Source organism: Schistocerca nitens, chromosome 1 (assembly GCF_023898315.1).
Source record: "Schistocerca nitens isolate TAMUIC-IGC-003100 chromosome 1, iqSchNite1.1, whole genome shotgun sequence".
NCBI classification, from domain to species: Eukaryota; Metazoa; Arthropoda; class Insecta; order Orthoptera; family Acrididae; genus Schistocerca; species Schistocerca nitens.
In genome coordinates, this window is record NC_064614.1 from 1,208,940,731 (window position 1) to 1,209,012,819 (window position 72,089).

At 42.9% G+C, this 72,089-nt stretch overlaps 1 protein-coding gene across 1 annotated transcript; it reads right to left on the minus strand.

Moving 5' to 3' along the window:
* Positions 1-24,765: 24,765 nt before the first annotated feature.
* On the minus strand, positions 24,766-25,231 carry LOC126233538 (mesoderm posterior protein 1-like). The gene is made up of 3 exons (XM_049942870.1): positions 25,178-25,231; positions 24,831-25,129; positions 24,766-24,772 (listed from the first exon to the last, which is right to left on the minus strand). Exons 1-3 carry the CDS (start codon positions 25,229-25,231, stop codon positions 24,766-24,768), a joined length of 360 nt encoding a protein of 119 aa, XP_049798827.1.
* Positions 25,232-72,089: the final 46,858 nt, after the last annotated feature.

Genomic DNA, 72,089 nt, shown 5'->3' on the forward strand with positions numbered 1-72,089 from the left:
CATTACAATTTTTTCTAGAACGCAGCTGAACAATAAATGTTTTAAACCATCCCATTATCTATCACCAGTTTTTATTTAAAATCGCTCGGACAGCTCACCCATAAATTTAACTTTAAATATTATTTGTCCGCATCTCGTGGTCGTGCGGTAGCGTTTTCGCTTCCCACGCCCAGGTTCCCGGGTTCGATTCCCGGCGGGGTCAGGGATTTTCTCTGCCTCGTGGTGACTGGGTGTTGTGTGCTGTCCTTAGGTTAGTTAGGTTTAAGTAGTTCTAAGTTGTAGGGGACTGATGACCAGAGATGTTAAGTCCCATAGTGCTCAGAGCCATTTGAACCATTTTAAATATTATTTCTTAACTGTATTTATTCAACTTCAGATGAAGGGCTTATTTCAATTGTGGTACAAGTCCATTACCTCCACTTCTCTGCCTATAATGCTTCTGAAATTAATGAGCCAAACAAACAGAAAGATAGGTTCATCTCTAGCAAGAAGCCATATGCTTGAATATTTCTGGTACCTCATCTGCAGATTTTGCAGCGCTCATTTGACTTTAGGACTCTGTATCTCAATATGAACAAAAACGGACTTGTACCACTATTGAAATAAGCCCTTCAGATATCACTTATGTATTAATTTTTTGTTAGAGTGCAAGTGGCACGGCAAGTCAGCGGTTCTTTTTCCAGACATTAAATTGTATTTTTAGGTTCAGTATGTTGAAAGTAAACTCAGGCGCGTAAGGTGGACGTGTGAAAAAAGGAGTTAGTTTTCGCCGGGTTGACGTGGGCAGTATGTCTTATGGTGAGCAAAAAATAATTAATCAGGCAACGACGAGTAATCTGCTAGTGCAATAGTAAATGGCCTGGGGTGCTGCTTCATAGTGGTCGCAAACTTCGCACAACGTTAATAAATAAATACGTTATGGTAGCGCATGATGTTCACCTTCATCCACGTCTAAGAAATATATGACGTCATCCACTTCAGAACGCTGCATTAAATAAATGCTTTTGCAAAAGAAATATTTGCAAGAATCACGTTCACTTACAGTTGTAAGCTAATCAAAATTTCTCACAATTTCTTACAAATGTACCAGATCTGTCACTCTGCTTCTATAACGATAGTAAAACTACTAGACGAAGTGATAAATACAATATGATTTACTTTATAATCGTTTTATGTATCCTGGCAGCTAGTATATTATTCGCGATCACCTGTTAAAGAAGTCCTTGTTAGAGGTTAGACTTTCTTTCTGTTCTAGACTTTCTTTCTTTCCGTTCAAAGAGAACCACTGCCGAAATTTTGCCGATTATATTTTTCATTGTAAGTTTATAAATCATTTGTTGTTTCCCATTCGCACCCATTTTAATCATCTTGTAGAACAATAGTCCAGTATCCTTAGCAATTCCTGTTCTGACACGAGTAGCGTGTTACAAGCATAACGCAGTAACCTCAAAACAATCCATCAGCTGCAAATAGCCCTTCTCTGTGTATATTGAGCTAGCTGGTTCGTGCCGCTCGAACGACCGACTTTTGCGGTCGGTTGAGAGATGGCATTACGAGAAGCCTCATGCCGCCATCTAATTTCGCGAAATTGCACGGTTTTTGCTGTACTAGTTCCTTCACGTGTTGCTTCATTTTCCCAGAGCACCTATTTCATAAACGTGTTTGAACATAGACTGTTGTAGCTCAAATATTTCCTCTAACAGGCGATATTGCAGGCTCGTTTATGTCACACAGTTCGTATCATTTGTTTTATTTTTGTCCGTTCTATGTATAGCATTGCAGTAAAATGAGATTAATGGATACGTACGAGTACATGACATGTGCTGTTCAAAGCAGGGCCGAAGCCATTCTACAGATGCAAAAGTCTTCTGTTTTTTGCTGCTGGAAAATAACAGCTGTTACTAGAAGCTTGCTTAATATTTCTTCCGTCGAATTACTCTTGATTTGTATGCTTCATTCGCATTCATTATTAACTCTTGCATGCATTAGCGGCAGATGTTAAAAGGCGCCGCGCGTTGTAAGGCTGACTGGTGGAAACACTCCCAGCTGACTCGCAAAACCCAATGACCGCATTCCGATGTATCAAGAAGGTGCTCGGGCAAAGTTACTCTACTGCTTCCACTCTCTGCCGATGCTGCGTCCAGGGAAGCGAAGTGAAAATAGTTGGTGATCTATACAAAACGAAATTTTATGTCATCGTCATTTATGAAACACAATATTGCCGAAAATTGCTGATATTTTTTGCTAGGATGTTGATAGTTTCAGCGCAGAAACTGCTAAGGTTCCTAACTAAAATTTTTAAATTTTTTTTTAAATTTTCGCACTGATCAATTAGTATCACATAACAACTTCAGTTCCTCTTCCTTCCTAGTTGTTTCCCATTTTTTCTAGTACTGCTTAATCTTATCCTCATGTTGTCGTTTCCTTTGTCCATTCCATATTGTTCCCAACTGCTTATTATTATTAAAAATGTTTCTGTCTGTTATACGCGATTCTTTGACGTTGTTTCTTTCTAGTTGTTTCTTTAATTCTGTAATCAGTGCTACTACCGACTCCTTCTTACAGAAATATAGGAATATTTTTTTCATGAGCGTGTCCTCATTCATTAGCTGGGGGCGTCCAAAAAATATTAGTCTTGTTCTACCCATTAATTTTGGTATCTTCTTTGTATTTATGTAGATCTCGTTACTTCTCATTTTCCAGCCATCTGTAGTTTGTATTGCGCCTGTTATTTTTCTGACAGTCCGTGTTTCAAGTGCCTCCATTCTGTCCAGTTCGGCTTTCATATCCATACAATCATTCCGGTCGTACCACGGTGGTGTAGTATTCCAGTTTTGTTTTTTACATTTGAATTTTTTGTTTCCTGTATTTTTTGTGAAATCATATGGTCTCTAAATTTTGTTACGTCGTACATCTACTGAAAATTTTTATAGATCATTCTGTTGTATAGTTTCTAGAAGATATTTAAATTTGACTTAATCGCTCTCCTTTACCTATTTGTGTCTATGACGTTGTCTGCCTTTTTATATTTGTCATCAATATTGATTTTTCTGCTTAAATTTTGAGACCAGATCTATTTGATATATCTCCCAAATGATGTATCTGGATAAGTAGGTCTGTCAAATCTTTTGAAAGTACTCCAAAATCGTCTCGAAAAATTAGGTAGTTCACCTTAATTCCATTTGTTTTCCTTCCTAGAATATTGGTTCACGTTTATGATTTTTAGCTCCGAATTCCAGATCCTTAAAATTATTTCTACAACGCGATTAAACGTCACCCTTTTTACACGAGCTTTTATTTCAAATAGATGAGATATTCCTCCCATAAATTTAACATTAGGTTTAATATTTGTTACAGTTTCATGAATTATATTTGCTAATTTTGCTTTAAAACCAAGCTCTCTAATGTTTTTATCTATTGTTTCTGTGTCTACCGAAATGCCTTTTTGATATCAGTAGCTGATACCGCTATATTATGAATTTTTATTGATTGGAGACGTGAGCATTTTACAAATGAGATGCTTTCATTCACGCCAGTTGAGAGGGTAGTATGTGGATGACTCTTGTCAGTCTTGAAGAAATTATCTCTTGGCATTGGAATCAATGCAAAGAGAAAAACTTACTGTTTCTAAGCTACTAAACATGGAGAATTGTAGAAAACCTGTCATCGTTATTCATCATCTTACTTGTAAGGAAATAACTGCCCCGTAAGTCACAACGGACTTCTTCAGCAAGTCCTGCAGAAGAAATTTTCCTGTCGTTCAAGATCTCTTGAGGACCCTCAAAAGGATTAGATCGAGTGATTTTTAGAAACGTCTGCAGTTCCAAATCTGTATTATCGGTAGCTAATACCAGTTTAGTATTGGTTGCAGTCGACATGTGCCTCCATGCGCACATACGGATTTTTATAACACACGTTACCGTTTTAACATCCCTCCACCTTTAATGACTATTTCCTCGACGGGACACAGATACTTCCCCCCGTCTTAATAAAAATTGTGTGAAATATCGCAATGTTCAAAGACACCGCATAGTCCACGTTTGCTCGAATACGCTATTATTTGGAAAAAAGCAAAATACTTAGGATCTAGCTAAAAATATTTGTATGAGAATTACAATTAGACTGGTGCCGGAGAAAGTAAAGCGAAAAACGTGTGCAGTTTGTTAGGCTATCTTAAGAAAAGTACAGCGGTGTTTTCATGACATAGTGCAAGTGATCACAATCATTTCATGTTTCTCTGCTAGTTGCGAAATGCTGCCACTAAAAATTACCTGGCGAAAGTCGTGAGCCAATTTAGCAAGTTTGTTTCTACTTTTTGCTGCTGTCACAGTTGACGTTAAGTGATGACTCACTGAGCGGACAAAAGAAAACGAGATACGATTGCGAGAGATCCGGGACGAAAGCCGGATGCGACTGAACGCCTCGGCCTGCAGTTTGAAGCTTTCAATGCGATGTATAAAACTCGAGAGTGCCGTCCTCTCCGCTGTACACCAGGGGCGCTTCCTGTTCCAGGCTTTACACGCACTTCCGAACATCTATTTGTAGGCCCGGTTGATAATTACATAATTTCTTTGCAGACTAATGGAAACATTCGCATTATTACCGACATTCTGACACGCCGTGGATTACATCAACTTCCTTATCAGCAGACTTTGTGCCAATGTTCTGGAATAAATCCCAAACTTTTCGTTCACTGAGGACAGACCACACTCTTTAAAGTGATGAATCCGTCGAATGAAGACGTTAAGGGGGGACGTTCATGAAAAACGTACACTCTTTAAAAGATGAGCCAAATACACAATTTTGAAAAAACGGCAATGAAACTTTGTACCAAGCTTTAGATGAAATTAATACATTTACTGTTAGTTTCCTTGGATTACATATTTCTAACTTTTTTTATGGAACTTAAAAATTACATTTCAAAAAATTATACAGGGTGGTCCATTGATATTGACCGGGCCAAATATCTCACGAAATAAGCGTCAAACGAAAAAACTACAAAGAACGAAACTCGTCTAGCTTGAAGGGGGAAACCAGATGGCTCTGTGGTTGACCCGCTACATGGCGCTGCCATAGGTCAAACGGATATCAACTACGTTTTTTAAAAATAGGAACCCCCATTTTTATTACATATTAGTGTAGTACGTGAAGAAATATCAATGTTTTAGTTGGACAACTTTTTTCGCTTTTTCATAGCGGCGCTATAATAGTCACAAACATATGGCTCACAATGTTAGACGAACAGTTGGTAACAGGTTGGATTTTTAAATTAAAATACAGAACGTAGGTACGTTTGAACATTTTATTTCGGTTATTCCAATGTCATACATGTACCTTTGTGAACTTATCATTTCTGAGAACCCATGCTGTTACAGCGTCATTACCTGTAAATGCCACATTAATGCAATAAATGCTCAAAATGATGTCCGTCATTTGGCAATACGTGTAACGACATTCGTCTAAACAGCGAGTAGTTCGCCCTCCGTAATGTTCGCACATGCATTGACAATGCGCTGACGCATGTTGTCAGCAGTTGTCAGTGGATCACGATCGCAAATGTCCTTTAACTTTCCCCACAGAAAGAAATCCGGGGACGTCAGATCCGGTGAACGTGCGGGCCATGGTATGGTGCTTCGACGACCAATCCACCTGTCATGAAATATGCTATTCAATACCGCTTCAACCGCACGCGAGCTATGTGCCGGACATCCATCATGCTGGAAGTACATCGCCATTCTGTCATAGAGTGAAACATCTTGTAGTAACATCGATAGAACATTAGTAAGAAATCAGCATACATTGCACCATTTATATTGGGGGCGAATTATTCTTCTTCCCATAATGCCGCACCATACATTAACCCGCCAAGGCCGCTGATGTTCCACGTGTCGCAGCCATCGTAGATTTTCCGTTGTCCAATAGCGCTTATTATGCCGGTTTACGTTACCGCTATTGGTGAATGACGCTAAGTCGCTAAGCAGAACGCGTGCAACAAATCTGTCATCGTCCCGTAATTTCTCTTTTGCACAGTGGCAGAACTGTACACGACGTTCAAAGTCGTCGCCATACAATTACTGGTGCACAGAAATATGGTACGGATGCAATCGATATTGATGTAGCATTCTCAACACCAACGTTTTTGAGATTCCCGAAACACGCGCAATTTGTCTGCTACTGATGTGTGGATTAGCCGAGACAGCAGCTAAAACACCTACTTGAGCATCATCATTTGTTGCAGGTCGTGGTTGATGTCTCACATACGGCTGAACACTTCCTGTTTCCTCAAATAACGTAACTATCCGGCAAAGGATCCGGACACTCGGATGATGTCGTCTAGGATACCGAGCAGCATGCATAGCACACCCCCGTTGGGCATTTTGATCACATTAGTCATACATCAACACGAAATCGAACTTTTCTGCAATTGGTAAACGGTCCATTTTAACACGGGTAATGTATCACGAAGCAAATACCGTCCGCACTGGCGGAATGTTACGTGATACCACGTACTTACACGTTTGTGACTATTACAGCGCCATCTATCACAAAGCGAAGAAAGTGGTCAAACTAAAATATTCATATTTATTTATGTACTACACGAATATGTAATAAAAATGGGGGTTCCTATTTTAAAAAAAAACGCAGCTGATATCCGTTTGACTTATGGCAGCGCCATCTAGCGGGCCAACCATAGCGCCATCTGGTTTCCCCCTTAAAGCTAGACGAGTTTTGTAGTTTTTTCGTTTGATACTTATTTCGTGAGATATTTGTCCCGGTCACGATCAATAGACCACCCTGTATATCGATCTTTTCCTCAGAAACAATTCAAGAGACTTCTACAAAATTTTCTGTGTTTAATCTCTTTGCACATAGTAAGCTTCCATCATGATATTTTTCTATATATCGAATAGGAGAATTTTAATAATTTTTTAGGAATAACTCTGAAAGCTTAACATAAAATTCATACAAAGTTCCAAGTACTTTGGCAACATTTCCCAGCTTACACTCAATATTTCCTCTTGAGACAATATTTATTGGTTCTATATTCTATTATGTCCGCAGATCGTGGTCAATATCCGGTGACGTCAGGGATTTTTCACTTGCCCCCAGATGACTGGGTATTGTTGTGTCGTCTTCAACATCATCATGCATCCCCATTTCGGTAGGAGAAAGGCAAACCACCTCTATTAAGACCTTGTCTAGTACGGCGGTTCAGGTCTCCCGCATCGTTCCCCTATGCTCTGTCAAGTATGGGACTCCATTTCCATTTCTATATTCCAACATAATTGTCTAAAGGAGTGTGAATGTAATATAAGTTAAATGTTTGTTTTACACTACAGTAGTGAAGCCGTAGACACAGTACACAAAATTTTTCTTTAAAAAAGGGATTACATTACCTGTTTCAACCAACTACGTCGTCATTTTCAAATGTAAAACATCAGTTGGAGAATATATAATGGGAACTGTGACCATATATCTGCAGAAAATTGCGATAAATAATGAGATCAGGTAGGCGAAGCAATGGTGGCACAACCAAGTCACTACAAGCTATGCCCATGCTTGACCAACCGTTCCTTCCACGTCCTGGAGTAGAATAGATAAAAACTACACCAGGGTAAAAATTGCCAAATTGCAATGTGTCCTGCTGTGACACAACGATCGTATGGCACTATTGTAGTGTCAAATAAATAATATTTACTGGGTTTATAGAAATAAGTGTATAGACCTTCACAGATACAGCTCTCATACATTATGAAAAAAGATACATAAACCTTAAGAAATATAATTTTCTGGAGAAGCAATTTAAAGTACAACTTAATGCTTTTTATTTTCCATCTCTTGCGAAGGTACCGGGTTTGTACTGGGGTCCTCTTTCCCTTCAAGGATTTTCTTTTGGTTCCATGTTTTTTGGCTTCTTTTCTTTGTCAGGTCATCAACTGACTTTTCAGCTGCAGAGAGCTATTTTTCTCAAGATGCCTTGAGTGAAATTTCCTATCTTAATTCTCGTTCCCTGTAATACCTTCATCCTCTCTCCATTCTCATCATTAAATAAAAGAACTCCATCGTAAGTTTCAATTCTGATAATTGCAGCAGATGAAAATGTTGTTTGAGGACGCGTTTCCACATGAGTGAAATTGGAGACTAATTCATATTCTACGTTTTAGCACGAACACGTCTTTTCAGAAGTTCGGGAAACTCCAGAAACCCGTAAGCGGGCTTCACAACATCCAGGATACAATTTGGAAGGCTCTCCTTTTGAACGTGGAGGTTGTTATACAGCTGTGCCTGTAGATATTGAAATGTAGCTTCAAAAAGTGGGCGTGGCAGGAAGGTCATTCATACATTTAATTATTTTTGAGGCACTTTGGATGAGATTTCACCATTGAAACTTCGCGAATATGTTGTCATGAGTTCTACTAATTAATAAAAAATAAATTGAAAATTGACCTATTCGGTCAGTTTTATGAACGTCGCCCCCCCCCCCTTCCCTCCCCTTAAGTTCGACGACCTCTTGGTTGCCATTAGAGAGGAGCGCATTGTCTGCCGTACCTACAATGGGGACCGCGTCTACCCGAAATCACCGATTTCGTCCACATTTATGGTATATGCAGGACTTGGCCAGAAGTGAAGGTGACGAAGTGGGAACTTCAGAGGGCTTAGCATTTAGAAAAATGGTTCGTCACCAATCGCGCTAGTCGAGGACGATTTACGTTTGATTGGTTTCCAGCACCAGTCTGTTAGTAGCCAGTTAGTAGTTTTTTAGGACAGGCGTGCTGCAAATTTTGTAGAAATTGTGAGCGTATTCGCAAGTTTCAGGAGTGAATTTTCTCACCCACTGGCCGTGCTAAGTGTCTGAAATTTCACGAACATAGTGCAGTATTGTTATACGAGGGTCGTCCACAAATTAAGATCCGTTTCTATTTCCATCCGCGGCAGCGCCACGATCGCAGTTCCGAGCATGCGCGGCAGTTACTCAGACTCAAGGAGAATACATGTACGCCATTTTCAGATCGCTGCTGCCGACGTGTGCTATGTAGTGCTTCTTTATAATGTCAGCCGTAATTGAAAATACCGTTGCGGGTGAAATCATGTCTGTGATTCGTTTTCTAAATGCAATGAAAGTTAAATCAAAGGAAATTCATCGGAAAATCTGCGAGGTTTACGGACAAAATGCAATGAGTGATTCCGTGGTTGAAAGATGGGTCAGACTGTTCAATGAAAGGCGTGATCAAGTGCACGATGAATGTGACCAAACAACTCTTACGGGAACGTCATTGGTACGCTATTGATGATCCTCCGTACAGCCCGGACCTCGCTCCTAGCGACTTTCATCTCTTCTTATACACAAAATCTGTCGTTGGTGGTCAACACTTCAACGACGATGACGAGCTGAAAGAAAATGTTACCACATGGTTGAACACACAAGCGGCAACATTCTATGAAGAAGGCATACAGAAACCTGTGCCACGCTATGACAAGTGCCTGCAAAATTTCGAAAGCTATGTAGAAAAGTAGTTTAACAGTTGTAGATTTTTGTACAATAAATATTTTTTCTGTATCGCTACACGTTTGTTTTATATATTCAAACGGAACTTACATTGTGGACATACCTCGTATAATGAACATGCAGAGAGGAATTAACAAAAAACTGAATGATGCAAGCCATAGATAGCTTAATGATAATGTCGTGTGACGTGTTTAATGCTACTCAAACATTTTTGCACCGGAAACGCAAGTTCCGACTCGTTCACTACCGCTTTAGGGCAGTTAGCGCATCAAAGCAGTAGGAGAAAAGACGCAAACCTAAAACATGTATCAATTTAATGTGCGGTAATATCGCGCTTATAGTGTAATATAGTTTCTCTAAAGCACCTGTATTGTGCTTGCACATTAAATACATCGTGCCGAATACCTATAACCGGGCAACGAATCGAGCACCTTGGTCCGAAGATGACTTGAGACATGCGGCCAAAGCAGCAATGAATCAGAGGAATTCAATGAAGACTATCTGGAACTTCACTCTGAAATCCGATCTAAAGGTGAACAGTTACAACTTGTCGTGTCCCAATGGTGGTTACAGGGAGACTGTTAAACATGTGTGAACTTTCTGGAAGAAATGAAAAAAAGAAACGGTCAAAACTACGGTTACACAAGAGTTGAATAATACTTAGTATCTTGTAATTAACTATTTATGAACAATTTAATTCAATTTTTATATTTGTATTAGTTACTGGAAGCGTTTATGAGAGTTATGCGTTATTCTGACTCCGTCATTATTTCCATTGGGTTGGAATTATAATAAGAGCTTCTTAAACCAGTTGTAAACAAGTAGGCTTGACTTGTCTTTATAACTAAATGAACCAGTCCCACTGTACAATCACGAGGCACCTCTCCTACCCGTCGTCCATTATCTTACCTATCCTACGAGGAGAGATGGAAACATGCACTCTTATTATATACTGTTTAAAATTCCAGTTTCGTTGCTGTATTTACAGAAGCGATCTTCTTCTCAAAGACGAGAAACGTGTGTCAAATACTTGGCAAGCATTTATACTTTTACATATCCACTTTCACGGGATTTAGACAATGTTTGCAAAATATGTGCCATCTCTCCTCGCTTTACCGAACAGAAACATAATCTGAAGTTCGTAGGACCGAGTCACAATACGGAAACATTTTTCTCTGCTTTTATTTTCAGTTTTTAAGTTACCTACACTGCAAATAAACCGAAGCAATGCTCAATGTATTGTATTTATTAATATCTTCATAAAAGGCATGAAAAGGAAAAACTAAGAACAATTTAGAACTGCAGATAAATTTGAGCGAAAGGACTACAGTTACAATGACCACGGGGACTCTGCAAATAACTTTCCAAGAAGGGATTTTAATCGAAGTGTAGAGGACTTCGTATTCCGTTAGTTTCTGTATGACTTTCAAGCTGCCCTAGACAGCGGCACCCGAATACTAAGTTCCCGGTCCAAGATACCGTGAAAACTACTGCTTCCCCTGTTTCTACGGTGGGTATCACATAGCGCGTGTAAATCATCAGCTGTGCAATAATAGAAGTATCTAATTTTATGTACGAAGTTCTCATGTGCACCTCGCAATTCATTCCCTGAAACTGATTTGCAATCCCAAATTCATCTTTGACTTTCCTCTTCTTGACTCTTATGACAATATTAATAATTACAAATGGTTCGAATGGCTCTGAGCACTATGGGACTTAACAGCTAAGGTCATCAGTCCCCTAGAACGTAGAACTACTTAAACCTAACTAACCTAAGGACATAACAAACATCCATACCCGAGGCAGGATTCGAACCTGCGACCGTAGCGGCCGCGCGGTTCCAGTCTGAAGCGCCTAGAACCGCTTGGCCACACCGGCCGGCTAATAATTACACAAATGAAATATATTTAGCAGTATTTCAGTTTATTTTCAATTATACAAGTAATGTAAAAATTTAAAGTAGAAGAAATGAAAAAAAGAATTCATATAAGGACTCGACTGCACAACCCCCGGATTACCGTGCCATACTCTGTCCGCTGCGCCAACAGCTTACCCCTCACCCGACCCGTATGAAAAGATTTTTTTTCTCTAAGTGCTTGACCATCTGGAGCTTCAAATTATTTCGCTGTCATTTCTGGCCAAGCCCTAAATGGGCCATTAATTGAGACGAGTTAGCTTTGTCCTCTCGTGACCTCACACCGTAACACCCAAAACACATCACACTTTTCAAGCACGTATCGCAGACATCAACAAGCCACATGTATTCTCTTGACATTTCATAACAGCTCGGATGAAGACGACGGCTGAACCACCTCTGCTATGAAGTAGGCCAGAAACGCGATACAGGCTTCAGGTGTCAGCTCCCAACGCTCATTTCCAGAGTACAGAGTAAATTTCAGCTTTTTCATATTCGTTGTGACCTGTGCTATCCATATTACAATAAGATGCACTGGAACGTTTCAGCGTTCTCTGCCACAATAAGAGTTCTTACTTATAGAAAGTTCAGCAACACGGGTGCCAAATGATGTCTTTGATATCTCCGATGGTGTTCTCGTCCATTGTAAAACGAACTCAGTGGTTTCGACATTTTTTATACCATCATCGCTGTGCAAATTTCCGCTTCTTTTCCTATTCTTCATAAAGAGCGAGGAGTGAAACATCAGGCATCATGCCAATCAGAAATAGAATCACTGTACTTAATTCTTCCAAAGTTTGGTATTATATGTGACCCTGGAATTATTGACGCATTTTTTTTTTAGCGCAACGCAATCTGACTTTCAAAAATCCCTACAAAAAAAATGGCCCTGACTAACATTAACCTATGCGTTTCACAAATCGCTTACCTCACAAAAATCTTAGTTACTCGAACTACTGCAATACAGCAGGCGCCACTACTGCCAGCTAAATAAAAGATTCAAACTATGGTAGGCACTAACTACTGATAGGGATAGTTAGCAAATGAAAGATATTACTAGAGAACAAACACTGTATTTACCTTAATAGTCATAATATATATAGCAGTTCATGACAAATAACAAAACTCCGCCATCTCTCTCCCCACATCCACCACTGCTGGCGGCTCACCTCCAACTGCCCAACGCTACGCGCTGTTCACAGCCAGCTGCCTAACACTACAATGGCGAGTATTACAACAATGCAAAGCAGCCACAGACTGCACACAGCACAGCCAGTAATTTTCATACAGAGGTGGCGTTACCAATAAAAAAACCTAAACAGCCTACTTACATAACGTCCCCTTTTAACAATTATAGACGACTGTCCTTAAACTGACACACAATATTTTGTTAGCGCAACGCAATCTGCCTTTCAATAATCCCTACAAAAGAATGGGCCCTGACTAACATTAAACTATACCTTTCACAAATCACTTACCTCACAAAAATCTTCGCTACTCAAGCTACTGCAATACAGCTAGCGCCACTACTGCCAGCTACATAAAAGATTCAAACTATGGAAGGCACTAACTACTGATAGGGATAGTTAGCAAATGAAAGATATTAATAGAGAACAAACACTGTATTTACCTTAATAGTCATAATATATATAGCAGTTCATGACAAATTACAAAACTCCGCCATCTCTCTCCCCACATCAACCACTGCTGGCGGCTCACCTCCAACTGCCCAACGCTACGCGCTGTTCACAGCCAGCTGCCTAACACTACAATGGCGAGTATTACAACAATGCAAAGCAGCCACAGGCTGCACACAGCACAGCCAGTAATTTTCATACAGAGGTGGCGTTACCAATAAAAAAACCTAAACAGCCTACTTACAAACGATCAAGTATTTGTTTGAAACTGATGAACAGTTTCCTTACCTATGGTGATGAAAGACAATTCAATGTCATATAAATATTTTTTATTTACGGTTAGTCGTGTCTTTGCTTATTTGAAGCCCATTTTATCATCGCCTTTGAAATAGTTCCGCTTATCTGACATTACACTGCCGCTAAGGATGTTGCATGATGATGTGAGCAAGAAGAGGAGAAGAATTCAGACTGCATTGCATGAGCTGAGAATATTAGAGCATATTACTTATAGTCATAAATACCTCAAATATATTACAATGTAAACATCACGGTTTAGGATGTGGGGTACAGCATCATATCGAAACAGTCACTGATCATTAAGTACGACCGATACTGTTAATATCGATCAAACGAATACCCTGTGCCTGCTGATTGCTGTAAGCAGCACAGATCTGGGATTTAGAACATTGAACGCAGTATCAACTAAACATTACGTGTATTTACTTCGGTTGCCTAAGATTCTAGGGTAAACATTTCTAAATGGTTACTTATCGGGAACTGTTAAGTGATACTTTTTAGCGTACTTGACTGTGGTGAATATATGAAGAGTGTTGTGTTGTTCAAAATCATCAGAGAAAAAGAAGAGAGTCAAATCCCGTGTTGGCGCATTGATTATTCCTCTAGAACGGTAGAAATAGATTTCAAGGGCTGGACAGCTCGATACGAGTGATGGAACTTTGTCAGCAGTATGACACGCCCTCATTCTGCGAAACACTTTGGAGAGGTTTGGACTTTGTCTACAACGTAGTCGCGTGGTCCAGTGAGGGGGATCTGTGCGAAATTGTCTCTCCTCTCATTGCTACCACGCCTAATGTTTGGTATGCTAGAACGGTGCAAGCAGTATGGCCGGCCGCGGTGGCCGTGCGGTTCTAGGCGCGCAGTCCGGAACCGTGGGACTGCTACGGTCGCAGGTTCGAATCCTGCCTCGGGCATGGATGTGTGTGATGTCCTTAGGTTAGTTAGGTTTAAGTAGTTCTAAGTTCTAGGGGACTGATAACCACAGCAGTTGAGTCCCATAGTGCTCAGAGCCATTTGAACCATTTTTTTGCAATCGATATTGATGTAGCATTCTCAACACCAACGTTTTTGAGATTCCCGATTCTCGCGCAATTTGTCTGCTACTGATGTGTGGATTAGCCGAGACAGCAGCTAAAACACCTACGTGGGCATCATCATTTGTCGCAGGTCGTGGTTGATGTCTCACATACGGCTGAACACTTCCTGTTTCCTCAAATAACGTAACTATCCGGCAAAGGATCCGGACACTTGGATGATATCGTCCAGGATACCGAGCAGCATGCATAGCACACCCCCGTTGGGCATTTTGATCACATTAGTCATACATCAACACGAAATCGAACTTTTCTGCAATTGGTAAACGGTCCATTTTAACACGGGTAATGTATCACGAAGCAAATACCGTCCGCACTGGCGGAATGTTACGTGATTCCACGTACTTACACGTTTGTGACTATTACAGCGCCATCTATCACAAAGCGAAGAAAGTGGTCCAACTAAAACATTCATATTTCTTTACGTACTACACGAATATGTAATAAAAATGGGGGTTCCTATTTTAAAAAAAAACGCAGCTGATATCCGTTTGACCTATGGCAGCGCCATCTATCGGGCTAACCATAGCACCATCTGGTTTCCCCCTTAAAGCTAGACGAGTTTTGTAGTTTTTTCGTTTGATACTTATTTCGTGAGATATTTGTCCCGGTCACGATCAATAGACCACCCTGTATATCGATCTTTTCCTCAGAAACAATTCAAGAGACTTCTACAAAATTTTCTGTGTTTAATCTCTTTGCACATAGTAAGCTTCCATCATGATATTTTTCTATATATCGAATAGGAGAATTTTAATAATTTTTTAGGAATAACTCTGAAAGCTTAACATAAAATTCATACAAAGTTCCAAGTACTTTGGCAACATTTCCCAGCTTACACTCAAAATTTGCTCTTGAGACAATATTTATTGGTTCTATATTCTATTATGTCCGCAGATCGTGGTCAATATCCGGTGACGTCAGGGATTTTTCACCTGCCCCCAGATGACTGGGTATTATCGTGTCGTCTTCAACATCATCATGCATCCCCATTTCTGTAGGAGAAAGGCAAACCACCTCTATTAAGACCTTGTCTAGTACGGCGGTTCAGGTCTCCCGCATCGTTCCCCTATGCTCTGTCAAGTATGGGACTCCATTTCCATTTCTATATTCCAACATATGTGTCTAAAGGAGTGTGAATGTAATATAAGTTAAATGTTTGTTTTACACTACAGTAGTGAAGCCGTAGTCACAGTACACAAAATTTTTCTTTAAAAAAGGGATTACATTACCTGTTTCAACCAACTACGTCGTCATTTTCAAATGTAAAACATCAGTTGGAGAATATATAATGGGAACTGTGACCATATATCTGCAGAAAATTGCGATAAATAATGAGATCAGGTAGGCGAAGCAATGGTGGCACAACCAAGTCACTACAAGCTATGCCCATGCTTGCCCAACCGTTCCTTCCACGTCCTGGAGTAGAATAGATAAAATCTACACCAGGGTAAAAATTGCCAATTTTCAATGTGTCCTGCTGTGACACAACGATCGTATGGCACTATTGTAGTGTCAAATAAATAATATTTACTGGGTTTATAGAAATACGTGTATAGACCTTCACGGATACAGCTCTCATAGATTATGAAAAAAAGATACATAAACCTTAAGAAATATAATTTTCTGGAGAAGCAATTTAAAGTACAACTTAATGCTTTTTATTTTCCATCTCTTGCGAAGGTACCGGGTTTGTACTGGGGTCCTCTTTCCCTTCAAGGATTTTCTTTTGGTTCCATGTTTTTTGGCTTCTTTTCTTTGTCAGGTCATCAACTGACTTTTCAGCTGCAGAGAGCTATTTTTCTCAAGATGCCTTGAGTGAAATTTCCTATCTTAATTCTCGTTCCCTGTAATACCTTCATCCTCTCTCCGTTCTCATCATTAAATACAAGAACTCCATCGTAAGTTTCAATTCTGATAATTGCAGCAGATGAAAATGTTGTTTGAGGACGCGTTTCCACATGAGTGAAATTGAAGACTAATTCATATTCTACGTTTTAGCACGAACACGTCTTTTCAGAAGTTCGGGAAACTCCAGAAACCCGTAAGCGGGCTTCACAACATCCAGGATACAATTTGGAAGGCTCTCCTTTTGAATGTGGAGGTTGTTATACAGCTGTGCCTGTAGATATTGAAATGTAGCTTCAAAACGTGGGCGTGGCAGGAAGGTCATTCATACATTTAATTATTTTTGAGGCACTTTGGATGAGATTTCACCATTGAAACTTCGCGAATATGTTGTCATGAGTTCTACTAATTAATAAAAAATAAATTGAAAATTGACCTACTCGGTCAGTTTTATGAACGTCGCCCCGTCCCCCCCCCCCTTTCCCTCCCCTTAAGTTCGACGACCTCTTGGTTGCCATTAGAGAGGAGCGCATTGTCTGCCGTACCTACAATGGGGACCGCGTCTACCCGAAATCACCGATTTCGTCCACATTTATAGTATATGCAGGACTTGGCCAGAAGTGAAGGTGACGAAGTGGGAACTTCAGAGGGCTTAGCATTTAGAAAAATGGTTCGTCACCAATCGCGCTAGTCGAGGACGATTTACGTTTGATTGGTTTCCAGCACCAGTCTGTTAGTAGCCAGTTAGTAGTTTTTTAGGACAGGCGTGCTGCAAATTTTGTAGAAATTGTGAGCGTATTCGCAAGTTTCAGGAGTGAATTTTCTCACCCACTGGCCGTGCTAAGTGTCTGAAATTTCACGAACATAGTGCAGTATTGTTATACGAGGGTCGTCCACAAATTAAGATCCGTTTCTATTTCTATCCGCGGCAGCGCCACGATCGCAGTTCCGAGCATGCGCGGCAGTTACTCAGACTCAAGGAGAAGACATGTACGCCATTTTCAGATCGCTGCTGCCGACGTGTGCTATGTAGTGCTTCTTTATAATGTCAGACGTAATTGAAAATACCGTTGCGTGTGAAATCAGGTCTGTGATTCGTTTTCTAAATGCAATGAAAGTTAAATCAAAGGAAATTCATCGGCAAATCTGCGAGGTTTACGGACAAAATGCAATGAGTGATTCAGTGGTTGAAAGATGGGTCACACTGTTCAATGAAAGGCGTGATCAAGTGCACGATGAATGTGACCAAACAACTCTTACGGGAACGTCATTGGTACGCTATTGATGATCCTCCGTACAGCCCGGACCTCGCTCCTAGCGACTTTCATCTCTTCTTATACACAAAATCTGTCCTAGGTGGTCAACACTTCAACGACGATGACGAGCTGAAAGAAAATGTTACCACATGGTTGAACACACAAGCGGCAACATTCTATGAAGAAGGCATACAGAAACCTGTGCCACGCTATGACAAGTGCCTACAAAATTTCGAAAGCTATGTAGAAAAGTAGTTTAACAGTTGTAGATTTTTGTACAATAAATATTTTTTCTGTATCGCTACACGTTTGTTTTATATATTCAAACGGAACTTACATTGTGGACATACCTCGTATAATGAACATGCAGAGAGGAATTAACAAAAAACCGAATGATGCAAGCCATAGATAGCTTAATGATAATGTCGTGTGACGTGTTTAATGCTACTCAAACATTTTTGCACCGGAAACGCAAGTTCCGACTCGTTCACTACCGCTTTAGGGCAGTTAGCGCATCAAAGCAGTAGGAGAAAAGACGCAAACCTAAAACAGGTATCAATTTCATGTGAGGTAATATCGCGCTTATAGTGTAATATAGTTTCTCTAAATCACCTGCATTGTGCTTGCACATTAAATACATCGTGCCGAATACCTATAACCGAGCAACGAATCGAGCACCTTGGTCCGAAGATGATTTGAGATATGTGGCCAAAGCAGCAATGAATCAGAGGAATTCAATGAAGGTGAATGTGTAGACTATCTGGAACTTCACTCTGAAATCCGATCTAAAGGTGAATAGTTACAACTTGTCGTGTCCCAATGGTGGTTACAGGGAGACTGTTAAACATGTGTGAACTTTCTGGAAGAAATGAAAAAAAGAAAAGGTCAAAACTACAGTTACACAAGAGTTGAATAATACTTATTATCTTGTAATTAACTATTTATGAACAATTTAATTCAATTTTTTTATTTGTATTAGTTACTGCAAGCGTTTATGAGAGTTATGCGTTATTCTGACTCCGTCATTATTTCCATTGGGTTGGAATTATAATAAGAGCTTCTTAAACCAGTTGTAAACAAGTAGGCTTGACTTGTCTTTATAACTAAATGAACCAGTCCCACTGTACAATCACGAGGCACCTCTCCTACCCGTCGTCCATTATCTTACCTATCCTTCGAGGAAAGATGGAAACATGCACTCTTATTATATACTGTTTAAAATTCCAGTTTCGTTGCTGTATTTACAGAAGCGATCTTTTTCTCAAAGACGAGAAACGTGTGTCAAATACTTGGCAAGCATTTATACTTTTACATATCCACTTTCACGGGATTTAGACAATGTTTACAAAATATGTGCCATCTCTCCTCGCTTTACCGAACAGAAACATAATCTGAAGATCGTAGGACCGAGTCGCAAAACGGAAACATTTTTCTCTGCTTTTATTTTCAGTTTTTAAGTTACCTACACTGCAAATAAACCGAAGCAATGCTCAGTGTATTGTATTTATTAATATCTTCATAAAAGGCATGAAAAGGAAAGACCTAGAACAATTTGGAACTGCAGATAAATTTGAGCGAAAGGACTACAGTTACAATGTCCACGGGGACTCTGCAAATAACTTTCCAAGACGGGATTTTAATCGAAGTGTAGAGGACTTGGTATTCCGTTAGTTTCTGTATGACTTTCAAGCTGCCCTAGACAGCGGCACCCGAATACTAAGTTCCCGGTCCAAGATACCGTGAAAACTACTGCTTCCCCTAGTTCTACGGTGAGTATCACATAGCGCGTGTAAATCATCAGCTGTGCAATAATAGAAGTATCTAATTTTATGTACGAAGTTCTCATGTGCACCTCGCAATTCATTCCCTGAAACTGATTTGCAATCCCAAATTCATCTTTGACTTTCCTCTTCTTGACTCTTATGACAATATTAATAATTACAAATGATTCAAATGGCTCTGAGCACTATGGGACTGAACAGCTAAGGTCATCAGTCCCCTAGAACTTAGAACTACTTAAACCTAACTAACCTAAGGACATCACAAACATCCATGCCCGAGGCAGAATTCGAACCTGCGACCGTAGCGGCCGCGCGGTTCCAGTCTGAAGCGCCTAGAACCGCTTGGCCACACCGGCACGGCTAATAATTACACAAATGAAATATATTTAGCAGTATTTCAGTTTATTTTCAATTATGTAAGTAATGTAAAAATTTAAAGTAGAAGAAATGAAAAAAAAATTCATATAGGGACTCGACTGCACAACCCCCGGATTACCGTGCCATACTCTGTCCGCCAACAGCTTACCCCTCACCCGACCCGTATGAAAAGATTTTTTTTCTCTAAGTGCTTGACCATCTGGAGCTTCAAATTATGTCGCTGTCATTTCTGGCCAAGCCCTAAATAGGCCATTAATTGAGACGAGTTAGCTTTGTCCTCTCGTGACCTCACACCGTAACACCCAAAACACATCACACTTTTCAGGCACGTATCGCAGACATCAACAAGCCACATGTATTCTCTTGACATTTCATAACAGCTCGGATGAGGACGACGGCTGAACCACCTCTACTATGAAGTAGGCCAGAAACGCGATACAGGCTTCAGGTGTCAGCTCCCAACGCTCATTTCCAGAGTACAGAGTAAATTTCAGCTTTTTCATATTCGTTGTGACCTGTGCTATCCATATTACAATAAGATGCACTGGAACGTTTCAGCGTTCTCTGCCACAATAAGAGTTCTTACTTATAGAAAGTTCAGCAACACGGGTGCCAAATGATGTCTTTGATATCTCCGATGGTGTTCTCGTCCATTGTAAAACGAACTCAGTGGTTTCGACATTTTTTATACCATCATCGCTGTGCAAATTTCCTGCTTCTTTTCCTATTCTTCATAAAGAGCGAGGAGTGGAACATCAGGCATCATGCCAATCAGAAATAGAATCACTGTACTTAATTCTTCCAAAGTGTGGTATTATATGTGACCCTGGAATTAGTGACGCATCATATGTACAACGTGAAACGTCCCCTTTGAACAATTTTACAGGACTGTGCTTAAACCTGACACACAATGTTTTTTTTTTTTTTTTTTTAGCGCAACGCAATCTGACTTTCAAAAATCCCTACAAAAAAAATGGCCCTGACTAACATTAACCTATGCGTTTCACAAATCGCTTACCTCACAAAAATCTTGGTTACTCGAACTACTGCAATACAGCAAGCGCCAATACTGCCAGCTAAATAAAAGATTCAAACTATGGAAGGCACTAGCTACTGATAGAGATAGTTAGTAAATGAAAGATATTACTAGAGAACAAACACTGTATTTACCTTAATAGTCATAATATATATAGCAGTTCATGACAAATAACAAAACTCCGCCATCTCTCTCCCCACATCCACCACTGCTGGCGGCTCACCTCCAACTGCGCAACGCTACGCGCTGTTCACAGCCAGCTGCCTAACACTACAATGGCGAGTATTACAACAATGCAAAGCAGCCACAGATTGCACACAGCACAGCCAGTAATTTTCATACAGAGGTGGCGTTACCAATAAAAAAACCTAAACAGCCTACTTACATAACGTCCCCTTTTAACAATTATAGACGACTGTCCTTAAACTGACACACAATATTTTGTTAGCGCAACGCAATCTGACTTTCAATAATCCCTACATAAGAATGGGCCCTGACTAACATTAAACTATACCTTTCACAAATCACTTACCTCACAAAAATCTTCGCTACTCAAGCTACTGCAATACAGCAAGCGCCACTACTGCCAGCTAAATAAAAGATTCAAACTATGGAAGGCACTAACTACTGATAGGGATAGTTAGCAAATGAAAGATATTAATAGAGAACAAACACTGTATTTACCTTAATAGTCATAATATATATAGCAGTTCATGACAAATTACAAAACTCCGCCATCTCTCTCCCCACGTCCACCACTGCTGGCGGCTCACCTCCAACTGCCCAACGCTACGCGCTGTTCACAGCCAGCTGCCTAACACTACAATGGCGAGTATTACAACAATGCAAAGCAGCCACAGACTGCACACAGCACAGCGAGTGATTTTCATACAGAGGTGGCGTTACCAATAAAAAAACCTAAACAGCCTACTTACAAACGATCAAGTATTTGTTTGAAACTGATGAACAGTTTCTTTACCTATGGTGATGAAAGACAATTCAATGTCATATAAATATTTTTTATTTACGGTTAGTCGTGTCTTTGCTTATTTGAAGCCCATTTTATCATCGCCTTTGAAATAGTTCCGCTTATCTGACATTACACTGCCGCTAAGGATGTTGCATGATGATGTGAGCAAGACGAGGAGAAGAATTCAGACTGCATTGCATGAGCTGAGAATATTAGAGCATATTACTTATCGTCATAAATATCTCAAATATATTACAATGTAAACATCACGGTTTAGGATGTGGGGTACAGCATCATATCGAAACAGTCACTGATCATTAAGTACGACCGATACTGTTAATATCGATCAAAGGAATACCCTGTGCCTGCTGATTGCTGTAAGCAGCACAGATCTGGGATTTAGAACATTGAACGCAGTATCAACTAAACATTACGTGTATTTACTTCGGTTGCCTAAGATTCTAGGGTAAACATTTCTAAATGGTTACTTATCGGGAACTGTAAGTGATACTTTTTAGAGCGTACTTGACTGTGGTGATTATATGAAGAGTGTTGTGTTGTTCAAAATCATCAGAGAAAAAGAAGAGAGTCAAATCCCGTGTTGGCGCATTGATTATTCCTCTAGAACGGTAGGAATAGATTTCAAGGGCTGGACAGCTCGATACGAGTGATGGAACTTTGTCAGCAGTATGACACGCCCTCATTCTGCGAAACACTTTGGAGAGGTTTGGACTTTGTCTACAACGTAGTCGCGTGGTCCAGTGAGGGGGATCTGTGCGAAATTGTCTCTCCTCTCATTGCTACCACGCCGAATGTTTGGTATGCTAGAACGGTGCAAGCAGTATGGCCGGCCGCGGTGGCCGTGCGGTTCTAGGCGCTTCAGTCCGGAACCGCGGGACTGCTACGGTCGCAGGTTCGAATCCTGCCTCGGGCATGGATGTGTGTGATGTCCTTAGGTTAGTTAGGTTTAAGTAGGTCTAAGTTCTAGGGGACTGATGACCTCAGAAGTTAAGTCCCATAGTGCTCACAGCCATTTGAACAAATTGACTGTCGCTCGCGGGACCCCGGCTTCGATTCCCGGCCGGGTGGTGACTATAGCACATGGCATCCCCTAGTGGCTTGCACCTGTGATGCATTTTATTTTAATTCTATCTCACGCTGTCAGGTATGACCGCAGCTTTCGTACTTTTTGGTACGTTATGCGGTAACATTTAATTTTAATTTTCTCCGAAGAAGGTGTCTCTTGTGACACCTAAACCAAGTGTACAAATTAATTGTGTTCGCGACTGAGATATGTGTTTTTCAAAATCTTGTATTATACAACAGTCGCTGATTGACAGCCATGTTAAAAACCTTATTATTGTAGCATTTTATTATTCCGATTTCGGCTTCCCCTTGTCCAACAAACTTGTTGTCTACTCACGCCTGCCTTTATTTGTTGTTCCCCATTCACGTACGCAACAGATCGTTCTATTCTACTACCACTCGCCGTGGTTAACACAGTGGACTGGCATGCGGGAGGATGACGGTTCCACCCCGCGTCCGGTCATCCTGATTTAGCTTTTCCGTGATTTCCCTAAATCTCTCCAGGCAAATGCTGGGATGGTTCCTTTGAAAGGGCACGGCCGACTTCCTTCCACGTCCTTCCCTAATCCGATGAGACCGATGACCCCGCTGTCTGGTCTCCTCCCCCACAACAATCCAATCCAACCTCTACTACCACTGATCACACCTTGGTGCGGTTCTAACAAGGGAACCTCCCCATCGCACCCCCCTCCGATTTAGTTATAAGTTGGCACAGTGGTGTGTAACTATGAAAAAAATAAGCAAAATATACAAACTGAGTAGTCCATGCGCAAGATAGGCAACATCAAGGACAATGTGAACTCATGAGTGCCGTGGTCCGGTGGTTAGCGTGAGCAGCTGCGGTAGGAGAGGTCCTTGGTTCAAGTCTCCCCGCGAGTGAAATGTTTACTTTCTTAATTTTCTCAAAGTTACGATCTGCCCGCTCGTTCATTGACGTCTCTGTTCACTGTGATAAGTTTAGTGTCTGTGTTTTGCGACCGCACCGCAAAACCGTGCGATTAGTAGACGAAAGGACGCGCCTCTCCAGTGGGAACCGAAAACATTTAATCGCATTGTCATAGGTCAACCGAATCCTCCACATGAAAACACGTCTGATATATTCTATACGACACTGGTGACGGCATGTGCGTCACATGACAGGAATATGTTGTCGAACCACCTAACTTGTACATTTGACGAATTGGTAAAAAGATTCTTCTACCTTGTCCGATTTAGGTTTTGTTGTGGATGTGATAGTCACTCCCAAAGAAGTGATGAAAACATAACAGTTTGTCACATGAACTACAATAAATGAATGCAACAGTTTCACAGTCGCACAGTTTTCCCTGTTTTTAACGTTTTCAAATTTTTCCGTCTGTAGACCGTCAAATCCTGCATATGTACAAGCAAATCTGAACATGTCCTGGAATTTTGGAGAGCGAAGTTGATTATGTGTGAGTGCCTGAACTTTGATAATTGTCTGAAAATAAAAAAATAAAAGTTCTCACTCGATGGAAGACTTGAACCAAGGACCTCTCGTTCCACAGCTTCTCACGCTAACCACCGGACCACGGCGCTCCTGAGCGCATACAGTCCTTGATATTGCCTGTCTTGCGCATGGACTACTCAGTTTGTATATTTTGCTTATTTTTTTCATAGTTCCACATAACTTCTTCCTGTTTTCTCGATTGATCTGTGTTCAGTTTTTCAAAGCCTATCCACTGTGCCAATCTGAGGGGATGCGATGGGGAGGTTCCCTTGTAAGGATTCGAGGTCACGTACTTCCTGTTCTGTGATGTTTACTACTCCACTCACACTCACCAAGTGTGTGCAGCCGTTGTCACCGGGGCGCCAGGAACGCGTCATCCAGCAGCGGCGGCGGCGTGAGGCAGAGGTCCGGGGGCGGCCACGCGTCGTCGAGCGCGGGCGCCACGCAGTCCGCCCCCAGCGACGACGACGGCGTCAGCGACGGGGGCGGCGTCAGCAGCTGCTCGCAGCCCGCCGCCGCGTCGCCGGTGAAGAAGCCGCCGCAGGGCGCGCCCTGCGGCAGGATCAGCGTCGACACCGGGGGCAGCGACACCGCCGCCGACACCCCCAGCTGCAGCGCCGCCGCCTCGCCGACAGTCTGCTGCTGCGGTGGCAGCTGCGGCGGCAGCTGCTGGGTCTGCAGCGCGGAGTAGGGCACGGAGAAGACCTCCTGCTGCTGGCCGCACGGCGCCGGCAGCAGCGCGGGCGACGGCGGCGAGTACGACACGGTCTCGAGCGCGCGCGTCAGCTCGGTGATGTAGCGGATGGCGAGGCGCAGCGTCGCCACCTTGGTGACCTTCTCGCCGGCGCGCTGCTGCTCCTCGGACGCGTCGTCGTCGTCGGACTCGGGGGCGGCGGGGGCGGCCAGCGGCGGCAGCGCGCGCCGCAGCGCCTCGAACGCGGCGTTGATCTCGCGCATGCGCTCGCGCTCCCGGGCGTTGGCCGTCCTGCGGCGGTACCTGCTGAGCGGCTGCGGCTGGCGGCGCCGGGCCCTCCGGCCGCCGCCGCCGCCGGTCCGCCGCCGCGCGCCGCCCCCGCCCTCGGCCGCCGGCGACGCCTCCCCCGAGCACTTGCCGCCGTCCTCGTCCTCCGTCGAATCCTCCTGCGAGCGCTGCCGCCTCTGTGTCCGCGGCCTCAGGGAGTACTTGCTCGCCCCCGACTCCGCGGCGGGCGCCGCCTCCGCTTCTCGCTCCGTGTTTTCCTTGGAGATGCCGTTCGCAGCAGCGCAGCCATCTTCGGTAACCTCGGGCGTATTATTATTCGAGTCGAAGATCGGCAGCGAGTTTAGGTACAGCAATCCGTCCATCTTACTGCTGGCTGGAGCAGGCGTTACTGTTGTGCCATCACTTGATAGCAATCTTCCTGATTTCAGTCATTCCCAGTCAAACAGCAGACCTCGGTTTTGAATCTGTAAAATATTTTAAAAATGTGTGTTGATACTAAGAGGCATTCTGAATTAAACATTTGACAGTACACAAACGACATAAATTAGTAAAGCATCTTAGATAAATAAAGTCACGAATTGTTCTCCTTGTACACGAAATAGAGAGGACAAAGGGAAGAAATTAGTGAGGCAAAATTACAGTTCCGATTAGAATGTTATATATCATTCTCAAAAACATCTCCGACTTGGGAAATGTGTGTGAGTAATGCTCAAATCATCAAGAACCAACATCGTAGGTAAGATCTCAGCTACGGAGGCCACTCATCTTAGGTTCGTTGTAGTGAAGTCGATCGAGAAGGCAGAATACAATATCTTACAAAACAGGTAAGAGATCGGAAAACTGCGTACCTTAATCAAAAAATAAGCTTGGTCTAGTTATATGCACGAGTATAACATAAATAGAGGCTGATAGGCATTTCTACAATTTTGCAAAAACAGACATAATGTCTGGTAGGATAGCAGCAATCAGTGATTTTACAATGTTACTTATAATCCGTCTTCATTGCAAAATTTTTATTCGTATGACCGGTTTCGGTTCATCTAGAACCATCTTCAGATCTGATATTTCGGTTACAGGAGTAACCCGTCCAAATCCAGTAGCTTTCACATGCTGCGTCATGTGATGCAGCATGTGAAAGTTGCTGGATTTGGACGGGTTACTCCTGTAACCGAAATATCAGATCTGAAGATGGTTCCAGATTAAACGAAACCGGTCATAGGAATAAAAATTTTGCAATCAAGACGGATTATAAGTAACATTCCTACAATTCGCTGAGGTGACCACAGTCATGTCATACCCTCTAATATCGCGTCAGATCTTCATTTGCCCCGCTTAGTGCAACATCTGGACCTGGCGAGGACTCAGTAAGTCGTTGGAAACCTGATGCAGAAATATTGAGCCATGCTGTCTCTATAGCCGTCCACAATTGCGGAAGTATTGCTGGTGCAGCATTTTTTGCACGAACTGACCTCTCTGTTATGTCCCATAAACGTTTGATAGGATTCATGTCTGGCGATCTGGGTGACGAAATCGTACGCTCGACCAGTCTAGTCTGTTTTATTTACACAAGTCCGTCTTGATCACAAGATTTCTTTACACTTTACGAACAACAGTGCCTTGATGTGTACAGGAATCTGGACCACCACCTCTAAAGGTCACGCTGTATGGTGGTACAACATGCAATGTGTGGTTTTCATGAGCAATAAAAAGGGCGGAAATGATGTTTATGTTGATCTATGTTCCAATTTTCTGTACAGGTTCTGGAAGTTTCGGAACTGAGGTGATGCACAACCTTTTTTTGATATGTGTGTTTGACTACTGACCAACATGGTTATTAGAACACAGAGATATCAGTGAGACGTAGTATCTCAAATTATGTGAGATATTAAATGAAAATTGTAAAAGATTATTGAATGTCTTATGCAAACAGTCTTCGTGGCTTTCTCTCCGAATCTACAGAGTTGGCGATATATGCAACTTCAAGAGCGGACGTGTGTCAGACATAGTCGTCTAGATAACGCCTGTAGAATGCAGGTACATTACAATACGAGTAATCAACGACGCTGGAATATATCGAAATTTAATTAGCATTGCATGCAAGAAACTAAATCTTAAAAAATACAGGGTGAGCTACGGTCGCAGGTTCGAATCCTGCCTCGGGCATGGATGTTTGTGATGTCCTTAGGTTAGTTAGGTTTAACTAGTTCTAAGTTCTAGGGGACTAATGACCTCAGCAGTTGAGTCCCATAGTGCTCAGAGCCATTTGAACCAAATACAGGGTGAACATTAATAAAACAGACAAACTGCAGGGACGGACTCCTGATTAGAAATGGAGGAAAAATGGTCCTATGAAAATGTAAGGTGTGCGTATAACGACGTAAAATCATCCGGAACAGAACTACATCACATCCACGTCGCAACATGTGTTTAAAGTGGCCTCCATGGGATTGCAGGTGATAGATACAGTAGGAGTTATCATGCAGGACACACATAATCGTACTTCGGCTTACGCCATATTGGGGGACCGCTTACTTGGAGCTTGTACTACGGCTCGTCTCAATATCCTGTGTAACATGGCCCTCCATATATGGTATACGTACAATCCGGCGCGTCCCTTTACGTTCGTCTGCCTGAAAGGGCACACGATCACAGAGACGCCCGAGAAGGGCTTGAAAAGTTATGAGATGTCGTTGGCGTCTGTGAGGGTACGTATTTTGGTATAGCCGTGCTGCCTCTCGACCGTTCCCATGTGCTTGGCCATACAATAACAACATCTCGGCTTGTTCCCGACATGAATACAGTACGCTTACAGTACGCTGCATTAATCCCACAGTCTGCCCGGCACGTGGTCAGAGAAACTTTCATTCGTCCGTGCCATGTACGACGGCAACGATGCATTTCCGGAAAAATCTCCATAGGATCCTTCTTTGCTCCATTTCCAGTCAGGAATCTGTCCTTGCAATTTGTGTTTTATTAGTGTTCAAACTGTACAAGGGTCAGTTAACTGCAAACACCCGTCACAATGGGATTATGGAATGTTTCCGTTCAAAATTAACCACTACACGTGTTAAGACATTTATGCCACTGGGAGATGAGATGGAAACAGACGTCAACGCTTGTATTTCTTCAGCTCGCCGAAGACGTGAGAAGTCACACAGTGAGAGATCCGAGCTGTGCAGACGATGTTGCGCTGTTTCCCAAACAAATCGCTGAAGCGTAGTATTCGACTTACTGGCAGTGCAAGGGCTGGCGATATCGAGCAACAGAATGCTTCATCTGCTCGTCTGGTTCTTCGCGCGTGGATCCACAATCAGTGCGCAGCGCTGTGGAGATACTTTGCAGAAACCGTGATGTGCCAGAAGTCAAAATGCCCAGCATTGCTATCGGACGGAATTATCCTGCTGCACGATAACGCCTTCCCATACACTACCAGTAACACGGGGGCTCCACTTCAGCGATTTGGTTAGGAAACACTACAACATCCGCCGTATAGCAGTGAAGTTTCACCCTGTCATTTTCACATATCTGGAGACCTGGCAAAAGACATGAGTGGACGTTTGTGTTAGTCGTAGGCGCATGCGCAAGAGTGAGTGTAAAAAAATGGTTCAAATGGCTCTGAGCACTATGGGACTCAACTGCTGTGGTCATAAGTCCCCTAGAACTTAGAACTACTTAAACCTAACTAACCTAAGGACATCACACACATCCATGCCCGAGGCAGGATTCGAACCTGCGACCGTAGCGGTCGTGCGGTTCCAGACTGTAGCGCCTTTAACCGCTCGGCCACTCCGGTCGGCAAGAGTGAGTGTAATTGTGGATCTGTCAGTGACAGACCGCGTTCTACGAAAAAGGAATTGACTGTCTAGTCCCGCAGCGAGACAAAAGCCTTAACGCGTGTGGTGATTTCTTTTGAGTGGAACCATTTCACGGTGCAGTCGTGGCAGCTGTTCGGTTTTCACTTGATTGTCTCTCACAACTTATGTTTGGATAAAACTTTTTCGTCGGCAGCTCGTGGTCTTGCGGTAGCGTTCTCGCTTCTCCCGCACGGGATCCCGGGTTCGATTCCCGGCGGGGTCAGGTATTTTCCCAGCCTCGAGATGGATGGGTCTTGTAGTGTCGTCTTCATCATCATCATTTATCCCCATTACGGCCGGAGGAAGGCAATGGCAAACCACCTCCGCTAGGACCTTGCCTAGCCAGTGGTGCTGGATTCCCGCATCGTCCCCTACACTCCTCGGAGTATGGGACATCATCTCATCTTCAAAGCTTTGTTCACGTAATTACTTCTTTGTAAATGCTATTAGAAAGTACACTGGTAAGCCAAAACGTATGGCCACTACCCACCGCCATAGTGGATTCCGCCTGGTGGCACTGCGGGTCCGTGAGTCGGTAGCAAAAGTATGTAAGCGGAACAAACACGGACGCGTATCACCCTAGCGAAGATACGGGCTGCCTGTGGGGAAATCCATTGAGATAAGCGACTTTGACGAAGGGCAGATTATTACCACGCAGAGCCTGTGAACGAGTATCTCGAAAATGGTGAAGCTAGATGAAAGTTCACTTGCCGCTGTCGTGAGCATCTACGGATAAAGGTAGTAGAATGAAACTAACACCAGGCGTTAAATGGTTGGACGCGTACTACTCTACACAGAACGTGCGGCTTGGGGGATTACTCACAAGGGAAGCTCCCCATCGCACCCCCCTCAGATTTAGTTATAAGTTGGCACAGTGGATGGGCCTTGATAAACTGAACACAGATCAATTGAGAAAACAGGAAGAAGTTGTGTGGAACTGTGAAAAAATAAGCAAAATATACAAACTGAGTAGTCCACGGGTCGCATAGGCAACATTATGGACAAGAGGAGCTCAGGAGCGTCGTGGTCCCGTGGTAGCGTGAGCAGCTGCTGAACGAGAGGTCCTTGGTTCAAGTCTTCCCTAGACTGAAAATTTTATTTTCTTTATTTTTGCATAGTTATTATCTGTCCGTTCGTTCATTGACGTCTTTGTTCACTGTAATAAGTTTAGTGTCTGTGTTTTACGACCGCATCGCAAAACCGTGCGATTAGTAGACGAAAGGACGTGCCTCTCCAATGGGAACCGAAAACATTTGATCGCAAGGTCATAGGTCAACCGATTCCTCCACAGGAAAACACATCTGATATATTCTATACGACACTGGTGACGGCATGTGCGTCACATGACAGGAATATGTTGTCGACCTACCTAACTTGCACACTTGGCGAAGGGGTAAAAAGATTCTTCTACCTTGCCCGATTTAGGTTTTCTTGTGGATGCGATAATCACTCCCAAAAAAGTGATGAAAACATAAGAGTTTGTCACATAAACTGAAAATAAAAAATTAAAGTTTACACTCGACGGTAGACTTGAACCTAAGACCTTTCGTTCCGCAGCTGCTCACGTTACCACGAGACCACGGCGCTCCTGCGTTCTGTCTCCTTCACATTGCATATCTTCCCATGAACTACTCAGTTTGTATATTTTGCTTATTTTTTCACAGTTCCACACAACTTCTTCCTGTTTTCTCAATTGATCTGTTTTCAGTTTTTCAAGGTCTATCCACTGTGCCGACTTCTAACTAAATCTGAGGGGGGTGCGATGGGGAGCTTCCCTTGTCAGAGACGTGCAATGCGCCACGGGCGCAGGGTGCTGGGAGCAGTATTATGCTATGGGAGACATTCTCCTGCGCTTGGGTAGGACCTGTGATACGAATCGAAGCTGCGAACCATCTGCAACCCTTCATACATCATGTCTTCCGCGACGGCGTCGTCGTCTTTCAACAGTATATTTGTCCGTGTCTGGGAGGCAGTACCGTTCTACAGCGTGGCATTGTAGAGAACTCACTTTGATGTCTTGGGGAACAGATTCGCCTCAGGTAAAACCTATGGAACCCTCTGGGTCGCTATCTGGCGCGTTCAGCGCGTACGCAAATCAGTGGCCCGTTATCTACGCGAATTACATGACCTTTTTGTAGACATCTAATATCATATACACTACTGGCCATTAAAATTGCTACAGTCGCGAAATTTAACCGATAGGAAGAAGATGCTGTGATATGCAAATGATTAGCTTTTCACAGCATTCACACAAGGTTGACGCCGGTGGCGACACCTACAACGTGCTGACACGAGGAAAGTTTCCAACCGATTTCTCATACACAAACAGCAGTTGACCGGGCGTTGCCTGGTGAAACGTTGTTGTGATGCCTCGTGTAAGGAGGAGAAATGCGTACCATCACGCTTCCGACTTTGATAAAGGTCGGATTGTAGCCTATCGCGATTGCGGTTTATCGTATCGCGACATTCCTGCTCGCGTTGGTCGACATCCAATGACTGTTAGCAGAATATGGAATCGGTGGGATCAGGAGGGTAATAGGTAATGCCGTACTGGATCCCAACGGCTTCGTATCACTAGCAGTCGAGATGACAGCCATCTTACCCGCATGGCTGTAACGGATAGTGCAGCCACGTCTCGATCCCTGAGTCAACAGATGGGGACGTTTGCAGGACAACAACCATCTGCACGAACAGTTCGACAAGTTTGCAGCAGCATGGACTATCAGCTCGGAGCCTATGGCTGCGGTTACCCTTGACGCTGCATCACAGACAGGAGCGCCTGCGATGGTGTACTCAACGACGAACCTGGGTGCACGAATGGCAAAACGTCATTTTTTCGGATGAATCCAATTTGTGTTTACAGCATCATGATGGTCGCATCTGTTTTTGGCGACATCGCGGTGAACGCACGTTGGAAGCGTGTATTCGTCATCGCCACACTGGCGTGTCACCCGGCGTGATTGTATGGAATGGCATTGGTTACACGTCTCGGTCACCTCTTTTTCGCATTGACGGCATTTTTAACAGTGGACGCTACATTTCAGATGTGTTACGACCCGTGACTCTACCCTTGATTCGATCCCTGCGAAACCCTACATTTCAGCAGGATGATGCACGACCGCATGTTGGAGGTCGTGTACGGGACTTTCTGGATACAACAAATGTTCGACTGCTGCCCCGGCCAGCACATTCTCCAGATCTCTCACCAACTGAAAACGCCTGGTCTATAGTGGCTCGTCACAATACGCCAGTCACTACTCTTGATGAACTGTGGTATCGTGTTGAAGCTGCGTGGGCAGTTGTACCTGTACACGCCATCCAAGCACTGTTTTACTCAATGCCCAGGCGTATCAAGGCCATTATTACGGCCAGAGGTGGTTGTTCTGAGTACTGATTTCTCAGGATCTGTGCACCCAAATTGCGTGAAAATGTAATCACATGAGCCGGCCGAAGTGGCCGTGCGGTTCTAGGCGCTGCAGTCTGGAACCGCGAGACCGCTACGGTCGCAGGTTCGAATCCTGCCTCGGGCGTGGATGTGTGTGATGTCCTTAGGTTACTTAGGTTTAAATAGTTCTAAGCTCTAGGGGACTAATGACCTCAGAAGTAGAGTCCCATAGTGCTCAGAGCAATTTGAGTTTGTAATCACATGTCAGTTCTAGTAATGGATACCCGTTTATCGTCTGCATTTCTTCTTGCTGTAGCAATTTTAATGGCCAGTAGTGTACTTCCAAAAACCCACCAACAAACTGTCTGATCCCTGATACGCGGTATCACTGGTGTATTTCGTTCCAAACATGGACAAACGAGCAATTAGACAGTTGGTTATAGTGTTTCTGCTTATTAGTGTATGCTTTCGGGGTTTAATTTCCTATACGAACTGATGAACTGTCAACCAACTGTTAACCAACGTCTCAACCAGAGACGTTCGCGCAGGAGCATGCCGGATGGCAGATTCAGGTGTGCCAGACTGCGCCGCACCACAGGTGCGGACCCGCCTGTCCGCTGTCGCCGGCGGCTGAGTCTGCGGGAGAAAGTTCCGTTTTCCTTCCGCCTCCAGCGGATACTGGTTGCCTCGCAACTGGCCGTCGGCTCAGTTCTACCATACATGGAAATGGAACTCTTCCTGTTCTCTTCCTTACGGTTTATTACCCATCTTATTTTTTGCCCTCCTGAAGGAATTAATCTAGTGAATTTCCTTTCTTCCCTCGAGGAAGCGATTTTTCCGGTATTTCTTATCACACTGCAATTGTTTTGAAAACAAAGTAAAAGTGGTTCGAACAGTCCACGGGTATACTGCCGATTCATAGTGTCCAACGGGCACAATATTTCGGCGACCAGACATGTCGCCATCGTCAGGTGCGCTGACGAACTGAGCCCCTGAGGGCGGGCGGCAGATTTAAATCCCCTCCCCCCGCGAGCCGCTCTCTTCTCCGTCCGCGCCCGCGCGCCGGTGGTCACGAAGACGTGGGCGTTGGAATCTGTCGTAGCGTCGATGTGCTTGCTGCGTCCGCCCTGGTATTCTTAAAGACAGTGCAGAGAAGACTCTCAGCAAGAAGTACGAGCTGGCGACCAGGGCGGACGTAGCAAGCACATCGACGCTACGACAGATTCCGACGCCCACGTCTTCGCGACCGCCGGCGCGCGGGCGCGGACGGAGAAGAGAGGGGCCCGCGGGGGGAGGGCATTTAAATCTGCCGTCCGCCCTCAGGAGCTCAGTTCGTCAGCGCAACCGACGATGGCGACATGTCTGATCGCCGAAATATTGTGCCCGTTGGACACTATGAATCGGCAGTATACCCGTGGACTCTTCGAGCAACAAATGCGAGGGGAGAAACTGAAGAATCACAGAGTAAAAGTGATTTCCATATACAAAAGAAAATTAGGGAAAACGACGTACAAAAAAGCACCAAACAAGCTGCTATTCTGAGAAGTGCGTATGTACGATGGACCAATATGGAATGTGATTAATGGATCATAAGGAAAAGCTTAATGTTTAGAAAGAAGTGACGACTGCCTCATAGCCCAAGAGGGAGAAAGATTTGCAGCCACACAATACCTACATCAAACACAGGACACATTCGCGGACTGTTGCCGTTTGGAGTTGGCAGATGGACTGTAAATGCCACCATGGCGGGTCATCCAACTGCTATTGCAGGACTAGTCTGTGTTTTCGTCAGCAGTAGTAATGCACGTAATTTGTAGGACTGAGGAGCTCCTTAAAAAAGAAATGCAACCTGCCATAACACAGGGAGGCGTTCCAAGTAAGCCTTTCGTGAAGAGTATGTGTGTGGTTCTTAGTCTGGGAAAAGAAGGCATTGCGCAAAGCTTACTAAATTTCTCGTTAAATAATTCGACTACGGAGTAGAAGCGCGGTCACTACCGCCGGAGGTTCGAGTCCTCCCTCGGGCATGGGTACGTCTGTTGTTCTTATCATAGGTTAGTTTAAGTAGTGTGTAAGTCGAGGGACGGATGAACTCAGCAGTTTGGTCCCTTGGGAATTCACACATATTTCAACATTTGGGCAGCAGAAAAATATCAGCTGACAAATCAGATGTAAGGACACGACCACTGAGATCCGTAGAGAACACCAGGGGGAAGTCATCGTAGTGTGAGACACTTTACTGCTGGATTTAAGTGTGTGGACTCCAACATCCTTCATGAGGAGCACTTATTAACGTCTCGGACAACGCTCTAGGCTTTGCTTCTGGGAGCAACGCCAACACGTAGAAGTAGCCACTCCTAACACCCAACATCCACTACCATCCAGCTCTGGCCAAGAAATTTGCAAGAGCTGCCGTCCGAGATTGTTGCCAAAGCGCTCCCGCCGCCACGAGTATGACGTTAATTGTCCGCCAATCACCGCTGCCTAAATGACGCGCACAACAGCACTCCAGTGGCAGACCACCTGTCAGTTGACACTTGTCTCACAGCAAGTAGAACACTTTTATGACCTGAGATATTTTCTTATTTAAATAGTAGTGATATAAATATATCTAGCTTTTTATGTAGTATTCATGGCGACGTACTTGAGGACAATATTCTGGAAATGGAGGAGAATGTAGATGAAAGCGAAATGGGAGATACAATACTGCGTGAAGAGTTTGACAGAGCACTGAAAGACCTGAGTCGAAACAAGGCCCCGGGAGTAGACAGAATTCCATTAGAACTACTGACGGCCTTGGGAGAGCCAGTCCTGACAAAACTCTACCATCTGGTGAGCAAGATTTATGAGACAAGCTAAATACCCTCAGACTTCAAGAAGAATATAATAATCCCAATCCCAAAGAAAGCAGGTGTTGACAGATGTGAAAATTACCGAACTATCAGTTTAATAAGCCACAGCTGCAAAATACTAACGCGAATTCTGTACAGACGAATGGAAAAACTAGTAGAAGCCAACCTTGGGGAAGATCAGTTCGGATTCCGTAGAAATATTGGAACACGTGAGGTAATACTGACCTTAAGACTTATCTTAGAAGAAAGAATAAAGAAAGGCAAACCTACGTTTCTAGCATTTGTAGACTTAGAGAAAGCTTTTGACAATGTTGACTGGAATACTCTCTTTCAAATTCTAAAGGTGGCAGGGGTAAAATACAGGGAGCGAAAGGCTATTTACAATTTGTGCAGAAAGCAGATGGCAGTTATAAGAGTCGAGGGACATGAAAGGGAAGCAGCGGTTGGGAAGGGAGTGACACAGGGTTGTAGCATGTCCCCGATGTTATACAATCTGTATGTTGAGCAAGCAGTGAAGGAAACAAAAGAAAAAAATAGGAGTAGGTATTAAAATCCATGGAGAAGAAATAAAAACTTTGAGGTTCGCCGATGACATTGTAATTCTGTCAGAGACAGCAAAGGACTTGGAAGAGCAGTTGAACGGAATGGACAGTGTCTTGAAAGGAGGATATAAGATGAACATCAACAAAAGCAAAACGAGGATAATGGAATGTAGTCGAATTAAGTCGGGTGATGCTGAGGGAATTAGATAAGGAAATGAGACACTTAAAGTAGTAAAGGAGTTTTGCTATTTGGGGAGAAAAATAACTGATGATGGTCGAAGTAGCGAGGATATAAAAGGTAGATTGGCAATGGGAAGGAAAGCGTTTCTGAAGAAGAGAAATATGGTAACATCGAGTATAGATTTTAGTGTGAGGAAGTCGTTTCTGAAAGTATTTGTATGGAGTGTAGCCATGTATGGAAGTGAAACATGGACGATAACTAGTATGGACAAGAAGAGAATAGAAGCTTTCGAAATGTGGTCCTACAGAAGAATGCTGAAGATTAGATGGGTAGATCACATAACTAATGAGGAGGTATTGAATCGAATTGGGGAGAAGAGGATTTTGTGGCACAACTTGACAAGAAGAAGGGACCGGTTGGTAGGACATGTTCTGAGGCATCAAGGGATAACAAATTTAGCACTGGAGGGCAGTGTGGAGGGCAAAAATCATAGAGGGCGACCAAGAGATGAATAAGAGATGAATACACTAAGCAAATTCAAAAGGACGTAGGTTGCAGCAAGTACTGGGAGATGAAGAAGCTTGCACAGGATAGAGTAGCATGGAGAGCTGCATCAAACCAGTCTCAGGACTGAAGACCACAACAACAACAACAAGCTTTTTATAATGGGTAACTGAAGTCAGTAGCCGTGGACCAAGCACAACATTTTTTGAAGATACTCAGCCGGCCGGAGTGGCCGTGCGGTACTAGGCGCTACAGTCTGGAGCCGAGTGACCGCTACGGTGACAGGTTCGAATCCTGCCTCGGGCATGGATGTGTGTGATGTCCTTAGGTTAGTTAGGTTTAATTAGTTCTAAGTTCTATGCGACTGATAACCTCAGAAGTTAAGTCCCATAGTGCTCAGAGCCATTTTGAAGATACTCAGTTGTGCTACATTATGTTCACACTCTTGCAGCCGACTCGCCAAATTCCTTTATTCATTGTAAAATTCGCACGCAAGTGCACTTACGAGAGGTGTTGAAACAGTAATGAAACACATTTCTCTCTCGGACTATTTCGGTTGACAAAAAATGCAGAACTTGTTGTCGGACATGGTGGAATATTCCCGCTTCACCCCCATACAGTTTCACGAATGACCGACAGGTGGCGGCGTTGTAAGTAGCCTTCAAAATGGCGTCTGTGACTGAGGTGCGTACCAAGCAGAGAGCACTCATTGAGTTTCTTTTGGCGGAAAACCAGACAATTGCAGATATTCATAACCACTCGCAGAATATCTACGGCTGCCTGGCAGTGAACAAAGAGCGGTGACTCATTGGGCGAGGCGTCATGGCAACAAGGACGCGCAAACCTGTCCGATTTCCCGCATGCAGGGCGGCCGCACACAGTTGTGACTCCTGCATTTTTGGAACGTGCGGACACTCTCATTCGAGGTGATCGGCGGTTCACAATCAAACCACCTCGCTGCTCAACTGGACGTCTCTATTGGTAGTGCTCACACACTCGCCGACCAGTTGAGGAACTCAAAGGCGTGCGATCACTGGATTCCTCGCCACCTAACACAAGGCCATAAAGAGTAACGAAAGACCATCTGTGCGGAAATATTTGCACGTTACGAGGCTGAATCGTGACATATTTTGTCGAACATCATCTATGGCGATGAAACATGGGTTCATCACTTCGAACTGGAAACAAAACGGCGATCCATTGAGTAGCGCGACGCCACGCCTCCTACGGAACGTTCAAAGCGACACCAACACCCGGTACAGTCATGACGACGATCTCTTCGGGCTCTGAAGGGGCTATGCCTCATTCTGCAACAATCGACTCGGAAGTGTATTGTGCTAACCTCAGGAAATCGAAGAAATGACTTCACCGTGTTCGTGGCCACAATAATGCACACAATTTCTTCTCCATGACAACGCAGGGCCTCACACAAGTCTGCGAACACGATAGGAGCTTACAGAACTTTCATTGGACTGTTCTTCCGCATCCACCCTAAAGCCCGGATCTCGCAACTTCCGATTTCCATGTGTTTGGCCCAATGAAGGGCGCCCTCCGCGAGAACCGGTACGTGGATGATGGGGAGGTTATAGATGCAAAAAGGCGTTGGCCCCGACGTCAACCAGTGGAGTGGTGACATGCCCGCATGTCCTCCCTGTAGGAGGCGAAAGTCCGTCCCATTGAACGGAGATTATGTTGCAAAATAGGGTTTTGTGGCCAGGAACGACATGTTGTTCGGCTTCCACGTCATACCTTACATCGCTTCTCCGCAGAAATGTTACTGGGGTAGGCTAGGGAAATGCAAATCCCCGAAGTTATGTCCAATTGAAAGTCTTACACCAAGTAGTTGAAAGATATGGAATTATTATTATTAATATTATTAATATGTGCCTGTTTCCATTGTATACATTCTGGTTTCACCATGTAACATTATTTATTTGCTGAACCAAATCGCTATCCCCTCGAATAGCTGGAAACTGTTCCCTTAAAGGCTAAATACACTCCTGGAAATGGAAAAAAGAACACATTGACACCGGTGTGTCAGACACACCATACTTGCTCCGGACACTGCGAGAGGGCTGTACAAGCAATGATCACACACACGGCACAGCGGACACACCAGGAACCGCGGTGTTGGCCGTCGAATGGCGCTAGCTGCGCAGCATTTGTGCACCGCCGCCGTCAGTGTCAGCCAGTTTGCCGTGGCATACGGAGCTCCATCGCAGTCTTTAACACTGGTAGCATGCCGCGACAGCGTGGACGTGAACCGTATGTGCAGTTGACGGACTTTGAGCGAGGGCGTATAGTGGGCATGCGGGAGGCCGGGTGGACGTACCGCCGAATTGCTCAACACGTGGGGCGTGAGGTCTCCACAGTACATCGATGTTGTCGCCAGTGGTCGGCGGAAGGTGCACGTGCCCGTCGACCTGGGACCGGACCGCAGCGACGCACGGATGCACGCCAAGACCGTAGGATCCTACGCAGTGCCGTAGGGCACCGCACCGCCACTTCCCAGCAAATTAGGGACACTGTTGCTCCTGGTGTATCGGCGAGGACCATTCGCAACCGTCTCCATGAAGCTGGGCTACGGTCCAGCACACCGTTAGGCCGTCTTCCGCTCACGCCCCAACATCGTGCAGCCCGCCTCCAGTGGTGTCGCGACAGGCGTGAATGGAGGGACGCTTCTGCCTTGGTGCCAATGATGGTCGTATGCGTGTTTGGCGCCGTGCAGGTGAGCGCCACAATCAGGACTGCATACGACCGAGGCACACAGGGCCAACACCCGGCATCATGGTGTGGGGAGCGATCTCCTACACTGGCCGTACACCACTGGTGATCGTCGAGGGGACACTGAATAGTGCACGGTACATCCAAACCGTCATCGAACCCATCGTTCTACCATTCCTAGACCGGCAAGGGAACTTGCTGTTCCAACAGGACAATGCACGTCCGCATGTATTCCGTGCCACCCAACGTGCTCTAGAAGGTGTAAGTCAACTACCCTGGCCAGCAAGATCTCCGGATCTGTCCCCCATTGAGCATGTTTGGGACTGGATGAAGCGTCGTCTCACGCGGTCTGCACGTCCAGCACGAACGCTGGTCCAACTGAGGCGCCAGGTGGAAATGGCATGGCAAGCCGTTCCACAGGACTACATCCAGCATCTCTACGATCGTCTCCATGGGAGAATAGCAGCCTGCATTGCTGCGAAAGGTGGATATACACTGTACTAGTGCCGACATTGTGCATGCTCTGTTGCCTGTGTCTATGTGCCTGTGGTTCTGTCAGTGTGATCATGTGATGTATCTGACCCCAGGAATGTGTCAATAAAGTTTCCCCTTCCTGGGACAATGAATTCACGGTGTTCTTATTTCAATTTCCAGGAGTGTAATATTGTGTTTGAGATTTGCAGACAATGTTGTCCTTCTAGCCAATGACGGAAAAGAGAACATAGTACTTTTAGAGACAATCAAAACTATAGAAAGGAACTATGGAAATCGAGTAAACCTAAAGGAAACGATTATAATATAAATACGGGGAGACAATGGCGTAGGGGTACTGTCTAATGGATTACAGGTAAGATACTGAGGAGCTATGAACTAGAATAGAAAGAAATTGCAGATGCATCATAGGCATTAAGGCAAAATCAGCAATGGCGAAATCGTCGTTCTTTACAAAGAGGAGAATGTTGTGTAAAGGTGTCGAAACGAAAGTGAGGAAAAGGCTGATGAAATGTTATTGCTGGAGTGTCCAAATGTTTTCTTCTTCTTCTTCTTCTTCGTCTTCTTCTTCTGTCAATTGTTAGGCATTTTCCAGTTACGTTCTGTTCTTCAGTGCCTCTATTGAACGTGGTTAGTTTCTGTTTGATCTGTCATCACTTTCTTGCATTAACTACTGATTTTTTGAATATTAGTCGATAATTATTTATTATTTAGGCATACTATTTTCATTGATTCATGTGACTTGATGTATCCATTTATTTCTGTCCTCCTTAATCAGCAAACTTATGCTTTTGAATCCTAGTTCTTGTCTCATTACCATATCTTTTCATATCATACGTTCTATAGACAGGTGCTATTCTTAAAAGCTTCATATGCTGATGTTATGTCCCAAAATGTGGACCTTGAGGAAACATGACTTCAGGCATTTGGAGGCTTTTCAAATGTGATCATGCCGAAGAACTGATATAATAAAATGCGTAGATAAAATAACAAACGAAGGGGAACTGTGGATATTGGGTAGTTGTTGGATCTAATTAAATGTACTAAAAGAAACTGGAATGACCAAGTTTGAGAAAGATTCACGGAATTTTTGAATGCGTTTTGAAAGGGTACATGGAAGGGAAGAGAAAAATTTGGAGAAATTGGTCAGATCTTGGACAGTCTGCTTCACGGATGTAAACCCAACAGTCCTAAGAAGGAACTGATCAACCTCAAAATGAGGTCACGTTCATAGTGTAGAAAACTGATAACCACGATGATAACCTAATGCTCACGTTGGTACATGTCTTCCCAATATGTTTCACTTCATGACATCGAAGCCAAGATCAATGTTATTAGATGCAACATACAGATCTAAAAAATACGCAGAATATCGCTTTTATTTATGATCAGTTGAAATTATGAAACGTAATAAAATGAAGCAACCCAGAATGGCTGCAAATGTGATTCATAATTTTTCATAGTCTATTTCTACTTCCTTCTATGTTATTGTTTTACTGGTGTCACAGGTTTATTCTTCCATTACGAATTATGATAGAATTTGTTTACTCCTATAGTGAATTCGTATTCCACTTACGATTTTTCAATTGTCTACGTTCCAGATCTTAGGCTGAAGTCTCGTTTCATCTGTACTTCACTGATCAGTGAAACCTTCATAGCTACTCAGCTGTAATTTGCGCTTAAGTAGATAGACTTTGAACGCTAGTATAGAAATCTGCCTGTTGTATTTACAACTTTCACTGCTAAAACTTTCATATGTCATTTACTTGCAGGTTCATTGCAAATATACACGTCTGTACCTAGCTTTTCATTTATACAAGCGTAAGTGCGTTTAGGACTGTCAGTATGTTTGGTCGGAAGGTCTCTGTGAATTCCGATTACACGGGTCACTGAGATTCATGGGCGCCTCGTGGCAAACTGTAGTTAACGTGTCTTCTGTAGTGTGAACTGGCCGTCTTTTCGGTGTTGTCCGGCTCAAGGGACGTCACAGTATGGTAACTCGCTGTGTGGTTATGTAGAGGATCAGCACTTCTGCGATACGAGTCTATCAATCATTCACAGATATTGTGCAGTATACGCGTACTTATTTTCTTAGTTTGCCTGGCGAGGTTAGTACTGGAGAATTTCAGCGAATCTTTCATGGCTTCAAAGAGCGTGTTTCATGACTTCGACGCACGAAACGGAATTGGTCTGTTAGCAATTAATCCGAATGAGTGAGCACTTAAATTCGTCACACCATACTTACTGGTGGTTTTAGAGATATATAGATCTTCTTTTGTTTCAAGTTATCAGGTGGAAGCTTTTTGTACCACATTTCCTGAGAACTTACGTTTCAGCGCCATCGTGGCTTAGTTACTAATCAGACATTTTACATCTTAATTTGAATTCTTTCCCATCATATTCCAATGCAGCTGAATTTTAAGCTTAGGTACACCGTACAGTTAACACAGTGCCACTCTGTGCACCATTCTGCCACCAGCAAAGATACTGTTTCATAAAATCTTTTTCGGATCAATTTCATATCTTGCACCAATCACAGTGAACATTACACATGGTATGTCTACGCGTGGTTTTCAGAACACAAAGTACGTGACGGAGTTCTTCACTCTGTCAGGTGTAGCTATTTTACTTTATGTATATGTGAACGATCCTAACATTGTGGGTAAATTATACCTACTGCACCTAACGCCGCTATTGCACATGTTTATTCACAAGTTTTTCGTAAAACTTCAGGTGTGTGCTACGATTAATTTGTTCTCGTAAATCAGTTAGCCACTTGAAATGAAAATTAAAACACCTGCAGCCGTCTCTTTTGCATTTAATTTGTTTACTAAACTGGTTTCGGTGTTCCGTTACACAGTCTTCAGACACGTCGTCCAATGTAAACTGGGAGCAATCCAATCTCGTGTGCAGTCACAGGAGGGGCCAATATTAAATACCCAGTGTCCATAGATCTCTTGTTTTCCTGACACTGTCCCTTGTTGCATCAACCAAGACACCCTGTCCAGTCGCCGATTACTCCATCTCTAGTTGTCAGTTGATGAACGAAGGAGTAGTGTCGTGTAAACCAGATATCTACATACACAGGTTATTTAACATTGGCTCTGTTCTGACAGGACACGAGATTGGATTCTTCCCAATTTACGTTGATCAAGGGGTCTGAAGGTCGTGTAATGGAACACCAAAACTGGTTGTGAAAATAAATTATTTGGAAAAGTGATGGCTGCAGGTGTTTTAATTTTCATTTCATACTGAACAGCCAAAGTCCTTGTAACCATCTATTACAAGGATGAATATACAAAGAATGAACTGTCTCGTTTGCCCCATATAATACGTCGTATGAAATAAGTGTCTATTGCTCCACGTCGATTTCGCTTAATATTCTAGTCAGATCGTGTTATTATATTAATTCGTGCGTTTTAACTTTGTATGTGAGAGCGAATTTCAGTTTACGTGGAGTTACTTTCGTAGGTAATCCGTTTTCGAAACTGTCCAGGGAGGGCACAGTATCCCGCTTGATTCAGTATTTTTAGAATAAAACTGCAAGGTAAATATGACGTTTCAGAATCGAAACTAGGTGCTGCCGAAAATACTTGGATGTCATCTACTTACTTGCTTGCCGATATATACCCCCGTGGGAACAGGTCACAGTATGAACGAATATACACTACTGGCCATTAAAATAGCTACAGCACGAAGATGACGTGCTACAGACGCGAAATTTAACCGACAGGAATAAGATGTTGTGATATGCTAATGATTAGCTTTTCAGAGGTTTCAAACAAGGTTGGCACCGGCGGTGACACCTACAACGTGCTGACATGAGGAAAATTCCAACCGATTTTTCATACACAAACAGCAGTTCACCGGCGTTGCCCGGTGAAACGTTGTTGTGATGCCTCGTCTAAGGAGGAGAAATGCGTATCATCACGTTTCCGACTTTGATAAAGGTCGGATTGTAGCCTATCGCGATTGCGGTTTATCGTATCGCGACATTGCTGCTCGCGTTGGTCGAGATCCAATGACTGTTAGCAGAGTATGGAATCGGTGGGTTCAGGAGGGTAATACGGAACGCCGTGCTGGATCCCAACGGCCTCGTATCACTAGCAGGCGAGATGACAGACATCTTATCCGTATGGCTGTAACGGATCGTGCAGCCACGTCTCGATCCCTGAATCAACAGATGGGGACGTTTGCAAGACAACAACCATCTGCACGAACAGTTCGACAACGTTTGCAGCAGCATGGACTATCAGCTCGGAGACCATGGCTACGGTTACCCTTGACGCTGCATCAAAGACAGGAGCGCCCGCGATGGTGTACTTAACGACGAACCTGGGAGCACGAATGCCAAACGTCACTTTTTCGGATTAATCCAGGTTCTGTTTACAGCACCATGATGGTCGCATCCGTGTTTGACGACACCGCGGTGAACGCACATTGGAAGCGTGTATTCCTCATCGCCATACTGGCGTATCACCCGGCGTGATGATATGGGGTGCCATTGGTTACACGTCTCGGTCACCTCTTTTTCGCATTGACGACACTTTGAACAGTGGACGTTACATTTCAGATGTGTTACGACCCGTGGCTCTACCCTTCCTTCAATCCCTGCGAAACCCTGCATTTCAGCAGGATAATGCACGACCGCATGTTGCAGATCCTGTACGGGCCTTTCTGGATACAGAAAATGTTTGACTGTGGCCCTAGGCAGCACATTCTCCAGATCTCTCACCAATTGAAAACGTCTGGTCAATGGTGGCCGAGCAACTGGCTCTTTACAATACGCCATTCACTACTCTTGATGGACTGTGGTATCGTGTTCAAGCTGCATGGGCAGCCGTACCTGTACACGCCTTCCAAGTTCCGTTTGACTCAATGCCCAGGCGTATCAAGGCCGTTATTACGGCCAGAGGTGGCTATTCTAGGTAGTGATTTCTCAGGATCTATGCACCCAAATTGCGTGAAAATGTAATCACATCTCAGTTCTAGTATAATATATTTGTCCAATGAATACTCGTTTATCATCTGCATTTCTTCTTGGCGTAGCAGTTTTAATGGCCAGTAGTGTACGTCTGCGCCAAGTGTCACGTGGGACGTGCGCTGCGAGGCTGCCACAAAATGTCAGGAGTCGCGTTCCCCTGATCTGCGTGCAGCGCGGCGCAACGGAGTGCAGTGCAGTGCCCCTTGCAGGTGAATGCACCGGCAGGGTGCCTCTGAATGGCGGTACACCCACCACACCCACCGCAGCCAGCGGAGCGTGAAGGCCGCTACACTACTGTACACCGATACGCCGCTACGCCGCGTTCACGAGGTGCCCGCAACACACCTCTGTTGCGAACCGTTGCAGACTCTCCAGGCGATGCCCGTCGCTCTCCGCTCACCGAGACAGGGAAGCAGCAGAAAGGGAGATTCTACCGATTGCAACATTTTTCTTTCGATTTTCTACACGGAAATTATTTCCGTTTCGCGACGGTGATGAAACCTCTTTTTATCTGTCATATATAAACGACCTAGTAGGTAAAGTCGGAACTTAGATGAGGATCCTCGGGAATGATGCTGTTGTATTCACAGCGGTCACAACGCCAGAAAATTATAATGAAGCGCAGGAAGACCATCCGAGGATCGATGCTTGGTGCAGGAGCCAGCAGTCGACCATCAGTATAAACAAACGTAACGTATTATACATATGTAGGCAGAAAGATCCGTTATCGTAAGATTACACTATTAACGAAAAATCACTGAAAACAGTCAACAACCATTAATACGTACAGATCGACTACAGGTGGAATGACCACATAAAACTAATGACATGTAAGGTAGATGCCAGACTGAACATGACTCGAAGAACCGTCCCAGCGAGGAGGTTTCTTACAAAACCCTCGCTTGACTAACACTTGAATATTGTATGTGAGCCGTAGCATATGGAATAGATAGAGGGAGAAAATCCAAAGAAGAGCAGTGCATATCACAGCAGGTAGGTTTAGGAAGTGCGGAAGCATCACGGAAATGCTCGTCCAACTCTAGCGTCAGACGCTGCAAGTGAGGCGTTCGCATCACTGTATGGCCTGCTGTTAAAATTCCGAAATCGTATATATGCAGAAACAACGAGCAGTATATTTATATATTCCTGACACTGTCAGTCTCGTGGTCATCTGCAGTGTGTGTTAAGGGAGGAAAACTTCACATTCCAACATCGCTGAAAAATCATTTTATTGGATGACCGGCTTCGACAAAGCTATGCTGTCGTAATCGGATGTCGTACTTTAAAATTTTTGCATCATATTGTCCAGCAGCATTGCAAGTCGCTTCACATTACATGTGCACTTCCCACTACCATGAAAATCACTCCACATTGACATGTCAGCTGTAAAAGTGTTTTGTACAAATAAACATAACTATATTGCACCGATTACGTATGTTCTTCATCATCACCAGTTGGCAACTGCCAAGAGGAATGGGTAAAGGGGGGAAGAACAGTAGGAAGAAAGAACCCTCCGTGAAGCACCTTAGGTCTACTGAGAACGGATGTGAATGTATATGTCACAGATATTTAACGACGCTGTCAGTCGTTTACCGGCGAACTCAATCGCATCTTGTCCTAATTTTTTCAGCTGTGTATCACACATGCTGATCTATTTTCTCTGTGTGTCTCCTTGTAGTACCAATATAATTATTGCTTGACGGTGTAACTCGTGTCATATCTGTCGTTTCTGAGTTTCCTTATCTGTGGACATGTCTTTATTTCAGAGTAGCAGTACGCCCAGAACCCTTAATATTTTTTTTTTTTTTTTTCAAATTGTTCAGTCTCTGTCTCCCCTACAAACTTAACCTCCAATCGCAGTCTCTAGTATCATGCAAGTTACTTCATGATGTGTTACCAAATGTCCTTACACAGGGCTCGTAGTTCTAATTACTGTTTTCCGTATCTCACTTTCTTCCTCAGATAAAGGCCTCTCTGTTACTAGTCGGCATAGTTTGGCGACGAATTCTCCTCTACCTGTGACAGCCTGCTTCTTATCCCCTGTGCTTCATCCGTCAGGTATTTTTCTTCCAAGATTGCAGAATTATTTCCCTACGTAATTCTTAATTTTGGTGTCAAGTTTATCGCCAATCTCATCTCTGCTACACAAAACTACAGTCTTTATTTGGTTAGCCTTCATCCATATTCTGTGCTCAGTGATTATTCACGGTACGCAACAGATCCTGTATTCACCCCACTTTAATAGAAGGTAGCAGTGTCATCATATAATATTACTATTGAGATGATTTCGCCCAGAATTTTAATGCTATTTATTGATTTCTCCGTAATTCTCCGTTTTACTATTTTCTTACTTTGTTATTTCTTTTATATCCTTTCATCCGAGCCGTTGTTTCTGGCTCTTCTATGCTTATTATTCTCTCTTGGTAGCTAAATAGGGTGGCCAAAACAATTGTGGTCAGTATAATATTTATAAGGTTGATATGGAATTGACCCCTTATTAACTAAGAGAACTGATGATCGCAGGAGTCGTTGTAAGCCGTGGACCAGTCGGCTGCTGTTATATGTCTGCGCATATGCATCTCCTGCATGCAGTGCACCGAGTACTTCACTGTGTCATCACATTTCACCTATATCTGGAACTACATGAGTACTCTTTCAAAGATGACTGCCTCAAAGACGGTTCATCGAATCACCTTCAAGCAATTTCTCTGCTTTTTCGCTTTCAAGCAGCGTTGCGGGAAAGCCAACACTTAAATCTTTCCGTGCGATATTTGATTTCTCTCACTCTATTACAATGAACATTTTACCCTATGTAGGTGGATGCCAAAAAACACTTTCGGCTTCAGGGGACAAATCTGGTGAATGAAATTTCGTAAAAAGATCTCGCCGCAGCGAAAAGCACGTTTGTTTTAATGACTGCCGTTCCAAATCGCTCTCCCCTCTATTTCACGATAATACAAAAAGAGTTGCCCTTTTTTGAATTTTTTCGGTATCCTTCATCCATCCTATCTGCTGCGGATTCCACACTGTGCAGAAGTCCTCCAGAAGAGAACGGACAAGCTTAGTGTACGCAGTCTCTTGCTTCTTCTACGTGTTCTGCCGTAAATCTAGGTCTATGGTTAGCTTTCGTCATTTCATTATCTAAGCGATCGTTCCAGTTTAAGTTATTTGTAATTGTAATTCCTGCGTATTCCTACACCTTCACATTTTTCGTTATTTAGAGTCAACAGCCACTTTTCGCGTCATGCAGATTTCTTGTTTAAACAATTTTGCAATTGGTTTCGATCATCTAAAGACTTTACGAAACGGTAAATGACAGCATCATCTGCAAACAATCTAAGAGGCTGCTGAGATTGACCCTTACATCGTTTATACATCTACATCGATATCTACCTTGCAAATCACACCTATATGTCTGGTAGGCGGTTGATCGAACCACCTTCACGCTAATTCTCTACTATTAGATTCTCGAACAGCGAGCGGAAAAGACTACTATTTATATCTTTCAATGCGAGCTCTGATATCCCGTATTTTATTATGATGACACTTTTTATCCCTCTGAAGGTCGGCGTCAACAAAATATTTTCGCATTTGGAGGAGAAATTTGGCGATTGAAATTTCGTGAGAAGATATGCAGCAACGAAACACGCCTTTGTTTCAATTATTTCCATCCTAAATCCTGTATCATGTCCGTGACACTCTCTATCCTATTTCGTGATAATACAATACATGCTACCCTTCTTTGAACTTTCTCGATGAACTCCGTTAATCCTATCTGGTAAGGATCCCACACTGCTCAGCAGTTTTCCAAATGACGACGGACAACCATAGTGTAGGCAGTCTCTTTAGCAGATCCGTTGCAACTTCTAAGGGTTCTGGCAATAAAACCCGTCTTTGGTTCACCTTAACGACAACATTTTCTATGTGTTCTTTCCAATGTAAATTGTTCTTAACTGTAATCCCAACGTAGCTAGTTGAACTTATAGCCTTTACATTTGATTGATTTATCGTGTAACCGAAGTTTAACGGATTTCTTTTAGCACTCATGTGGATCAACTCACACTTTCCATTATTTAGGATCTATTGCCAATTTTTGCACCATACATTTATCTTATTAAACCGTTTTGCAATTTGTTTTGATCTGACGACTTTACTAGACGATAAACGACAGCATCATCTGCAGACAACCTAAGATGGCTGCTCAGACTGATTCCTAAATCGGTTATATAGAAAAGGAACATATAACACTAGCTTGGGAACGCTAGAAATCACTTCTGTCTTACTCGACGACTTTCCATCGATTACTACGAACTGTGACCTCTCCGATAAGAAATCGCATGAATCAGATATATTCCACAAGTAAGCAATCTACAAGCCGCTTGTGAGGTAATGTGTCGAAAGCCTCCTGTAAGTCTAGAAGTACAGAGTCAATCTTCAATGCCTTGTCGATAGCACTCAACACTTCGTGTGAGTAAAGTGCTAGTTGTATTTCACAAGAGTGATGTTTTCTAAATCCATGTTATGTGTCACTAGACCGTGGCTTCCCGGTAATTCATAATGTTCGACCACAGTGTAAGTCCCAAAATACTGCTACAAATCGACATTAGTGATATTGATCTGTAATTCGTCGGATTACTCCTATTTACTTTCTTGAGCATTGGTGTGACATGTGCAACTTTCCAGTCATTGGGTATTGATTTTCGTCGAGCGGGCGGCTGTACATGCCTGATAAGCATAAAGCTGTTGTATTACCATAGAATGAAAGAAACCTAATTGGTATACAGTCTGGACCGGAGAACTTGCCTTTATTAAGTGAATTAAGTAGATTCGCTACACAGAGGATGCCTGCTTCTAACTTACTAATGTTGGCAGTGTTTGAGTGAAAGCAGCAGACGTGTGAACTCAAAGAACATGCGCCATCATACATCAGAAAATCCCCAACATTATTCTAAATACTTGATGCGTAATCTCACTTGGGTGTTTGGTGTGCAATGTCTGCAGTCCTCTTCGTAACACGATTTCAAACAGTTAATGCTAACCGGTATGTGCAGAAACTATGTAATCTGTATGTGGATCAACTCACGGAAGATGGACGACTTTACGAATATTTTCAACAAGTTGTATCAATAGCAAACTACCACCTTGAAAACCATGTCGCAAGTGCATGAGGTATCTGGATAATCGTCAGAGGCAGTGCAGTAGTTTCCCACTTCGATCGCCTGAGCTTTCTCTCCCTGGGAATTTCACCTGTGGGGCACATTGAAGGGTTAGATGTTCTCAAATAATCCTCAGACACTGGAGGAGCCGGAGCATAAGACAGGATACGATACTGCATAACCCTGGAAACGAAACTGAAGGATCAATCCCGCATACTGTAAATATTTTCCTACCGAGTTTCATTTTTCCGCCAGTACATACAGTACATTATCTACCGTATAGCATGTAGCTTACCTATTTTTCTAAGGATTTTCAAGAATTCGCAACACTGGACACTGCCCAAGTCTATTTTAGGCCTACAAGCCCTATAAAAGTCTCTTCATTTTTCAAAACCTTCGCTCTTTTACCAAGTGTAAAGTCAGAACTGAATATGTGATGCTTCCAACTTTCTTGTTCTCAAGTTAAGACTATGTTCGTGCCTCAAACTTAGGGTGTTTGCAGTTACGGGGCGTCGGCACAGGTCAGCGAGGAATATCGGAAAGTGCAATTCGCAGTACACTGGTCATGGGAGGTAGGCCCCTGTTAGTAACGCACCGCCACTTCTGCTACAGTTTGTCATTTTGCACTTTATTTACTCTCTTCTATGATAACATCCTTTCGAGGGACCACATTTTATATCTTTTTCCCCCTGTTTTTCCACAGTGTACGTTTTATCTTCATGTAATGCCGTGCTCCCTACTTTGTAAGATGTATCTATAGTCCAAGAAATTTCTTCTTCAATTTAAAATTCAACACCAAGAAGTCATCATTTCACATACTTCAATGAGCACCGTACTGCGTATTCATATTCCCTTGGTGGAAGAGCTCTGTCACTTTCCTCACTGTTTTCCGCAGTTTCGTTTCTTATCGAGGCTTGGCAGTACTCTTCGTCACTATATCCAGTTCCTTTTGCTACTTTTAGGCCACTTTAACTACTATTTTACCCACTCATTTTACATCTTACAGTTTTGAGTCTTTCTTCATTTCCACCGAAATTATCACTTCGTGGGTGAATATTAGCAATGTTATCGATTCTTCTTGCAAATTTTTTTCTGTCCTAATATTTTCTTTCGCTTTGCTTGGTACTCCTTCAAGATAGCAGACAGGGTATCTTGATAAGGGCCTTTAGCCATAATTTAGCCAAAATTTTTCAGTCTTGGCTACACTTTATTATTTTGATTAGGCGTTTTGGCTGACGGCCGTCATCGTACCGAAATCTTTAAAATATCAATACAAAATGTACCATCAAACAGTGCATACTAGTATGAGGTGTAGACGCATCTTCATCTCTTACGAGTGCTTCCTGTTTGACGATATACATTGTATGGATCCAGCATGAGATTTTCTCTCTGCAGGTGGAGTGTGCACTGATATGACACTCCCTGGCAGATTAAAACTGTGTGCCGGACCAGGACTCGAACTCGGGACCTTTGCCTTTTGCAGGTAAGTGCTCTACCATCTGACCTACCCAAGCACGACACACGCCCCATCCTCACAGCTCAACTTCCGCCAGTACCTCGTCTCCTTTTTTCCAAACTTCATAGAAGTTCTCCTGCAAACCTACAGAACAGGCTGTGGCTAAGCCATGTCTCCGCAGTATCCTTTCTTTCACGAGTGCTAGTAATGCAGGTTTGCCAGAGAGCTTCTGTGAAGTTCGGAAGGTAGAAGACGATGTACTGGCGGAAGTTAAGCTGTGAGGATGCGGCGTGAGTCGTGTTTGGGTAGGTCAGATGGTAGAGCACTTGCCTGGAAAAGGCAAACGTCCCGAGTTCGAGTCTCGGTTCGGCACACAGTTTTAATCTGGCAGGAAGTTTCATTAGAGGGATGTTTTAAAGTTTTCGATCCGATGATGGCCGTAAGCCAAAACGCGTCATAAAAATACGAAACAATAATGTATGGCGATGATTATAAATTTTTTGCGTTCATTAGTCCTTAGACACAAAAAATTAAATCGGTGTAAAGCTCCAACCGTGCCTTATTGCATCTGTTAACAGTAACATTCACATCTTCATTTTCTGTTTTCGTCACTTGCGCTTATGAAATTTTATACATCACATATTTAGAAAACCTTATTTACAAACCTATAAGTTCCGAATAGAAGTAATTTGCCCAACACCGTCTTTATTCTTCCTGGCGTTACTGACAGCAATGTTGAAATTGTTGCGAGAGATGTTCAGTTTTTTTCTGAACCTAAACTGAGTCTCCTCAATAGCTTCTCCAGTTTCTCTTACTTTTCATCCCTGTGTGAGTGTAGTCATCAAGCGAATATTTAGCTTTACATTCACCAATATTTTCTGTCACTCACACGTAAACAGTTCTCGCAAAATTCGGGTCGGTCCTAGGAATTCTATTATGGAAACATACAATAAATAAATGACTTTTAAATTATTTAGAAACTTAACTGCCCAACTACATATTTCAGAAACAGTTGTAGAACAACCAGAGAGCAAGTGGTAAGTCCATAGTGTCTACTTAAATAGTATGACGACTCTCTCAGGAAATATAAAAAAATCCCCATAAAAAATCGACGAATTGTGGATCAAACTATGAGAAATAATTTCGTGTGGTAGTAAAATACATGTCTTCATTTGTTTTTGTGAAATGTAAATTATAAATGGACAGGATAATGAATGGAACACGTCACATTAGTTAGTTGTAATAAGAAGAGTAATCGGTTTGTTTTCATGAATAGGACATACAAAAACCTACGATAATGGATACTAATCGAAGGAATATGTGTTAGTTAGTGTTAATATGAAGTGTAATTGATTTTTCTTCATGAATATGATGTAGCAAAAATACCATAATTAACAGAGATGCATATTCCTGAACGCAAATATTGAGAAGAAAGAGTAATATCGAAAGGCCGTATTGCCACGCTCGCTTTTGTCGATCAATAGGACAAAACAGTTGACGATATAGATAATGAGAGGAGAGGCTGAAGTTATGTGAAACTTCAGTAACGGCTGAACGCTGAAATGAATATACTGCAATCGAATAACAATGTTGTGGCATTCCACAGCAGATGAGAAAAAAGTATCTTGATCAAATGAACCTACAATCTACACATCAGTACAAAATTGGTAATACTCAAATGTGAACACGCAGTAATACAGCATTCCATTTTTTAGACAAGCTTCGTGTAAAGTAGGACACTAAAGTGTAGCAGGAAGGCAAACAGCTGTAACATCATAAGGGACATACAGGTTTTCCAAGACCATGAGTAGAATAGAAGAACCTACAAAGTGACCTTTACAGACTAAATCACCACACAGAATAACGGAAATTATCACCAAATAAAAGTGAAGAAGTGCGCTTAGACAAATAAAACTTGGTCGGTCTCTAGTCACTCTGCGATCTGAATTTCATTTAAGAGTCGTTGAAGGACGTCCAAAGTAGTTACGAAGAAATTTTTTGCGTGATTTCCTTTCTGGTGAAATTTTCACACTAGTTGCCTTTGTACACTTACGAATACGGATATTAACTTCCACATGCCTAAGATTTAGTTATTCTTTAAAGTTATCAACGGAAAATGTTTGAGGATAATGAATGTCTCCCCACATGTGACTATACAACTGTCATGTGAACTCTGAGGGAGTAAAAGCTAGACACAGCAGAACAGAAGCAATACAGATGTGGAGACGGGTGAAAGTGTGCTGTGTTTCGCAGTATAATGTCAGCTGTCGATGTGAAGCACTGTCCACAGGAGAACCACTGACCGCAAAACAGCTGATCGGCATGGATAGTGCACATTTAACCGTAAATGAGTTCGGCAACAGACCTTTCGACGACCATACTCGAATTATGAGGAATGTTTTGTAACTCGAGAAAGCTGAAAGTAACTTCCTGACAATTCTTCTTCAGACCACTAGCACTTGATATTCAACGCTGTAAAACAGATGGCATGAGGGACTATGTATCTCGCAGTTTCTTGATAATTGTACTTTTGTTGACTTAATTTATGTATTCGTTTTGGATTACCCTTATTCATAAACGTATAGATGAATGATTTCCCATATAATCACTCTTCAAAGGGATTAATCATTGTTTTTATTCCTAACATATTGTCTTATGACTCGTTATTTTTTTTTAAATATAACCCCATTATCATTTATATTTTCCGAAGTAATTTCCTTTAGACCCTCTCTAAATGTTTATCTATTGCTACAACCCTACCACAGATTTTTTCTCGCGTACTAGCCCTGACTCAATGGAACTTTTTTTACGAAATATTCTAGAAACAATTCCGTTTATGAACATTACTGTCCAAATAATGATAAACAAGTAACCGTCATATGTTTTCGGAACATCCGCTCCCTCTTTTTCATTTGATTGTTCATAACCGGTTTGCACATAACTTCTTGTAATATTCCAGAAGAGAGTGGTTTTAGAAAAACGTGTACGAACGTCGCGTATTCTTCGTCGCTGGCGTGGACACAAGGAAAGTGCTCAAAACTAATAATGATAGATAAGGCATGAAATTCCCAGATGTCATTGGCTTAGCTATACTTCTTACGTAGACACTGGGTCAGGTTCTGTTACTTCCTTTCATGCTTTCATCGGAAATCAGTAACGTTTCTTACTGTATTCAGCGGTCTTCTCTTCACTTCACTTAAGATGTACAGTAGTATCAACGAGCCGAGATAACTCCAATCTAGAAAAAATGTGTTATAGAAGATTATGGAGGGGGCATTAAGAAGCTCGAAATATAATTGTTAATCAGTTAATCGACTGAATGGGCTTCAATCTCCAAGAGGGTTATGCCAATTTATGAGTTGATCATTCATCTGGTATTACTGAAAATGGTGATCGACAGTATTTTGTAAAAAGTAGTAAGCACTTCTATTTCATTTTTAGCCACTTTCTGTTTGCTTCTGTCTATTGTTTCAGACTGCATAATTATTCGTCGTATGGTATCTAGAACTTAGTCCATGTTTTAGCCTTCTGACAGATTTTTCATCTTGGATGCAACAGCAACAACAGTAATGAAATATATTTTTCAGCCATAAATTCGATGCAAAACAGTAATTCACAATTAATTTATCACAATATCCAGTTGAAATCTCATCGATGTTTCCGAAGACATCCTTCTTCACAGTTGCACACATCGTTCAATTACTTTCTACGTGCAATTTAGACACTTTTTTCGCGTATGAATACCTGCCCCTTAATCAGAGCAATGCGCAAATTTTCAGAGACTAAGCGCTTGAACGAAACAACATTTTCAATCAAGCGTTTCTTTGGCAACCCACCATTTCTTCCAATTCAGTGGTAGTTTCTATCAGTTTTCCTCCTTGTGATGAAGTGACTTTGATTGTACACAAAACCATCGCGGAGATAACAACTCTCAGTTTTACACCAAAATTTTCGGAGAAATATATATTCAAGGTTTCAGAAATCGATGTATTTTCTACAAACAACAAAATCTAGCAATAATTTGCCTCTACTGAAATTCGACCGGTTACATCCAGCGTAATAGAGTAATAAATGAGCGTTTGTCATGTTTAGTGGGGTATTTTAGTCGTAATGGTTTTCCGCCGAAGCTTGTGAAACTTTTATAAATTCTAGCCGAAGACGAAATATTTTCAGATCCATAAATGAGCGTTTGTCATGTTTAGTGGTGTATTTTAGTCAAATTCTAGCCGAAGACGAAATATTTTCAGATTCTTTCAGGCCATTCTAACGGAATAGTCGTTGCTGGGGACAAATGAAACGTTCTCGAAGAGATTCAATAGGATTAGTGCTAGCAAAAAGTAATAGTTCATAATCTGTAAGTGGTGTGCTACTAAATACTATTTTCGGTTTCTCAATGAAGGAAGGGTTACAACTCGTCTAGAAAGTAAATGTATCATGGCCAGCTTTTAGATTTACAGTGATCTAGAGGGCAATTGTCAATAAGGCTGTCTCTTACCTATGTCAGGCGGTAGAGAAATCGTTGAGTTAATGTAGATATTATTCAACACGTTTTGTTTACGTGACGTGAGTATTATACGATCTACGCACTAAGATTGAGGACTGAAGTACTTACCTCCGCTAAGAGCATATCATCATAGCAGTCGTGGAAAATTCCCCTTCAACGGTTAATATGTCCTTTGTTCAATTCGTGACTTCTAAATAAACAGCGATAAATTCACACGCATTTTTAGATCTAGGAGTACTATAAAGTTCGTTTGTCTGTTTGATCGAGGTGTGCTAAAATATCACAAGAGTGCATAGGAAGTTGAGGAGACTGTGTCAGAGTGTCTACAGTTTATCAGTTAACACTTAAGAAATTGAGCTATCAGTTATTTCACTGGCACAGATGACGGATATTGACTCCTTTCCAGTACTTCGCTTGACTGTAAATTGGCATACTGGATTAGCAGCGATTATGTCTGTGAGTTAGTAGCTTGCGGCGCCTAGCGGTGCACGACATCCCACAAGGCAAGCTACACGGAGACCTTCCGACGAATTTCTTCTGGTGTTGGCGACCCTACGGACGGTGCTAGGAAGACGTGAGCGCTGCGGCGGCTCCAGCGGGTGAGCAGCGGACGGATGCAGGGAGGTGCTGCCGCGGTGGCTGCCGGGGCGGCACTGGAGCCCGCTGGAGGCGGCTGGAGCCCACTGGAGGCGGGTGGCGCCGCGGCGGCACGCGCGCAGCCCGCGGAGCGGACCGGTCCGCCCCTCCAGCGCTCCAGCGGGCCGGGCTCCAGCGGCAAAGTGAATCACTGTGCCGGGCTACCGGCGCACGTGCCTCTCCGCTGCTGCAGCGGCGGCGGCGGCGGCGGCGCTTCGTCGCGCTGGAAACGCGGCCGGCACGACCGCCCAGATTAAAGATGTCACGCGCAATTTGTGGCCCGCCGCTTCTGCCTCTCATGGGTAATCGACCCAGCCAGAAGTCCGGCCGCAAATGTTCCGCCGTTCGGTCTCCTAGCTCTGGCGTGGGTGGCCGAATAGTGTCAAGGACGCTCGCTGGGCGCTGGAGCGCAGCGGCTTCTTCCAGCGAGAGCATCGCTTGCAGCAATCTTCTGAGTCGGCGGACAGCGAAGCGCCTCTCCATGTTAGGACGAATATGGTACGGCCGATGACGCAAGCAGGCAACGAGCATTGTAGTGGGGAAAATGGGTAAAGCATAAATTACGGTGAAACAAAGGTTACGCGTGAGGTGCTGTTCGCAATCTCGGTATCTGAGGTTACGCCGCATTACAGTTGTCATGAAGTGCGACGTACCTAACTAAACTGCGGCGACCTCAAATTATAAACTCGACCTTACCCCATTACATCATAGCGAACAATTTTCTCTTTATTCTCCTCAGTATTTCGACTGCCTTCTCGTAGTCTTGCATTAACACTATGTAACGTCCCCTGACCGCAAAATTTTTAATCCATACATAGGTATTGTAAAAATGTCTGTATGGAACGTATGTGTGTGTGTGTGTGTGTGTGTGTGTGTGTGTGTGTGTGTGTATGTGTGTGTTCGCTCCACATCTTCTCCTATACCACTTTTCAACGGAACTTGGTAGGTATATGGTTCAAATGGCTATGAGCACTATGGGACTTAACATCTGAGAGCATTAGTCCCCTAGAAATTAGAACTACTTAAACCTAACTAATCTAAGGACATCACACACATCCATGCCCGAGGCAGGATTCTAATCTGCGACCGTAGCGGTCTCGCAGTTCCAGACTGAAGCGCCTAGAACCGCTCGGCCACAGCGGCCGTCGGTAGATATATCCCTTACCGTCTGGCAACAATGGCTGTCGGGGTAAGAGCTACCTACTCACCTTAGTTCAGGAGATAAAACGTCATAAACAGTGAGATTCGTGAGGAACTGCTGCATCATGTATGACGTGAACATTTATTATTTCGAGGGTACAATACCTTTCCCCAAGTTTTAGCTTATATCCTTTCGGACACAACTTAATGTTTGCATCTGCAGGCCTGACCCTTGAAATTTTTTTCGCTTTTTGTTGGAAATATGAGAATTACCATATTTTAAAATACTTCACCAGGCGTAGGCATTGTGAAAAACGATGAATGTATTCAACTTTGCGCAAAGTATGACACATAAATCCAACATCACCCAGATTCCACTAAACAGCAGAGAACTTGTTTACAAAGATTTGCTGCCTTCTATACCACACTGCTCGGACCAGAAATGGCTCCACAGCCTTTCATACAACATTGCTGTGTTGTATACGCAAAACCGCAGCCTTCTAAAGCTGAGACAGTGTCGACATACGCAGCTAAATCTCACCTGCAAAATTATATCACCGTACCACACACAATTCAGGACATATGGCGTCACAAATATTGAGAGGCGTGGAAAACTGCCACATTGTGTGTGACGTTTATATTTGTTACCTCTTTGCTACTAACTCTATTCGGAATACATCTGCAGACAGTATCCACTTACGCCTCTGAATGTACCTACACAGGTTTGTCGTGGTAAGATATATAGCTGAAGAGATATGACGTCATAAACAGTGAGATGTGTGAAAAAATTCCGCATCATGTATGACACTTAAATTTATTACGTCTTTGTTAGTAACTGTATTTACAACATATTTTTAAGACAATGTCCACATATGCCGCTGAATGTAGCTACAGGAATATACACTGAATCGTCAAAGAAACTGATATAGGCATGCGTATTCAAATACAGACATATGTAAAGAGGAAGAATACGGCGCTGTGGTCGGCAACGCTGATATAAGATAACAAGTGTATGGCGCAGTTGTTAGATAGGTTACTGCTGCTACAAAAAGGGGGGGAGGGGGTATCAAGATGGTTCAAATGGCTCTGAGCACTATGGGACTCAACTGCTGTGGTTATCAGTCCCCTAGAACTTAGAACTACTTAAACCTAACTAACCTAAGGACATCACACACATCCATGCCCGAGGCAGTATTCGAACCTGCGACCGTAGCAGTCGCACGGTTCCGGACTGCGCGCCTAGAACCGCGAGACCACCGCGGCCGGCGGGTATCAAGATTTAAGTGAGTTTGACCGTGGTGTTACAGTCGGCACAAGAGCGATGGGACACAGCATCTCCGAGGAACGACCATTTCAGAAGTATACCGTGAATATCAAATCTACGACGTCACTGCGGAAAAAGATACTGCAAGAACAGAACCAACGACTACTGAAGAGAATCTTTCAAAGTGACGGAAGTGCAACCGTTGTGCAAATTACTGCAGATTTCTGTGCTGGACCATTAACAGGTGTCAGAGTGCGAACCATTCAACGAAACATCATCCATATGGGCTTTCGGAGTCGAAGGCCCACTCGTGAACCCTTGATGGCTGCACGACACAAAGCCTTACGCCTGGCCTGGGCCCGTCAACACCGACATTGGGCAGTTAATGACTGGAAACATGTTGCCTCGTCAAGCGAATCTCGTTTGAAATTGTATCGAGAGGATGAACGAGTACGGGTATGAAGAGAACCTCATGAATCCATGGACCATGCATGTTGGCAGGGGACTATTCAAGCTGGTGGAGGTTCTGTAATGGTGTGTGGCGTGTGCAAGTGGAGTGATATGGAACCCCTGATACGTCTAGACGCGACTCTGACAGGTGACACGTAAGTAAGGAACTTGTGTGATCTTCTACATCCACTCATCTCCACTGTGTATTCCGACGAACTTGGGCAATCCCAGCAGGACAATGGGACACCCCACACGTCCAGAAGTGCTACATAGTGCCTCCAGGAACAGTCTTCTGAGTTTAAACACTTCCGGTGACCACCAAACTCCCCAGATGTGAACATTATTGAGCATATCTGCGATGCCTTGCAAGGTGCTGTTCAGAAGACATCTCCAGCTCCTCGTACTCTTACGGATTTATATACATCCCTGCAGGATGTGTATCAGTTCCCTCTAGCACTACTTCAGACATTAGTCGAGTCCACGCCACGTCGTGTCGCGGCACTTCTGCGTGCTCGCGGGAGCCCCACACGATATTAGGCAAGTGTACCAGTTTCTTTCGCTCTTCAGTGTATCATTGTACAACACATATTTGAAAAGATATTATGTCATAAACACTGAGATGCGTGAAAAAAAAGTGCCGTACCATGCATGGGGTTTTAATACGAGTTCACTTATTCTTTACTTCTACGACACTCCCACAGTCAAGTCAGCTTAAGGAAATCTCTGACACCTGGCATCACTTTTTACTGTAAAGTGCAAACGGCTGTAGGCGGAAAAAATAGTGCTATGAAGAGGCGTAGCCATAGAGTCGCTTACAAAATCGCGTTGTAGCTTCTGGACGCGTAACAATAAATATTGGCTACAATCGGGTTCTAAGTTAAATGAACATTACAGATAATTAGTGTTTTTCATACTATGTTTCTTAATTTGGATACCGACTTCCACATGTATGCGGTGTGCATATTTCTTTGTACTACTGTCTCATAATTTCGAAGGTGTTTTAACGAATATACGAAAATGAAATTTTTTGCGGTGTTTCATTACAACCATAGTTCATTTTCTTGTTTTCATTTCTGAACCGTGAAGAAATGTCACGGTTGGTTCTCTGCGTTTCGTCCTTTTCTGTAGCGCGTTCCTTTTGAAATTCACGCTTCGCGCTCTGCTGTTTTCTTACCCAAGCCAGAGGGCGCTGAGGCTTTGCTGCGGCCGGCTGCCTGCTGTGTATGCGAGAGAGCGTCGGTTTGGAGGAGGAACCCTAATTGCTGACGTGTGGGAGCGTACAGGAGGCCACGCCGTTTGTTGATGTTTGGCGTGACTCGTGTCACTTGTGATGCATCGTTGAGGCCCCGATAGCAGCCAATGTTACCATCTTGGTCGCAGGTGGATCAAAGGGGGTGAGGCCTCGTTGTTCATTGGAACTCCTGTCCTATGGATGTCGTCTGACTTAAAGTAAGACCTTTTGACCATTATTTTGCGTTTTTTGAAAGCAACTGGGTATTCCGGCGTCTACAGTAAGCCGGCGAAGATTGTTTCGTCGGTTTGTAAATGACTGAACAAGGAGCAGTTTATTTAATGTTCACCTTATGCTCGTGTTCCGCGTGTGCTGTTTGCGAGTGTAAACGTGACTCTCACCTTTGTCTGTTGATTTTGAGCGCATCGTCAAATACTGGAGCCATGTAGTGACTTTCAACCAATTAGCTGTATTCTTACTTTTCCTCGTCACAACGCGTGTTAAATGGCAAAGTAGAGTTGTAGTCCTTAACTTGCTACATTATTTGCGTGGCTTCAATAACAGAGCCTAACCTGTTAACTAATTAAGGCTTGTGGTGAACAAAGGTATTTAAGTATGTTGTTTTAAAATATTATCTAAAATGTGTTAATGATTTATGTTGCGCTAGTTGATTCTCGGGTATTAACGGATATGTTGGCACGTCTGCCGTGTAAGGGAATCCTTCTAGTTTTGATTACCTTCTGATCAGGGTCCTTGCTCAACGCTTGTCTTTAAATACGCTGCTAACCTGGTTAGCGTATGTTGTGGCTATTTTGAATTAATCACTGCTCAATAGCCCAACACAGCTTGTCGGCCGTCAGAAACCGTGTATGAGTTATTCATTTATTCTAGTCAATCTATAACCATGCTATTTTTAATTTGTTACTCTAGGTAGCCATTAAGTTGCCATTTTTTGTCTGTTTAAATGGAGTGCGACTCCTTTGAGTATAGATTTGTCAATTTCAAATTCATGTTTTACCAGTTTTTAACTGTGCTTATGCACGTATATGTATTTATATATGTATATGTGTAGAATCTAAATTTTTTATTGCTATTGAGCTGTACTTAATGTCATATTGTGAAGAAAGGAACTTACTGGAGGTTAAATGTCGCCGTAAGGTGGTGTGGACGGTGCACTTCCCTGTTACTCATTTTAATGTTCTAGTCAGTGTGTAAATTTGCAAATTTTTCTCTTTACATGGAGTGTGCCTACCTTGATGTTATAAGTGACTGTTTCATAACCAGTTCTTTAACACGCCTACGCACATATTTATATTCCTGGGAGAAATTAAAGTGTGTTCCCCTGTTGAAGTTCAACTAAAGTTCAGAGAACAGAATCAGAATTAGATGTTTATTATTGTTCTATGGCTATTATCTGTCAAGTGTAACACGCGACGTTTTCTTGGTCTGTTATCTGTTATCAAGTGTTACAATAAATGCAACTTACAGTGAAGCGATCCGCTATTTCAGTTGTTTCCGTGATTTCCTATCTCCGCATTGGTTAATCTAAACTCTAATATTTAATTGTCTATATATTGGTGGCAGGTGCGTGTCCCACTTGCCAATAGAAAATTCGCAAAACACGTACCCGGGCAATGGCAGGTTTGTCAGCTAGTTGCATAATAAAGCAAACACATGAGTTGAGCAGCCTTCAGCTGTGATATTCATATTATTTCTTAAAGAATTTCCTACTTTTCTTGTTTTACAAGAAAATGAGAAGTCTTGCGTATCCTTGAGCACTATAGCTAAGCGTCCTATTATTTTTTGTGAAAGCACCTTCAGCACGTCAGAAAACCATGTGATTTCATCATAATTTTACTGTTTAACTATCCATACTACGAACCACAAACGAAACGTAACATTCCAGTCGTAAAGTTTTAGCATCAAGCAGAGGCATAGCCAGATCGAATGTTTCCTTATAAGAAGAAATTGACGACAGCGAGACAGAAGGTAAGTATTTAGTTCATGTCACATCGAAGTTTGTTGGCCCTCGGCAGCTGAGTGGTCAGCGCGAGAGAATTTCAATCCTAAGGGCCCGGGATCGATTCCCGGCTGGGTCGGAGATTTTCTCCTCTCAGGGACTGGGTGTTGTGTTGTCCTAATCATCATCATTTCATCCCCATCGACGCGCAAGTCGTCGAAGTGGCGTCAAATCGAGAGACTTGCACCCGGCGAACGGTCTACCCGACGGGAGGCCCTAGTCACATGACCTTTACATTTTTACACTGAAGTTAAAGTAGAATAGGAATCGTGAGCTCAAAGGAGGAAAGTGGCAACTGCCTTGTGCTCATACTTTCCTCCATGCACACCGACTACATTCAGTATCTTTCATAAGCCGGTCCACAGTACGGTGCGTCTCTTTATCTGTCTCTGCTGTTTTCAGTCTCTAGTGCTCTTCATAGTACCTAGTTAAACGCAGGGTATTTGACACGACACAAGCACCGTCTCCGGCGTTGCACGATGCGACACGGAGCAGGTCGGATCTTTGTCGAGAACAATGTAGACGAGTTAGGAGCGGCCTTGGAAAATCGTTGCGCCATTTTGCACTTCGGAGTGGGGTGTTAGTCCAGCCACTGAGAGATCTGTGTACAAACTTAGACTGAAACGTTACACAGTAACGGCACTGCATCGGCGGTAGTGCGGCTACTGTTGTTGCTCGACGCGAGTATTGATACTGGCTATGTGTCTGTGCTTGATGCAGATATTGATCCTGAAATACTCATTCCTTTCTGATGAGGCATCAAAGCATTCTGGAAACTAGCCAAACAATCGATGACTGCATTCTAAAAATCTTCACCAACTTGTAAGTTTTTCATATGTTGCTTTGTATTGTAAATAATTCACCTTTACTGTGACTACGTAGGCTTTCCCGGCGTAATAAATCTTGAAAGTGAAAAACCAGTGAAAAACTGGATGAAGAGCTGGTGAAGCTTTGTCCTCATGTGCTGACCTCCACGTATTTTTTATTTAACGGTAACATTTTTGAACAGAATGACGGAGTGGCTATGGGTAGTCCTTTGTCACCCATAGTCGCCAGTTTATTTATGGAGGACTTCGAGGCTATGGCACTGAGGACTTCAGCTTTGCAACCAACGTGCTTCTGGAGATACGTGGACGATACCTTCTTCGTATGGCCGCATGGACGTGATGCTCTTAACAGGTCTTTTGGACCACTTCAACTGTCTTCATCCCCGTATCAAATTTACTATGGAGGTTGAAAATGACGGGTGAAAGGTCTCTGTTGGATTCCTTTCATGTTTAATTTCTTAAATCTGTTGTCATTTACGGCATAAATTCCTCTTCTAAATTTACTGTGGCGTTTCTGACTATCTGGGAGGAGACTGAGTAGTGGAACGTGTTACTTTTACACATAAACAAGAACGATCTGTCACACTACTACACTTTAGAACACAGTTTATATGTAATTCATGTCACACAGTCTCATACGGAACCTACATCCGCTTTCTTTTATATACTGTATATGATAAGATACTGTCATCCCCCTTCCCTTCTGTGTGAGAGGATGAATGAGCAAATGTATTTCTAGTTGCATGCTTGAGGGTAGCAGACAAGGCTGTCTGCTAGAGAACAGTAGGACCAACGTCGGAACAGGTAGCTACGCGTTCTAAAAGCAAAGATGTTTCTATCCTTAATATGGTTCTGTCCGTCCGTTGTCATGTTGGTATAGGAAGCTGCCCCCTCTGGCCACTTCCGTTTGTATTTGTGAGCCACCCTCAGGAAGCACGCTCGGTAGGAGCGCAGGTCAGTTGGTCCGTGGCGAGCGTCTGAAGTGGTAAGATCTCCAGCTAAGCGCGTGTCTGCTAAGTCCGTAGGACAATGGATTTCTTAACTTCAGCCTAACTGAAAATTTAATCAGCTTTATTTCAGGTTTAGCTCTAAAATATCTAATGTTATCTTAAATTGCAGCGCAGTGTAATTCTCGTGTGAAGTTCAGATTATTTTCCGGTATTTGGTTTGTCACTACTTTGTGAGTAAAGTGGAACCACGTGTTGATCAGTAACTCTAACTAAGATCAATCTTAAATGAGAGTGCTTGTGTGATTATAACGTCTCGTCTCGACAATATTTTTCAATATAGCAACTTTTCTTTATGTTCAACCCACGTGGGGTGTACTTTGCGAGACCAGTACCACGTGCTTATATAACTGTTTGACCCATCAGGTTAATGGTAAGACGTTAGTAACCAGTTCGAGGTTTTTCTTTTGTAAATTGCTTTTCGATCTAATTTATTTTAATTATCAAAATTATTGTGGAGTTATACGCTTTGTGTAAATCAAGTTGACCACGTGAAGCAAGTGGTGTAATCATCAAAGTAGCCCTCAGCTATTCTTTTTGGGAAGATTTCACAGAGAGTTAGAATGAATTTAGTATACCTGTGTGTGGTAATTACATGACGGACAGGATTGTGCTACGAACGTAATTTCTTTGGGTGAAAATTTGAATCTGTTGGTAGTGGTTAACTTTCTCTTGCATACGTTTCAACAGTCTTTGTGTGTTGTTTTATGAATGCAGTGTTGTATGCAGTCTCCCAATCTTGGCTCCATATTTGATGTGTTCCGTAAGATTGCAATCTCACATTTTCACAATCCTAAATAAGGCACCAGTTTAGTTAGAGATAAAGTTTAATATGCTGAAATTTCAATGATCAATCTTAAAAATAAATTTCCAAATATAAACTGATTTCTTTCTTTTTATTTAAATTCTCTTTTTTATATATATATATTACCGGTTGTTGTATGACTATTAAAAGATTATAATTAATGTTAGTCTGTTTGGGAATTTAGTAAACCTAGACTAGATACCTGGTGAAACAGTTGCTCAATAATGCAAGGTTAACTTCCCCAGACAGCTCACAGCGTTTAACCCGCTTTTATTGGCAAGCAGTACCGCTAACATAGCAAATTAAAGTTACAACATTACACGGGATGCTTCCATTTTTAGACGTAATGGTTTATAAAAAACCAGATGGAACTTTGGGACACAGTGTTCACCGAAAGCCGACACACACAGACTGGTATCTGCATACTAAGAGTTGTCATCCACCACACCAACGTAGTGGCGACCTTAGGACTTTGGTACGCAGACAGCTTAACCCAAGAACTTGAGCATTTGATGACTGTTTTTAAGGAAAATGGATACACCGAGAAACAGATTCGTCGGGCTATGGAATTTGGACCGTTTCCGGAGGTGTTCGAAGAGGAACATAGATCTGTGGCCTTTCTTCCTTATGCTGGAGGCTTATCGTTTAAGATTGGACGAATTTTAAGGAGTTTTAACATTATGAGTGTATTCGGTCCATCCTCTAAGATTAGGGCTCTGCTCGTCTCTGTGAAGGATGATTTGGGACTTAGGAAACCCAGGGTGTACAAAATCCCGTGTCAATGTGGGAAAGCTTACGTCGGCCGTTCTATTCGCACAGTGAATGACAGGTGTGTGGAACATCGCCGTCACACGAGGCTACAACAGCCGGAAAAATCGGCAGTAGCAGAACACTGCCTAAATGAGGGACACAAAATGAAATTTGAGGAAACTGTTGTAATTGCCAACATTTCCGGTTTTTGGAATAGTGTGTATAAAGAGGCGATTGAAATTAGGTTGGCTGATAATTTAATCAACAGGGACAATGGGTGTCCTCTTAGCAAAACGTGGAATCCTGTATTATCTCGCATCAAAACTGAACGTTCTTCGGTGCGGCCTTGATTGCGATGTATCGTTGCCAGCAGTGTTTCACTAAGGGCGGCGCCACCTCCCTGTTTTGGAAGCCAGAAACCGTGATGGGCGGCGCATGCGCCGTGTACTGAACGGTGGCCTACATAGGACGTCGAATTCCAATCTTGCGTCAGTTCTCAGCGGGACTCATCAGCAGAAGCAGCATTTCCTGAAGATGGCGAACAGTTGGATCGCCGAAATATCAAGTCAAGTTGATTTTAGGATCCGGCAGCAAACCCGAAGAGACTTTCAATTCACCTTTACTGTCGTGGGACAAAGATGAATGACCGTACTGCATGAGTAGTGAATAGGAGCCCTGAATCTGTGTTTAGTTTTATCTGCGGTTTACTTGCTAGTCGGTATGTTATGCATCACTGGGGCATTCTTATCTGAAGCATAGTAGCGGGCAGTTGAATTTTTCAGGGAAGGAAATCTGTTATTTGTGAATCTGGGAGAAAGTATATGGAATGGTTTGGTATGTGGATGAGAACTTATTTATGAAGCTATTTCATTCTTTTTATTAGTGGAGAAGATTTTTGGAGATTTTTTTAAAAAGTAACGCATGTATGCGCAGGAGTGAGATGATTGATTGTCAGAACTATTAATTGAAGGAAATCTTTATGCCTATTTGTATTTGCTTTCGACAACGTCAATATATCAGACTCAAAACAGCATGCTGAGCAAGGGGTAAGTCACTTTTATTTCAGTGCGGATTTCACCTTGCCTTCCTGTGAGCGATTGTGAGCAAACATCGTATAGTCGGAGTTATCAGGTGTTGTGCTAGCAAGCAGACTGATTTTCAGCGAACGGTGATGGTAATTTCATACAGTTATTTTTTCCGAGCAGGGTAGTAATTTGTTTTTGTGATTATCTCAAGTCAAACATTGCACTTCATATCACGCAACTTTCATAATGTAATTCGGTGCTGAGTTTCACTGACCTAGTTTTCATTGAGCATATCATTAGTTTCATTTGGGCAGTCAATTAGATTCATTTTTGTTATTCCAAATTCTGCATTTCATTAAGTTTGAAGTTTTGTTTCACGACTCTGTTCACAAGCACATCACAGGGCCAACCAACAGTCACTATTGCTCAGCAGTAGAACACGACATCTAAAGTACACGTTACACAAGTAGACAGTTTTGGAACACCAGATATTTAGTATTCAAACGTATAGGCAATTGTTTTGCAAAAAGCTTACAAGCTACGTCATGGTATCAAATCAGGGGATGGTGTCCGATTGGTGCAACACGATTTACTGGGCTGATCCCTCTCCATCAAACCATAACTTCTGATAGAGAAATGAACTGTAGGGTGGGCAGAATATTTCATGTCCATTAAGGTAGGCATCTCTCCTTACATCCAACACCACCCCAGGTCAAAGGGAAGGAAGTTGGGTTGGCTATTTTAAGGTGTAAGAAATATTTTCGGGGCATGTTTTATTCTGGACACCTTGCATGTACTATAATTTTTTTTCCTTACAACAAACAAATAACGAAAAGATCTACAGCCATTTGAAGCAGTGCAACGCAAAAACGTACACTTCGAAGGGGTCTGAGATATTAATACGAGAAGATTCTGGTTATAGGACGGTTCCTACGTGAGTGTCTACATCTACGACTATAGTCTGCAAGATGCTTTTCGGTGTGTGGAGGAGGCTATTTTGTGTATCACAGTCACTTTCCCCCACGCCTGTTCCAGTCGCGAATCGTTCGCGAGAAGCACTATTGCTGCTAGGTGTCCGCCTCAGCTCTCTAATTTACTTCCATGGCCTTTCCGCGAGATATACGTAGGAGGAAGCAATAAACTGGTTGATTCTTCTAGAAACATGCGCTCGCGAAACTTTTAACACTAAACCACACCGTGATGCCGAACGCTTCTCTTGCGGTGTCTTCTACTGAAATTGGTTGAGCATTTCCGTGACGCTTTCGAGCTTATTGAACGAACCCCTACGAAAACGCGCTGCTCTTCTTTGGATGTTCTACATTTTCCTCTCTGTCTCACATGGTTCCGATCCCAGATCAGCTAGCAATATTCGGGTTCCTGCAGAAAGAGTATTCTTTAAGCTACCTCCCTTATGAGTGGACTACATTTCCTGAGGATTCTTGTAGCGAATATGAATCTAGCATTTGCCTTACCCGCTGTTATCTTTGAGGTCGTGCCATTTTAAGTCGCTCTGTATGCGTATTCCCCAATATGTTACGGAATTAACTGCTTCCAATAACTGTTCTGCAATCTTGTAGTCACACAATGTATCTTTGCGACTGTTCAGGCACAGTACGTTACATTTGTTTACGTTGAAGGTCTGATGCCGATTCCTACACCAAGCCCAGTCTGCAACAGGTGTTCCTGTTCAATGCTGAACACGGCACTTGCGTAGCTTGTGAAACACCGTGCACTTCTCGGTGCTACTGAACTTAGCGTAGCAATCTGTCGTGCCCCTTCATAAGGTAAGGGATTTCTACACACTCATGTAGCCGTATTACCTAGCAGCCCTTCAGTTCGCACAAAATATTTATCTCCAAATTTTTAAAATGTTACGAACTTGTCACGTTTCTGATGGGCACATATGGCATACTGAAATTTGCAGTGTTACTGCGCACATAACAGCTTTGTGAAAATTTTCTTTTAAAAATGGATCGTGGGGCAAGAGGATGCAACCGACAGTATCACGAATTGTATTACCGCCGGAATAAAGTTGAACACTCATTCAATTACCGGTGGTTTTCTTAGTAACGTTTCTCAGCAACGAAAGATGCAGAGAGGACTCACTTCTATTTTACGAATATATCACGCTAAATTACAGAGCAGGAAAATCATAGGACCAAATTTACAGTTTCAGGACACAAAATTGTCGGTGATCAAGTAGCAACATTCTGGAAGTAGGAGAAACGGCAGCAGAGTTGAGGTACGAGTGTTAACATATTGAAAACAGCAGACAGTAGTTGAAGTATTCTCCAGAACGTGTTACCAGCCTAGATTCGTGAAGATTATAGTAATACCTGACCAAAGGAGAAAACAGCATTTGTTTCAATCACAAACAGTTGTTGTGTAACTTAACGAAGTTTCAAGCATGTGATTCGTAAAGGACGTGTTTCTTATCTCTGGAATTTCCAGGCTCACAAACTCCACTCTTATAGTTCAAATTAGTCGCACAGACCTGTTTAATTTGCTCTTAATGGAGGATCTTAATGGAAATTTGGCGAACCTAACATTGCTTGAATATGCATGAAAGTGTGTTAATAGGTACAACAGATATTCCACGTTTAATTGCTCGCGTATTGAGCATCTTTCACTGTGGCGCTAAAATTTTGATAGGGAACATTACAGTACAATGAGTAATAGACAACCATATGTCACCACCGACGCCTCGGTTGACAATGGTTTTCCAAAGAAACCGATATAGCTAGTTCTTTAGTTTCATTTTTTCCTTCCTAAATATGATTTTTAATAGAAAATAATACTGTTATTTATGGTTTCCTCATTTTACTCTTGAATATTGGTCTAGACGTTACCAAAATTTATGCGTACGTTTTACCGTACAGATCGAAGCAAAGGCATACAAAATTGCCTATGTTCATGACACTCTAACATCGTGTTTCGGAGGAGCTGTTGATTGATAACCTTAACATTGGGAAACACGTCTACGAGTTGAACGAAGTACATCAACGCAAAAAAATTATTCTCCCAGACGATTTGACTCCTTTGAAGCCGGATGAAATTTTCATGTGCTGTATGCTTGAGGATGATTTCTCATGGTATTTGTCCAGAACTGACCGTCACGTATAAGTCGGTTATTGGTAGCCTTTGCAACAATTGCGGTCCACCAAGCGGTCCATGTACTCCCAAACCGATAGGATGCTCTAACGATGTTACAAGTTCAGTCACCACGGTATGATATCTCAAATTAGGTTTTCTGGGTCTATGGACAGCTACTGACAGCAGATGGTTCAGTATATCTCTTGAGGATACTTTACTGGGTCTTTGCTCCATCGAGCCGCTGGCTACCGTTACGTTTTAGGGTATCTGACTTTTATGTACCCTCAATTTTTTACTTCCTGTTGCTAGCTAAGGTTTACAACGTTGTACTGTCAACACTAGGACTAGATTCTCTCCACCTAACAACACAACATGTACCAGCAGAGAGAAGTGATGACGAAATTACAGATGATAGTGCTCCAGTTAAAATTCTTACCGCATCTCGATTTAATGATTGTCTTATTATAGTAATATGCTTTCTCAGTTAATGCAGAACACTGGGTGGCAATATCAGTTTCTGTATGTGCATATCCGGTAGGTTCACTCACAAAACGATCAGCTTCCTGTACGTGTTTGTTAGAACCAATATTCCTGTCTTTGTTTATTTATTTTTTATTTTAACGTTCTGGAGATATTTATGTGGTAGATATCTCTTGTAATTAAGATTTATTTCGGCATTCTAAGAGGGGTGAACAATTCCAGTTTTCTCATATGCCAAAGCCTAGTAAGGTCTTGTTTGTCAGATGATGTGAAGGAAGAAACATCACGTTTATCGTCCCTTCGTTATCGATGTGTCTGGACTAGCTCAGTTAGACAAGGATGGCGGATAAAGTCGATCGTGACTTATTCGAAGCTACTATCCCAGTATCCACTTGAAATGAATACGGGCACTCAATATTAAATTCGATGCCGTCCAGCACGGCTGCTAATTATCTATTTCATTACACTAAAAGTTTCGATTTCTGGTTGAATATATCAAAACAAACATTACATTAAATACGATAATGAAAGTTGCACGTTGTCGCTTCAACAGTATGGCTGGGAATAGGAAAACAGAAAAGCTGAATTAGGTTGGTGGAACTAGGACTTGAGCCCCTCTTCTCCCAAATGCCGGACCAGTATTTTATCGACTGCGTCACCACAGACAGTACAGAAACTGTGTAGCAACAAAGGTTAATTGTGCACGTTTGGTCTGTGCCTGGCAGTTCATATTGTTAGTTTGCTACAAATGTAGCAATTACTAGTCACAGAATTTCACAATCGTATCTGCTACCAGCCAAGCAGAACTATGAAGTACCCTCGGTTTTACATGTATTCTTCGCAGTTTGGAGTCTTCCAGTCGTCTAAAAGGATTTCTGTGTAGGGTTTACGGATATACTGTTAATTTTCTGCCTCAGTAACTGTTGATTTTACATTTAATATCTGGTACACTGGGTTCAATTGTCCCGTATGTCGTAAAAATCTAATTTTATAGAAATTAGTCGTTCAGGTAGCCCAAGGGAGCGAGAAATCTTGGCCAGGGGATTGAGAAAAGCGTTTGCTCTCTGACGCAAAAGTGGACTCCAGCAACCTTGTGAGAGACAAGACTGCATGGGCACACTCATTCGTTTCGCCTCTAATAACGTTAAGAATGACATAGCTGAGGGGACTCGATTAATTTACAAGTCGAAAGAATATGGAGTTCAGAACAAAGTTACGAGCTAATCATGCGTTAGTATTTTGATAACGTTTTCTGACAAATATTTTTGCAAGTTAATGTTACTTATTGACAATCCCCATCCTAATGAACTGACTGGTTGGCAAGATGAAAAATCTGAGATGGCCAGACTGATATAAGGATAAACACGGAGTAAATTCGGCAAAACTGTGGATGAGACACACTTCTACTGGGAAAGTGTTGCTGTGAAGCCTTACAAGACGTTCAGAGTCATTGCCGGTAGATATGCGCCCCTCT

Coding starts and splice junctions, on each gene's coding strand:
- LOC126233538 (XM_049942870.1), bottom strand. CDS start 25,231: ATGCGCGAGATCAACGCCGCGTTCGAGGCGCTGCGGCGCGCGCTGCCG. Junction 25,130..25,177: donor GGCGCGCGCTGCCGCCGCTG/GCCGCCCCCGCC, acceptor GCGTCCGAGGAG/CAGCAGCGCGCCGGCGAGAA.